The sequence below is a fragment of the Urocitellus parryii genome, unplaced genomic scaffold, assembly GCF_045843805.1.
Source record: "Urocitellus parryii isolate mUroPar1 unplaced genomic scaffold, mUroPar1.hap1 Scaffold_37, whole genome shotgun sequence".
Taxonomy (NCBI): domain Eukaryota; kingdom Metazoa; phylum Chordata; class Mammalia; order Rodentia; family Sciuridae; genus Urocitellus; species Urocitellus parryii.
Window position 1 is genome coordinate 1988775 of NW_027553327.1, and position 72089 is coordinate 2060863.

Consider the following 72089-nt stretch of genomic DNA (forward strand, 5'->3'; position numbering starts at 1 on the left):
CAGAAATAAAGTGGGAGCATTCGTCAAGCAGCCTCTCCCAGCCCCACCCAACTGACCGTTCCCATAAACAGCACAGAAGCAAACCAGGAGGCCAGGGCCCAGCCAGGATGGGGCCTCCGCACCCACTACGCACCCACCACACACCCGCCATGCACCCGCCATGCACCCCAGGAAGTCAGGGAGTCCAAGAAGGAGCAGGTCCTCCACCCCCCCACACACACAGCTGCCCCGTCCAGAGGCTGGGAAGTCCAGAGAACCCAAGGGGGAGGGCACCCCACACCTGTCCCCCCTCCAGCACCAAGACGGGAGTGACCTAAAATTCTCTCTTTGCAAAACAGAGTTAAAAATACGAGGGCAGAGAACAGAATGTGAGCTCGGGGCCCCTCCCAGCCAGGGTGTTGCTAATTAGAGCGAGATGGGGAAATCGGGACAGCGGGAGATGCCCATGGACACCCCTCTGCCTCAGACGGCACTGCCCGGCTAAAATTAGCCAAGTCACAAACACACTCTCACACACTCACACACACACACACACTCACACACAGCCCTGTACTTCCCACAACTTGACTCTTCCAGCTTGGTTTCAGGAGCTGGAGTAGTGCTCAGGTGTTGGAGTCACTGGGGTCCACAGGGCAGCCCCCAGCTCCTCCCTGTCTGGGCTGGCTAGGGCTGTAGTGCAGTGGGGGTGACCTGAGCAGGGTGGGGGGTCATCTCTGAGCTCCCATCACACAGGCATGCCAGCCTTGTCTGCCTGCTTCTGCCATGATGGAGACCTGGCCAACCCATGCCTGCCCTGACACTGCCACCTGACCCTGCTGCAAGCTCTGGCCTTCCTGGCCGGCTGGCAGGGACACACACACACAAAAAAAAAACCATGGGGACTCAGAGTCCTCCATGATTATGAGGACTGAACAAGGCCAAGTCCCCAGCGTTGATCACACCCAGATTCCTGGTCACTGGAGGTGGCCTGGCTGCCTCTGGTCTCCTTTCTTCAGCCAACAACCATTCAGCAGCCTCTCTGTGGGACACTCAGCCCTACCCAGATTGCTGGTCAAGCTACCTCCTCCCATTAAACCCATCTCTCTCCTACCTTTCAGCCTAAGCAAACTCTACCTGTCTTTTAAGATCCATTTTAAAATATTCGTTCTTTTCCAAAGCCTTTCCAACTCTGTCCCTGAAAGGACACACTCTCCTTTGCTAAGGCCACACACGTGGGCTGTACTGTTTCTCCAGACTTCGGTGACATTGGCACAAAGATCCTTGCTGGCCTTTCCCTACCCCAGGCTCGGATTCTAAACCTGCCACCCCCCCAACTGCTGGTGGACTAGGAAGCCACACTTACTTAGCAGGAGCACCTCCCTCTGTCTTCATCCACCTGTGGAGAGAAAGTCAGCTCAGGGTAAATCCCTGCACCTGTCCCCAGAGCACCGCCCACTCAGACCAGACTCCCTGGGGCAAGCAGAGGAGCCCTGACCTCTTCAGGATAGAAGCAGCCAAGGTCACCCAGGGGCTTTCAAGTTGGAGCAAACACTGCCAGCTACCTCCCACAGCGTGGAGGGGAGACCATTGTGGCAGGCTGGTCCTCTGGGAATCAGACTGTGGGAGAAAGGATCTGGCAGGGATTTATTAGGGAGGGCCCTTGGGTCCACTCTGTCAGGACCAGATTGAAAAAGTTGAATGGAAGCCTCAGATAACCTTATAAGGGGTCTGGAATCAACACGGTCCAGAAGGACTGTCCTGGGTGAGTGATATGTACCCACATGGACACATCTGGACAACCCCAACTCTGTCTGGACTCCCAGCCTCCCTCAGGAAGCCTGACCTATGATGTGATGCTGCAAAGTGGTTGAACTCCTTGCTGGCTGAACTGGGGATCCTGGGAATCCGAATGCATCTAACGGGGTAGAACCTCAGGGACAACTTAGGCTCATCCCCAGGAGCTCTGTCATGCCATGACAGACTCCAGCTGTGGGTGGGTTATAGTATGGCTACAGATGTTCAGATGAGGGGCTCTCTCAGCTGTCTCTTTCTGGGTCACATATTCACATGACCACATAGTTGAGTAGAAGTGAGGTATTTCAACCACAGTCTGCAGATACAACAGTGTCTCTGCTGCAGCCTATGGAGCATGTCCCCAGGAGGTGATTCCTTTCATTTTTGGCACTTCCATCTCTATACCACCACCTATGTCCAATTACAGCTCCCTCCCCTTCTTCCTTTTCTCTATCATTTCATCATCTCTCCATTCCTCTCATTCTCTTTTTTCTTCTCCTTCTCCTTCTATACACTTCTCATGTAAAACCCACTCTTTCTAACACCCAGTTTTTCTCCATCATACTGTTCATTGGCATAATGGATTTCCCAGGGAGCTACTACAATATAATCCTCAGGGCCTGGTGCTTGCCTAAGCTCCCAGCATGAAGAGGACCTAATAAGACAGTTACATTTTAAAAAATGTAAAACTCAGTTGGGTTGTAGATGGACACAATATATTTATATTTATTTATTTATTAAATAAATATAAATAAATAATAAATTAATTATTTATATTTATTTGGTTCTGAGGATTGAACCAGTGCCTCCTGTGTGCAAGGCAAGTGTTCAACCACTGAATCACAACTCCAGCCCCAAGACAGTTACATTTTTTTGAATAAAGTGTCCAAAAGTAATAAATTCTGTCTGCCATATTTCTTCTCTTCAACTTCCCTATGTCTAGTATTGAAATTATCCACAGGCACTTTTTAGTTTTAATTGTCAGTGCTGGGGCTGGAACTCAGGTCCTAATGCATGCTAGGCAGTGTTTTACCACTGAGCTACATCTCAAGCTCAGGCACAGGGACTTTTAAGAGATAGTGAAAGGTAAGTTTGAGAACATACAGACTTGTGGCATGTATATTTGTAGAAAAAATTGCGTTAATGTGGAGCTAAGTCACTGCCAACCACTCAGGTCAGCAAAGGCCACCACCCACTATATTGACCACTTGGATTTGAGACATGAAGGTCACATGTGATGGGCACATGACATGTTGTGCCCAGCCCTGTAAACACATGAGCATATCTCCAGGCCCATTTTTTGTGAGTAAGTTGCTTCAGGTTAAAACTACCTTTAGTGTTGCTCTTTGTTGAACATTCAGGAAGCTGTCCAAGGATGGAAATTCTGCTGTTATGGCATCTGAGCTGGAATCTCCTAGAGTCTTTCCCATGCAAAATCTGAACTCCTCTGTCCACTGAGATTCTTTGGAGCATCATCTCACGCTGATCATGGCCTCCTGATGCCCTGCTTAGGTCTAACCTGACACCTTAGACCCCTGTGTGCTCAACTCTGCCAACATGGGAGTGAGGGATAAGAACAAGGACAAGGTCCCAGCTCTGTTCCCCAATGTGCTGAGCTAATATGGTGGGTAATGGCCCTGAACTTCCCTACTACTAACTGCCTGTTCACACATGGAATATTGGAACCTACAGAAAGATGATCATATTTAATGGCAAAATCAACAGTGCTGTTTTTTCTATCAGTAGAGACAAATAAAAGATACTCATCACTTAGTCAGCTTAAAATTCTGGCTCACCTTCAAAGGCTACTCTGGCAAGCATTCAATAACCTAGCACTTGAAACACCAGTTTAACAGCACTTGGCCAAAATCTAAGGCAGAAACCATCCTATCAGAACTCAGATTTGCCTCTGACACTCAATTGCATGAAACAGAGCCCCATGTGGCTCCAGGCCCCTAAAGTTTGGGCCCTGACAAATGATGGCTATATGAGCCTGGAGGGCTGCCAAGCCTCACTTCCTGGACCCTGACCTAAAAAAAAATTATGCTGGCCTCTCAGGAACAAGGCCTAAGCACCAGCATTCAAGGCTCTGACTTATTCTAATGGCTCACTAGGCCCGAGGACCAGTGGTATTCTACAAAAAAAAAAAAAAAAAAAAAAAATCTGGGTTGGCCTCTTTTTCCTCTACTTGCTATCATTTCCTAAGCTATGACTTTTCTTTTGTAAAACAAGGATTTCATAATAACAGCTATCACAGAAAGATGGTTGTTTCTAGATTTAAAATATAAAATACACCTGAATAGGCTTTATAAGCTGTAAAATGTTGTGCAAATGCAAATGCTATTGTAGAATGCTTAAAAAAACATCATGGAATGCTATAGCTGTCCAAGGCAGCTTAGCCATGCTCTGTCCATTCACAGGAACCCATAAACCTTACTGGAATGTCTTCTGCATGCTGGTCTGCTCAGTGGTTGGAGGAGCTGCCATGGGGTTGCTGAGGGCATCTCTTGAGTATCTTGTGACCTTTGAGGACTTAGTTGGGTGCTTTCCAAGAGCTGAGAATAGGGAAAGAGGAAGTGACACCCAGATTCTAATGTCAGGAAGAAGAATAGTCCAATATTGTTTATTTATTTCAGAGGGTGTCTAATTCCCAGAACCCAAACAATATTTTCTTTCCTATTGAAGCCTACTCTGGCTTCAAGAAAGCCTCTTCAAGAATCTTCAGTGTCCTGAAGTAGTGACCAAGACCTGGGAAGAATTCCCTTCCTGTCAACCATGGAAGGAACCTGGCATGGCAGGGATTTAAGCCACACTGGGCCCTTTGCAGTTGTATCTACTGACATGTGAAACTTTCCTTGGTATATGAAATTGCAGGGCTGCTGTGGCTCACTTGGGAGACTTGGAGAGTCTATGAACTGGCTGTTGTGAACTGGCTCTCCTGGAGGGCAGGGGCAGGCCCTGCCTAAAAGAGGAGCTGTAGTCTCAGCATGGGTCCAGGTTCCATTGAACAAGCACCTACAGGGCTGAAGTGACTGCCACTTCCAGCACATAGTCTGAGCTGGAATCTCCTAGAATCTTTCCCATGCAAAGTCTTGCTGCTGAGAGAGTCAGGGGTCTGTCTGACCAGTGCAAGAAACACAGATGTTTCAATATAAAGGGGGGGACTGGCATTTGCAAAAATTTGCCTGTGTGGGCTTCAAGGGTGGGAGGAATGGCATTCACAGCTTTCTGGTGTCTGTGATAATGGTGACGTCTAGAGCAGAGCAGGGGCGGCTGCTCTAAATCAGAGGTGGGGGTATTACCTCCTGGATCCACTGCATAAGGGTGAGCTACTGCTGGTGCATCAGCCAGGAATCCAGTCCTGTGGTCAGGGATGGATAGGTGAAGGTAATGATCAAGGTGATTAATGATAAATTTTTTTCTCCATATCAAGAGAAATGTTATTAATATAAGATCAGAGTAATGGAAGACACTTGTGTGTTTTCCCCATCCCCAATATCAGGGATGTAAACTGGGACATTCTCCCATTGAGCTATAGCCCCATTCCTTTGTATTTTTTTATAGTTGTTGTTTTGAGACAGGCTCTCAAAAAGTGTATAGGAAGACCTTGAACTCAATATCCTCCTTCCCCAGCCTCCCAAGTAGAGACACCTGTTTAACAGAGATACTGCCCCACACAGATACATACAAAGACCTCCATATGATACACACACACTGCACATATACAGAGACACATACCACACACATATAGACACACAAACGCATATACATAAAAATACAACACAGAGACATACACAGAGACACACACAAACACCATGCACACAAAAACAACTCAGCCACATAAACCACTCATACCACACCGACACACACCACACACAGATATATACATATTTATGTTTAGATAAATAAACACTCATATACACACAGATACCACATACACCATACACAAACACACATGCACACAGAATCCTGGGAGGATGTGACACTAGTGGCAACAAATACAGGTCTCTTTGGCCAAGGAGAGACCAGGTGCTCCCAAAGCCTGATAGACAGGGTCCTAAGTTCTGAATGAAGAACCATGGCATGGTTGGGCAGGTCCAGCCCAAACCACAGGTGTCCTTTCAGAGGCTACTATTTGTGCACAACAATTTAGCACTGGGATGACCTGGAGGAAAAATTCGTAGGAAAAAAACATTAAGTAGGCACGTTATTAATTTTAAGGAAAGAGTTTCTAGAATGAACACATCTAAACATAAATGTGTTGAATTACGGGGGGGGGGGAAGGCCAATGAAGGCACTGGGGTTGTGGCTCAGTAGAAGAGCCTAGCATGTGTGAGACACTGGGTTCAATCCTCAGCACCACTAAAAATAAACAAAACAAATAAAAGGCATTATGCCCACCTACAAATATTTTTTTTTTTTAAACAGGTCAATCAAAATTTTTTAACAGGCCCAATTTTTTCTTTTCAATGAAGCTCGTCAGCCTAAATACTCCATCTTGGGAATCCATCCTGATCCCTGGTCTGTGGATAGGATGGAGAATCTTGGCTCGCCTCTTGCTGGTAGGATTCTCCTGCAAGGCACACTGTGGCACTAGGCATCTGGGCTTGGCTTCCTCCGCATCTTGTCTTCTTTTTTCTCCACAGCTGAATATGGAAGGAAAGAAGAAGAGTTTTGGAAGGGGCATCTTATTGGGCAGCTTGTGGCCCTAAATCCTGACCAATACCTTGAATGACAGCACAATGGTTTGAGTTGGCTACCTGTGTGCCACCGTGCAGAGGGCTGCCTGACATCCCCATGGGCACACCCAGCAGTTTGTGATGCCAGAGGAGCCCCCACTTCTTAGATGTCCTTCCAGAACCTGTGGCTTCATTCTGAAATTGAAAGTTAGTTCCCTATGCAATGGGCTCACCGACTTCCATGGAATTCACTTTCTTTCTGGCAAAACCAACCTGATAAGTACTCTGATTTAGCAAAGTGATTTGATAAGTGATGGTTTGGCCATTTCCTTACCTCTCCCCCACCTCCTGAGACAGAGGCTTTTCCTGTGTCCTATGTCAGGGGCAGAAGAATTTCAACAGCTGTTCAAGACCATGGCATATTTGTCATGCTGTGTTCCAACCAGCCTCGTCAACCTGGGTAGTTTATGGAAATTTATGTCATCTGATATGAGTTGTGCAGAAGAAACAACACCAGACATCGGCCCTTTATTTTTTTTATGCATGAAGAGTTGTTTATGAACGACCTACATTTTTCACTCATTGTACTGCAGTTCGTTGACAAGTGTGGAAAACTGAGTCATTGAAAGACCTCCACAGCCACTAACTATTTTGTGATTTTGCAAAAAAATAGCCACTGGAAATGTCCCCAGCTGAAAGGTATGCAGAATTCTTCACTTGCTTGCCTGATGACACATATGGCACAGTGACTGGCAGGGACAGGCCTATGGCCAGTGCAAGAAAGGTTGGATTATTAGCTCAGGATATGCTGGGCATCTTGATAGACGTGTGAAGTCCCAGGGTGGGCCAGGACCACACACTTCATCATGACCTGCCTGCCCCTCCGTGGACTCCCAAGATAGGAAAGCCTGTGGGAGGATGCCTGGTCCTCATGATCACAATGTCTGAACTGTCCCCCTGCAACTTATTTCAGGGAATGTCTAACTCCCAGAACCCAAACATATTGTTGTTACTGAAGAAAGAATTTTTCTCCATTGGCCTGTGTAATAGAGTATATTCTCCAAAGATGGCCCCAAGGATATACCCATTCCACGGGCTCACCTGCAATATTATGGGCAGACTCTCTGGCTGCTTTCTCCAACAGGATGCAGCAGAGAAGATGGTATGTCACTTCTGTGTGTAGTTCTTACCTAGATAGCAGACCTTCCTCCCTGTTTTTGTGAAGCTTGGAACTATGAATTAAGTAAGACATCATGGTGCTGTGAGGAGTCTGGGCTCCATTGAGGGTGCCACACACAGACTGAGTCACAAGGGGCAGTGCCAAGTCACAAGATGTGGGAAAGAGAAGCCAACCTGAAAGTGGATCTTCCAGTCTCAACCAGGTGGAGCAGAGATAAACCCTCCCAGCCTAATTCTTTCCAAGGCCAGACCCACCAAAGCTTGAGCTTTAAGCAATTAAGTGTTGAGTTTGCTCATTACTCAGCAGCAGATAACAGAAACAAGCTAGAATGTGCACCCCAGCAACCTTCTATAAAAGATGCTGTCTGGTCATCTCTTGGGCTCTGTGTCTTCTAAGGGCCACATGCAAACACAATGCCTGTGGCATTTATTAAAGAAACCCTCAATGTACTGATTGCACTGGACCCAGAGGCTGCCTTGAGAGTCAGACCTCCTATGAATTGTCCCTCTGCATTCTATCTCAGAGAGTGTTTAACTCTCACAACCCAAGAATATTGTTGCTATTAAAAAAATAATTTAACTCACTTGGCCTGCTTAATAGACTGTATTTTCCAAATATGGCCCCAAGAATGTATCCAATACATGGGTTCACCTGCAATGTGGTGGCCAGAGTCTGGCTGATTCGTCCAATAAATGCAGCAGAGGTAATGCAGGTTAAGAGGACTACGCTTTCTGAACCCAAACACAAGCACATTCTTTGACATTTGTATTTGTTGTAAATGCAATTTGTAAACAAGCGAACTAAATATTCAACATTGGCACTGTTCCAAAGAACATGGAAATATAAGGGTATGCTTAATATCTGCCTTTTTAAATGAATAAACCTTGGACAATTTATGCATTCTCTTCAATCTTTATTTTTCTAATCTCTTTCATAAATGGGGAGGTTAAATGGGATAATTCACATAAAGTCATCAAAGTGCTTAGAAGTACTCCAAAACTATAAGCTCACTTTATAGAAGTACTAAAAAACTATTTGCTCATTATTATATTTGTTATATACTTTATGTTTCTTTCATGGTGTCTTCAATATAGTAAGTGTTGAACAAAATAATTTTTATGGTAAATAGAATTACTCATTGGGCTTTCAGGGTATATTCCATTTCTACTGTCATATAACAAATACTGCCATCAACTTAATGACTTCAAACAACATCTATTTACTCTCTCACAGTTCTGTAAGTCAGAAGTTCAGGGAGATTCAGGTGGGATCTCTACTTGGTGTCTCACAGGTTAAAATCAAATTTGGCTGAATAACACTCCTATATGGAAGCTTTAAGTAAGAGGATACTTCTGAACTTATGCAATTCAGTAGTAGAATTCTATTCCTTGTTATTCCATAACTGATGTCCCTAAACCTTTCCTTATCAGTTATCAGTCAGGGAAAACTCAGGACCCTGAAAGACAATTGATATTCCTTGCCTTTTGATCTCCTCTATTTTCAAAGCCAGGAATATGACCTTGATTTTATTCTCATATTTGAAATATTTCTATATTTCTATTACCAAATAAAGGTCTACTTTAAAGGCCTGTGCGATTAGATTAGGCTTATGCAGGTTACATGCCTTCAATGTTACTAATATCTACTTGTTCCCCTTAACCTACAATTATATCCACCTTCTCCCTGGGTTTCCAATGGTCTCTTCCTAGAACCACATAAATTAAAGTTAAAAATCTCATTGAAGTTTATCCTCTCAACAGTCCAAAACTCATTACTTAATCATCAAAGTCAAATGTGGCTAAAGCTCCTGAGTATAATCCATTAGTACAACTCCTAGGTCACAGTGTCTCTCCACCTGTGAACCTACAAAACTAGAGGTGAAGTGCATGCCTCCAATATTCTCAACACAGTGGTGAAGATTATAAAAGCTACAGATATTCCAGTCCAAATATGGGGGAGATGGAAGGTATAAGGGAGTCATCTGTCCAAATCAGTTTCAAAAACCAGTTGGGCAAAGTCAAGAAAGTTTCAGGGCCTAAGAATCTCTATATGGGTAGCTCTAGGCTTTCATCTTCAATTTATGGTTTCTTGATTCAGATCTTAGAGTCACACTTCAGTTTTCACAAAAGAATAATGGGTTTGATGATGAACAATTTTATCTTTTAATTTTCTGATTAGAATGAAACCAGATAGAAAACAATCCTGTATATACACTATGTTTTCTCCTAGGAACATATGTCTATGATAAAGGTTAATTTATAAATTAGGCACAATAGAAGATGAATACCACCAGTTAATAATAATCTAGAACAAGTGTAACTGTATACTACACTAAAAGTTATTTGAATACGGCCTCTCTGCCTCTCTCAGTGCCTTGTTATCTCTAAAACATCTTACTTTTTCACTTAAAAGAGGCAATTCACCACTCTTATTTAGCATATCTGAAGGGTCAGCATTGCTACCTTTGCATTCAGGGCCATTATAAAATAAAATAAGGTTTACTTGAACATAAGGATTAGATCACATGTCATATTACCTAATAATAGATATAGTTACCGAGTGACTAATGGATGGGTAGCATATACAGCATGTACCCTCTGAACAAAGTGATGATTATCACCCTGTAGGACAGAGTGAGACATTTCATCATGCCATTGAGAATGGTACATGATTTAAAATTTATGAATTGCTTCTTTTGAAATCTTTCATTTACTATTTTGGAATTGCAGTTTACTTTGAGTAATTGAAACCATAAACAGCAAAACCACAGATAAGGAAGAAATAGTGTATATATTCCATTTATTACAAGATGGGGAAGTATTTCTGCTGATAAATTCATTTAAGAGGCTTATGGTGTTGGGGTTTGAGTATGCAGAGTTTAGCTCCCTCAGGCCTGACATTTTGCAAGAGCTGTGGCTGTGATTTAGGTCATCTGAGGCAAACCTCAGCTAGGAGGAGGAAAAGTTCTCTTCCCCTTATCGCAAATCACAAGTTCTGCATGGTTTCGCCAAGAGGAAGAAGCTTCCTGCATACTTTTCCTGGGAACAGTACATTCTAAAGAAACAAATACATCCTCAGAGGATTAGATAGTGTCTACAAAGAACTTTAAGAGGGTACTTATCAAATAAACAGGAACAATCTGAATTTAGCTCTGTGTATCCGCTGAGGCATGATATTTGGACAATGTGGGTGAAGTGTTATTGAAGAATTGCTTGCTTTGTTAGAAGAAGAATATAAAAGGAACTTGCAAATAAACCTCAGCATGCAGTTGCAATTGCTGCCTTGGCTCTGCATCCCCTGTGTCCTGGTTATTTCGCGACCCTTACCCAGGGACCCGAATGCTCTAGACATTCACATTATGGGTCTGAAGTGCATTTTTACTGGATTTCACTCCATTAGACAATAGTTTGCACACAACAATCTTTTACTCATAATACCTTCTATCTTTGGCTTCTGCAAAAGGGCTGAAAGACAATGTCCTCAAGCTTCCCAGAGGTCCTCTTGCTTGATCTGTGAGTAACAATTTAATCTCTTGGAGAGTTGTTTACATAGACTTTTAAGCTTTCCAGGGTTTCAACAAAGAGGTAAACAGCCACATCCTCTATGCCACACTTCTACCATCAAATTCTGATTGCCACATTTTCTTTTATCATCTGGAAAGGCTGAGATCTTGAATAATTCTTCTTTCTTCTATAACATTACACCACAAATAGAAGAAATCCAGCTGTGCCTTTAACACTTTCTTGGAAATGTCCTTAGCTATATATATCCAGGTGTGTGGCTTATGAATTCTGCTTTACACATAACTGTGGAACCCAATTTTACTAAATTTTCTGCAATACTTTCTTCTTTTCTCTCACCAGGGGTATCCTCAATGTCCAGGATCCCAACAATCAGTCCAAAATGTTTGAGCTTTCTCTAAGGTGATTCAGGAAGCCTCTTTCTTCTCTAACTTTATTGAATGTTATTTAACATCCATGTTTCAATCAACCATCCAAAATATTAAAGTCCTTTAACCCAAATAAAGAATTAGTCTACACCCTATTAGTGAGCCTAGAGAAATGAATTCAGACTAAACAAATTTTATGTTGCTTTCACATTAATGCTTTGCCCTTAAGATCCATTTGTATATTCCCAGGTTCCTGATAGTGTCAACAAGAAGCTGCACACATTGTATACCATGTCTTGGACCCCATCCTTTAGGGCCTGCTGGGACTTGAGCCCAGTTATAGGTCTATGTGTCCTGAGGAGAATCAAGAGTTCCTACAGGGCCACAATCTCAGGAGGGATTGTCTTCAGACAAATGGGTTAAACTCAGATGAAGGGAATAAGACATATCTACTGTTATTTTGGGGACTTTCACTTACTGATGGCCCAGGACAATTCACAGGGTTCTGTATATAGTTACACTCACTGCTGACAGCTTGCTTCAAACAGATATAAAGCAAAGTCAACAAAGGAAAAAGTCATAGGGGCAGAGCCTAGAGGAAGCCACATATAAGCTTCCAAGAATTCTTTCCCCATGGAGTCACACAGGGTGAACCTACCTCCTTCAGCACACAGTTCTAACAACATATGCCAAACATCATCCACTGGGGAGCAGAGGCTTGTTATCAGGGTCTTTATCAGTGTCTCTGTCAAGCACTCTGTCTAGCACACACCAAAACTCAGAAGGAAAACCCATCTCAGCAGAAACCAACTTGTTTACATGAACAGGCTAGGAAGTGGCATGAGACAACTTTGTTATTTACAGAATAAGGGAAACATCCTCAAATCCAAGTTCCCAGAAGCCCACCAAAGGCCAACATCATCAGCATCCCTTTCTAAAGAGAATGGTCTTCAGGCCTTGCTAACCTTTCCTATACAATTGTCAATGAAAATGGCAGTAAAATTTAAGAATTTGGGGTCCCTAGCTTTTTTTTCATCTGTTCCTATGTCCTCTTTTCAATCTTCCAAATCCCATCCCTTCTCAGTATTCTCACTATTAAAATGCCAGGTTATGAGGTTAGGAATTCAATTTGCATTGTGAGTCAGCCATCAAAGAATAAAACATGGGTTTTGGGTGGCTGTTGTAACAATTGTTCCTAACAACTTTGGCATTTGTAAAGAAGAAAACAAAGTTGCCATAGTTACACCTTCAAAATAAGTTCTCTCATCTCACAAGAATTTTGAATATCCATTTGAATTTTCACATAGATGGAGAAAACTGCCTCTAGTGACCTGAGCTTATAACCCAATTCTTCACAAGTAAATACAACAAATATTTTACATGGGTTTAAAAATGCATCAACATTTCCCAGAATACATCTGTTGTGTAAGAGGGGGAACTTGTTTTCTGTTTTGCTTAGACCTTCACCAAAAGTGGTCCATTATTTCAGAAAATCACATTCCTGATGACAAAACTAATTGTGATACTTGAGTCATAAACTAACACCCATGTCATCAGCCTGGACTAAAAATGAGTGTGTGTGTGTGTGTGTGTGTGTGTGTGTGTGTGTGTGTGTTATTTCAAAATGTCAAATATAGAAACAAAAATTTTCATTTGAACACTTATTTTCTTCTCTTGATTCAAGTCCAAACTTAACTAAAGAAGGTACAAATAATCAGGTGTACACCTCCTGCCCAGCTCACTTAAGTGTGAACCCTTATGAGTGTGCTGTTTGGGTTCTTGAAGGTTGGAAGCTCTTGATAGATATATCCACTGCAGAAGAATCCAACTCTGAATGTCAAAGGAAAACCTTCAATGTAGGTCACATGCTATTGCAAAAGGGTGACAACAGCAGGAATCCACATTGCACATTGGAGGAATGAATTTGAAAACAACAATAAAATAAAAATTACCATTATCTGCAAACAAAAATCTCTTGAAATGGATTGAAGATGACAAGTCTCACTCTGTACAGTTGAATTTCCACTTCAAGCAGTGAGAAGACACAAACAGGCCAGGACCCATTCTGGTATGGAGGCAGGGGATCCTCTGAGAAGTAGCCCTTCCATCCAGCCCTTCTCCAGAATGACTCCACCCCCAAAAGTCATGCACTTTCCAAGGGAAATACAATATGTATGTGTATTTCCTCATCTAAGAATTTAAAATGTTTTAAACCACAGCAGAAGTTTAATAGTTTGCCATTTATTATGTAATAAACTACTTAAAATTATATAGGTATTGAGCATCCTCCTTCTTACCTCATTCCCCATAAGACCTGTTATTATGCAAAATCTCACAATAGTAACTTTTAGGAATAATATTCTGCATTGCAAGAGAATCCATCACATAGTGCTGTGTTCTATTTTGTTGTTCTATTATGAATTATTTTTCTTCTACTTCTCCATATTACAGCCATGTATATAAATAATGTATATGTGTGTGTGTGTGTTTGTGTTTGTGTGTGTGGATATCTATCTATATAATTGATGATCTATGTATTTATCATCTATGAATTTCATCACAGGATAGTGAAGGGGGCATAAAAGGATGTGTTTTAAAAGGAGGAAACCAGAAACATGCATGAGAAACCCACATCCAGTGACACTGAGGCCAACCACACAGGGCAGCAAAACCTTTGGCTGGATATAAGACACCCCTATTTTAGTATTTAGTGCTCCCTACAAAATCCCCACACTTAGCAGCTTAGGACAATCATCCCTTGTCATCATTTACATTCCCCATGGGCCAAGAATTGGGTCAGGGAGCAGAAGGAAGCTCATATCTGCTCCTTGGTGCTGGGAACCCCTTCCAGGGACTTAAAGCAGAGGCAGGGGCTACATGGAGGCCATTCTCTTAGGGTCCATGCTGGCTGTTTTGTTTGGGGTAAAATTCCTGCTTTAGGATTCTCCTTTGAACTGAGCTTCCTTACAACAAAGTGGCTTGGTTTTAAGAACATGCACCCCAGAAAGCCAGGCAGAAGCCATGTTGCCCTTTTTGGTCTCCCTTGAAAGTCTCACAGCACAATTTTCCTTGCATGGGTCAGGGCAGTTCACCATGATGTGAGAGTGGGACTTCCTCTCTTCTTAATCTGGGAGGTCAGCCCAGCAGTGTAGGAAGAGCTTGTAGGATGAAATGCAAATTTGTATGACCAATCATCTGCAAAATACAATCTGCCCCAGCAGATAAATAATCAATGTTTAACTTGAAAGAAAGAGTTTTGGGAATTCCTTGAAGAATGTAGCTCATGCTTTGTCTCACAAGTAAATTTTATGGAGAAGTGAACTTTTATCTGGCAATTTAGTTCTGGTTTGTTTCAGAAGTAAAAACACCTGACTTCATATCTTTTGGAGAAAGTGTAAAGAAAAGCCAATTGGTTTCATCAGAAGTTCTTGCTCTGGGATCCAAGACATGGAGAAAAAAAAGATACACACACACACACACAGAGAGAGAGAGAGAGAGAGAGAGAGAGAGAGAGAGAGAGAGAGAAGAGAGAGAGACAGACAGAGTATGGGTATGTGTGTGCACAATAAAAACAAATAAAACAAGAACTGTGTTCAAGTTCTCAGTTGCTTGCTTGAAGAGTGAGTGGGTTACCATACTGACAGATCGGCTAGGATCAACCAACCCAAATTCTTCCTAATCCATAACTTCTCCATGGATAAAATAGATATAATAACCATGATAGCCTCAGGCTGTGCCACTATGTGGCCACAAAACTTCCTCCTGAGAACCGGCTTTGTACGAGGAATTTAATAGAAAACCTAAGTTTTCTAATTATGAAGTTTGCTGTGCACACAATTGGCCTTCAATAAATGCTTGCCAATGGATGAATCAAGACTCTCTCATACATTTCCTTTCTATTTGTCTTCCCTGAGGGGTGAGACACAGAGCTGGAAAGGCTCCAGCTGGCCTGGGTCTCTGCATACCAGCAGGTCTTAGCATGTGAGTGTCAAAATAATCCTGCAAGGAGAGACAACTGCCATTTTCTCATCATTGGGTATAAATTACCTGTCCACCACAGTATTTAGGAGTCTTACTTCAAGTTTTTCCTCTTTCCAGAGGGCCCCTTCTCATTGCATGGAGCTATTCAAATACCACATAACCTAAAAATCAATAATAAACTGATACTTCCTCTGTTAAATAATAATAATAATAATAATAATAATAATACCATAAGCCTGTAAACTTTAATATTTGCAGAAAATATAAATTTAGAGAAAGTATTCCAATTCTTATAAAAGTCAAATAATGTTTCATGACAAAATTATATTTTCATATCAATATTATTCTTCATAGAGAGATATTTCCAAGTGGCTCTGTTAAAACAAACAAAAATGCATTTTTGAGGTAATGGAAAATGTACTCTCCAAGAATCCTCATAGCTTATCACAATAACAACATCCACTGTGAAAGTAAAATTGTACCACTTGAATGAGGAAGGGTAACACAACTCACTAAGGAAATGACCATTAGACACAACAATTACTTATCCCTTTCATACTTTGCAAGGACAGTGAAGCTAAAAAATATTTCTGTGAGAGTGATTCAAGGTATTTCAAAGGAAGTTGAATTCTTTGTATGACCATCATTATTGTCAAGACTTTCAATTTAAAAATGACCTATATGTAGGGTGACCACAGAGTATGGCCATTTATGGTGTGGTTTGCAAAGGTTTCAACTATGAAAAAATATTATTATTCTTGGCTCAGCTATTAAAATGGAATTATTCAATAAGTACCATGTGCCAGAAAAACAACAGGCTTTTCCAGAGAGCTCTTGGGGTAACATTGCCCAACCTTATTGAAATATAATAATATAGTGAAGCTGGCCTTGACAGAAAAATAAAATTATATAATTGTGTAAATAAGACCTGAAGGTCCACATAGAATCGTATCTTCTAGATCTGTTACTGTATAGAATAAGGTGATTCTCAAGATGAAGTGGTTTGTATAAAGTCACATTTATTTCTCCATGTATTCTGCAAGTGATGTAGTTTGAATCATCAGTGTCCCCCAATGGCTCTTGTGTTAAAGTCTTGGTCCTCAGCTGCTGGTACTACTGGAGGGTGGAGTCATCTTTAGGAGAAGGGGCCTAGTGGAAGGAAGTGAGGTCATTGGAGGCGTGTCTTGAAGCACATACTGTGACCCAGCCCCTACATCAACGTCCTTTCCTCTTTGCTGCAGGGAAGAACATAAAGATTAAAACATTATCCTGGGATTAGTGCTATTGTCACAGACTGAGTTTTCATTGGGCAAAATAAACAAGTGTCAAAAGGAAAAGGGAACTCTATTTGGACTCCAGAACATGGGGGCCAGGTTATCAATTCCCAGTTGTTCACCCATGGGGAGGTCCCTTCCATATGTCCTGAACTTCTTACTCTGTGAAGTGGGATGAAAAGAGAGTCCTACTACACCTCCAAGACTGTAGGGAGCAAACAGAATAATAGTCTCTTACAATGTTGTGAACCATCCAGATATAAACTATGCATCTGGTTGAGCCAAATAAAATTGTCAAGGCTTATCCATTTTTGACCTAAAAATTTATGAATTGTAGCTCGAAATGGCAACTGTACAAAATGGTTGACTCTTGGCCATTTCAGGTGCTTCCAGTTAATTTTACTGCATAGCATCTGACTTTTTTATTAAAAAGTAAAATAAGGTAAATTTTATGTTAATTTAGTTTTATAAATTTACAGATAACATCACTATTACCTTAAATGTTCTAATCTACACACACTTAAAAGAACTCAGCAGACACTAAAGGCATCTGGCATCATTAACAAGTGTGTTATCATATAGAAGTGAGAGAGCAGATGCTAAACTCCATAGCTAATCCTGGATTTTTTATTATTCTGTGTGACCTTGGACAAGTTACTTAATATTCCTGTGTCTCAGTTCTCTTGCCTGTAAAATAAAATTTATATTAATACTTCCCTTTCTTAGTTTATTTTCTGCTGCTAAAATAGAATCAGAGACTGGATATCTGTTTTACATGAGTATCACAAAATATTTTAGGGTGGGTCACCTACAAAGAAAAGAGTTTATGTAGCTTACCTACATAAAAGATCCAAATGGTGTAATACCAGTGTTAGTGAGGGTCACCCTACCTGTGTCACATTGCAGTAAATGGTATCATTGTGGGGCAATTCTTAAGTTGTCTCAATATGTTTCTTATTCTATAAATTATTTAGAAAATGAGATTACTAATTTCTTTTATTTATTATGATTTGCAGTGAACATTTTTGCATTTCTAAAGTCATATTCTTTTCTCCAAGAGAGTTTTGAGGAGTAATTGCAACAGAATTACATGGAATATCTGTAAAAATACAGATTCCTGGATCCCACAATTTGTTTCTTTTTCAGCATTATACATCTAGTAGCTCTTATTTTGGGCTTTTTTTTTACTGATATAAATTATTCATACTTGTGGTACTAGATGATATTTTGAAATACGTGTACATTATACATGGTTAAATCAAGCTCATTAATATATTGATTACTCCCCATATTCATTTTATGGTAGTACTCTTAAAATCTATTACCAATTTTTTAGTGTACAATTCATTGATATTAAATTCCATCCTCATGCTGTACAGAAAAATCTCTTGAATTCATTCCTCCTGTCTAATGGTAATTTGGAATCCTCTCACCAAGATGTCCCCCACTGTCAGCCCCTGGCAACCATCATTCTGCTCTCTGCTTAGTGAATCCAATTCTTTCAGATTTCACATATAAGTGGGGTCATGAGGCATTTGTGTTTCTATGCCTGTATTATTTCCCTTAACATAAATATCCTCCAAACTCATCCATGCAATAAACATGGGAGTGTGGACTCTATTCCACAGGCTGATTTCATTTTCTTTGAGTGTATACCTAGAAGTGCAATTTCTGGAATATGGTAGCTTTATTTTTAACTATTTGAGAATTTTCCATACTATTTTCTATAGTTTTAGAATTAATAGAAACTTAATCCAAAATAACTATGTTATCACATAATTTTAAAAGAGAAGAATCTAAAATAGGATGAGGAAAGAAAACACCATGAATATGTCTTCAAAGATTTGGAAAAGAGTGCAAAAGCATTTCTAGAAATAATAAAAATGTAACAAGAATTCCTAGAAATGATCAAAATATAAATATCACCATGGACAGATTAAAACCTCAGATTGTATAAATATTACAGTTAAAGAGATATTTGAGAGCAAACTAGAACTCAGGGATGAAGAAATCATCCAGAACAATCCACAACAAATGAACAGTTAAGAGTTGTGAATGTTTTTGTGGGGAGATCTAATATACATCTTAGTGGAACTTGAAGAGGAAACCATAGAGAGTAAAAAAGAGCCAATGTTTTAACAGATAGTTGCTGAGAACATGAGAATCTCCTAGAATTGCTGAAAGACACCAATGTTCAGACCTAGGAAGTTCATTGAAGTCTTAGTTTAAATTCTTTAAAATCTGCAATATAACAAGAAACATCATAGTGACACTGTAGGATGTTATGTGACAAGAAAACGTTTTTAAAATAACCCCAAAACAGGTCTGTAAAAAGAAGAAGAAAAAAAAATCCCTGAAGGGACTTTTTGATTGAACAATGGAGAGTAAACTGGACATGTCATAGTGCAAAGTGTTGAGATGCCATTTCCTGCCTACCAGATTGAAAAAAATTATGCCATCTGACAGTATCAAAGAGCACAGAGAATGAATATTAGTAAAAACTCTCATTTCTGCTGGTGAGAATGACAATTTTTCAATCAGTTAGGAAAAAGTTTGGTGATGCCTCGTAAAGTGGAAATGAGCCCTCCCCTATGATTCATCTTTTCTGTTTTGGGGGAAATGTATACAAAAAGACATCAGAACAACATACACAGGAATGATCATAGGGCTATTGCTTAAAATAACACTAAATATAAAAATAACCAAAATTTCCATCAATAATATGCAGAAAAATAAACTGTAGTGTCAGAATACGATGGAAATTGACCATAATGAAAATGAATGATCCACGGCATCAACATGCAAGAACCTCAACAACATAACATGAGCAACAGAAGTATCATAACAATGTACAAAGTATGGCCTGGGGATGTGGCTCAAGTGGTAGCGCGCTCACCTGGCATGCTTATGGTCCCGGGTTTGATCCTCAGCACCACATACAAAAGCAAAGATGTTGTGTCGGCCGAACAATAAAAACTAAATATTAAAAAATTCTCTCTCTCTCTCTCTCTCTCTCTCTCTCTCTCTCTCTCTTAAAAAAAGAATATATAAAGTATGATTGCATAAACAGAAACTCCAGATACAGGCAAAGTTTACCATGAACACATCATTAACTTTGTGCATGTGTGTAGTAAAAGAATTAAAAATGGATACATAAAAAACTTAGATTATTATTTAATTTTTAGGAAAAAGAGATAATTTGGGAAAGGGAAGAAAAAAGAAAATGCTTTAACTATATTTTATACATAACATTTATGCAAAAAATGAAATTCAAAGCAAATGTAAGAACAGGTTACCATGTATTAAATATGGGTGACAACCTTACCAAATTTTTGTACTCTTATCTATAATTTTCTCCATGTGTGATATGTTCTTTAATTTTAGGAGTAAAGCAGACTAGTAGCCACAATACATTAAGAATTCCCAACAATACTAATATGAAGAAAACAAACCAACCAGTCTCCAAATGAACAAAAGACTTGAACGGGATGCTACACTAAAGAAAATATACAGATGACAATCTGAAATCTCAAAAATCAGTAGTTATTACATAAATGGAAATTCGAATTACAATGAGATACCCATACACAAGAATGTCAAATCTGTAGAGACCCTTCAGGTATTGGCAAAGGTGTGGAGCACCTGGAACTTCTGTATCTTATTTGTGGAAATGTACAATGGTCCAATCCTTTTGGATGTGTTTTTATAACTTACTAAAATTTAAACATATATCTCATACAAACACATAAACCATATAGCCTAGCCATTCCACAATGAGAAATTCACTTAAGACAAAAGAAGACACATGTCCATATAAAAACTTTCATACAAATGGCCTTAGTAGCTTTATTTGTTATTACTCCAAATTGAAAAAAAAACCCAGATATCTGTCAACAGATAAATGGACAAACTATAAAATATCCATATAATACAAGGTCAACAACAATCAAGGGAGTGAATTATAGACTATAAATATAATTGAGTTTTAAATTTTTGTTTATAATTGACTCATCATAATTGCACGTTTGAGGGTTCATTGTAATATTTAAACATGCTTATACAATGTTATGATCAAACTTGGGTAATTAGCAAATCCATCACTTTGAACCTCTATCATTTCTTTGTGGTGGGAAAATTCAAGATCCTGTTTTCTAGCCATCTTGAAATATATAATACATTTTTACTAGCTACAGTCATCCTATTGTGCAATAGAATATTAGAATTTATTCCTCCTAGATCACTACACCTGCTGTACCTGTTGACCAGGTCTCCTCATCCCTCCTTACCTCTCATCCCTCCTTATCCTCCCCAACCTCTGGTAACCACTATTCTATTCTAGCTTATTTCACTTAACATAATGTTCTCCAGTTTTATTCATGTGGTGATATAAAGCAATTTTTTGAGCTGGACATAGTGGTGCACACCTGTAATTCCAGCAGCTCAGGAGGCTGAGGCAGGAGGATTGCAAGTTTAAAGCCAGCCTCAGCAACTTAGAAAGGCCCTAAAACTTAGCAAGACCCTGTCTCAAAAGAAAACCAAACAAAGTAAAAATAGGGCCTGGAATATGGCTTAGTGGTTAAGAGTCCCTGGGTTCAATCCCCCATGCAAGAAAAGAAAAGGGAGGTTGATATATATATATATATATATATATATATATATATATATATATATATATATATAGTTTTTTTTTTTGAGAGAGAGAGAGAGAGAGAGAGAATTTTTTTAATATTTATTTTTTAGTTTTCAGTGGACACAACATCTTTATTTTATTTTTATGTGGTGCTGAGGATCGAACCCAGGACCCCACACATACCAGGTGAGCATGCTACTGCTTGAGCCACATCTCCAGCCTGGGAGTTGATTTTCAATCACTAAATAATATTCCATAGTGTATCTGTACCACATTTTCTGTATCCACTGATCTGATGAGGAACACTTAGATTGATTCTCTACTATGGCCATTGTGAATAGTGCTGCGATAAACATGGGCATGTACATATGTATCTCTTTGACCTACTCATTTTATTTCTTTTGAATACATATCCAGTAATAAAATTGCTGGATCATATGGTAGTCCTATTTGGATTTTTTTTTAAATTTAATTTATTTTATTAAAATAACATAATCGAGGAATCATCATAACTGTATCTTGTCAGCGCAATAAAAACAAAATTAAAACCCAAATCAAGAGAACCTGTATTCCTGGCTTCCTTGCATCCACAATTATGTGACTAGAGATGGGGCTGGCCCTGCGGCCCACCCCATAGGGGCCGCCCCTGGAAGATGAATTCAGCATGACGGGAGGCTGCTCCCAAGGACCAGGACAGGAGGGCTGAGCACCGTGCCTGGAAAGCCACCGTTTGCCCTGGACATCTCGGGCTGTTACAGGCAAGTCCCGTGGTACGAGATAGAGCAGGCGCATCTCCGCAGTCCTGGGTTGTTCGGTGAGTTATGTGCAAAACTGTTGGCGCTGCACCGCTGTCTCTCAAAAGAAGCTGGTTTCCAAACCCGCATGTCCCCACAGCGGGGCCAGTCTGCTCACGACCTTGACATCCACTTCTTTTTGCCCTAACGATATCTTGCAGGGCCGTCAGCATCCCCTGTGCATGCTGGAGATGGGAGGAAGACCGGCCAGAAAGGGTAGAAAAGAAGGCAACGTGAAGTTAAGGCCTGTGCGTCTCTAGGAGGTCCTTAACAGCAGCTTCTCAGAAAACACTCTGCCCCAGGAGCAAGGGACAGGAAGGTGCTGTCGCTGCCTTCCCTTCCTCCCCAGGCTGAGCGCAGGTACAAAGTCCACTACAAGACAGGCAGCCTGGGGGACGTGGTCAGCGTGCAGGCGTTGATATCCTCGGTGTGCGCTGCCCGGTGTAGGGATGGCTCAGAAGCGCTCCGGTTGATTTGGGGGAGGGAGTGTTGGAGCAGCTCGATGGAAGACAGGATCTGGGGAAAGAGAGGTCTCTCCTCCTTCACTTTCTTCACGCAGTCGGCCACCAGCCTCTTCATGGCCTTGGGGCAGTTCTTGTAGAGCTTGCTGAGGTCGGGGGAGGTGTAGCCTAGGCCCACCATGAAGATGATCTGATCCCGGTTGTTGATGTGGGAGTAGGGCAGCTCCCCGGTCATCAGCTCGTACAGGACAATGCCGTAGGAGTAGACGTCGGACTGGAAGCTGAAGGGGTTGTTGTCCTGCATCCGGATCACCTCCGGGGCCATCCACAGCACGGAGCCGGTGGGCTGCTCCACCTGCTGAGAGCCACTCCAGCGGGACTTCACTGTCGCCAAACCAAAATCTCCAATTTTCACTGTTAGGCCTTCGTGGAGAAATATGTTGTTGGACTTCATGTCTCTGTGGATGATGTTCTTGGCGTGCAAGTAGTCCATCCCCTGCACCGTTTGCCGGGCAATGTCGATCAGCTGGAACATCTGGAACTTGGTCTCCTGGACATACAGATGTTTGTAGAGGCTGCTGCCCTCATACCACTGGGTCACCATGGCCAGGTTGTCCTTTGTCATGTATCCCATGAAGAGCAGGATGTTGACGTGTCACGCTTTGCGCAGGACAACCACCTCGTTTCTGAAGGCCTGGAACTGCTCTGGGGTTGGGTCCACAACCTTCAGGATCTTCACTGCAACATCTCCGTGCCAGTTGCCCTTATAAACGGTTGCAAAGGAGCCCGACCCAATGCGGGTGGAGAGCATGACCTCACTGGCTTCGATTTCCCAGTAATAGCTTGAATCTCTCTCTCTCTCTCTTTTTTTTTTTTTTTAGAGAGAGAGAGAGAGAGAGAGAGAGAGAGAGAGAGAGAGAGAGAATTTTTTTTTAATGTTTTATTGTTTTTTGTTTAGTTCTCGGCGGACACAACATCTTTGTTGGTATGTGGTGCTGAGGATCGAACCCGGGCCACACGCATGTCAGGCGAGCGTGCTACCTCTTGAGCCACATCCCCAGCCCTAGCTTGAATCTCTCTGTCCCCGTGGCCTAATCTTGTTTTTCTCCTGGGTCCCAGATCCTGGAGCCCGCTCTCTCTGTGCCGGCACCAGGGTCTTGGGCTGGGACCAGCCTGTGGGGCTCAGGTTGTTGGGGCTGCCGGACGGGGCTGAGGGCGAGGCTGATTGGCTGTGACTTCAAATGGCATCCTCAATCATCCTGCTGTCGACGGGCAGGGTGGTGCTGACCATGTGGACATTTGGTGTGAATGTTGATCTCTGCCTCTGGGACAGGGAGCCCTCAGAGGTGGGGCTGGCAGTGTTGAAGGTGAAGGCGTGAGGCATGGAGTATCTGTGCTGGGAACTGACAGGGATCCGGGAAACAGACTCTCGCATCCCACGCATCGTCAAGGAGGGCAGCGCCGGGGCCCCGCTCTCGCCAATGGTGGAATTTGGAAACAACAGGAGTTGCCGGATGTTGCTCCAGTCCACACACATGGTGGGGACTTTGTTGCTACACTGCTCGTGGAATTTGCAGCCACAAGTCTGACACTGAAATCCGTTTAACAGGAACTTCTGACAGATGTCACAGAAGGCAAGATTCAGGAACGTCTTCCGAGCAAATTTGTGTGTGGTGAGGGGCACGTGGTCCAGGAAGTCCACCTGCAGCTCCTCTCCGATCAAGGAGACGGCGTCCATATTCCAATCTAAACGTGCTTTTTCACCTTTGTGTTCGTGGAGAAGTTGGAACACGGCGCAGCACTCGGGCTGCAGGCCCCTGGGTGCTCTTCTTCCCGACCTGCGGCGCCCACCAGCTCTCCTCTTCTGCGCGCCCCTATTTGGATTTTTTTTAAATATTTATATTTTTAGTTGTAGTTAGTCACAATACCTTTATTTTATTTATTTATTTATATGTGGTCCTGAGGATCAAACTCAGGGCTTCACACGTAATAGGTGAGTGCTCTACCACTGAGCCACAACCCAGTCCCTATTTGGAGTTTTTTTGTACAACTTTCATTTTGTTCTCCATAATATCTGTACTAATTTCCATTCCCAACAAAAAAGATCTTTAAAAAATAATTGAGTAAAAACAAAACAAACAAACAAATAAAAAGGTCAGACTAAAAAGAATATAAACTGTATCATTCAATTTGTTTTAGGAAAGGTGAATAAATATGTAGCAACAAAAATTAAATCAACAATTGCCAGGAGATGCAGAGAAGCATGAGAATTTGGGGATGACATAGAAGTTCATAATTTTGATAATGGCGATGGTTTTAGGAGTGCCTCTATGTCAAAATTTATCAAATCATACCTTTTGAAAATATGCATTACTATGTAGCAATTATATATCAATAAAGCTGCTAAAACTAAAGTAAATGAAAAAACAGTCACAAAGTAGATGATGTCACAAGCCTTGAACTGGAAAAAAAGTGGGCTAAATGTTTCAAAATGCCAGGGATGAACCTGGGGTCTAGAAGACTTCAAAAAACAAAAAAACAAACAAACAAACAAACAAATAAAAAACGGCTCTAGATTATTGTTAGACCAAGTGCAAGGTTCCCTTCCTCACTTCCTGACAGACACTGACCCTTTCCCTCCCTGCCCATCCCTTCCTGTGGCCCCTGCACACCCCTCCCCATCACTGCATAGTGACAGCTGAGCTCAGCCAGGGGTAGTGAGTGCCATATATGTTCATCACTGGGGGTAAGACATCTCAGTTCCTACCTTGGCACTCCTGCAAAAAACCAGCCTGCCCCTCTCTCAGCACAGCCCCTAAGTGGCACAGACACCCCCCCCCCTTTTGTTAAGAACAGTTGTAAAAAGCTCAGCTCTTTGTTTTCTCTGTTGTGAATGCAGATCTCCTACATATTCAAGGAAATCCTCTAATAGGATGGAGGGAGGGAAGAAAGAAAGGGAAACAAGAAGAAAGGTTTTAAAAATTCAGTTGGGTAAAATATTGAATGGTCACACAGTAGGGTGGATTAAGTGTTTGGAGCAAGGAGTGACAATTACCTCCTGGGGGGTCCCAAAGATGTGCAAGCTGGTTGCTAAGCAAGACCAAAGGTAGTGTGGTGGCACCTAGAAGTGGCAGAGACCTTTCTGGGCCAGCAGACACAGTGGAAGGAATTCTGGAAGTCTGTTGATTGATTTGTGCTCACTTTGTCACACTCTTTGGAGACTCCCCATCCCACCCATTTCTTGGGTAGGAGTTGCCTGCAGTTTCCCACCAGGACAAATGAAATCTTCCAATGAAGCCCTATGGCCCCTCCTATCCCTCATATTCTATGACAATGTGACTTTAATATTTCAGCCATCAAGGGGTGGACTCTATGCTCCCTTACCTTGAACCTGGTTAATGGCTCAGGTGGGACTTCTGAGGCTAGTCACAAGGGTCTGTGGCATCAGCCTGGCTGTGCTGGTGGTACCTGATTTCCTTGAGGCCATCATGTTGCCAAGAAACCCAAGCAAGTCCACGTATAGCAGTTTAAAATGGACAAGGTAATGGGGATCTGAAGGAACTTTGGGGGTGATGTGTGTGTGTGTGTGTGTGTGTGTGTGTGCGCGCACAGTAATTTGCAACCTCACCTAGGGAAGGCCTCTGGGAAGGGACCTTTATACCATTCACACACAGGAGCTCTGTGGACCAGCAGTGGGTCCCAGGGTCAGCAAATGTAGCCATTGGTGCTGCAAGGACAGCTGCCTGCAAGGTAGAATCCCCCACCACGATGAGGCACAGACCATATGAGAGGGCCCCTCAGTGGGACCCAAGCCAGCCCTACAACACACACTACACATGCAACAGCATTTGTCCTACAGAAGAAGTCACAGCTATTGACACCTGGCAGCACTTCCCAACAGGTGATGGGGCATTTTGCTCCTGCAAGGCCAGTCCTCTGACTTGACTTCACTCACATTCCTCTCCAGGGCTTCTCTCCAGTTTCCTTTCCAAGCAGAGCCCTTCTCTTGGCAATGGCAGCATAAGAATCCTTGTCACCCTTGCACTCATGTCCCACACAAGGACACTGGGGGGCAGTCATCCAACACTGCACATAGAGCTCTGGCTCCCACTGAACCAGAGAGGGCTCCCTTATTTGATGAGTCCAGAGCACCAGCTAAGGATGCAGAGTGTGACTCAGACAAGACCAGTAGACTGTGCATGCAGCTTTGCACAGGGGCTTGGCTCTGCACAGCCACTACCCCTCAGCACAGCCAGCTGCACACTTTCCCAGATAGGAGAAGAGAATGGGGTGGCAGACTCACCCATCAGAGTTGTTGCTCAGGCTTGGAGAGCTGCAAGAGAGAACAGAGTCAGAGACAGGTTGTTTTAAGTTGACTTTAATGCAAATTTATTTTCTTGTCATTTTTCCTCTCTCAGCAAAGGAAGTGTCTGGTTTCTATATTAGGGGAGAATGGGTCATTACATAACAAGAAATAGGGGCCTACACCCTCTGGGCTTCTTTGTCCTTTGTCATTCCCATCTTCAGCAGGGTACCTAGGGCATTTTAATTAGCTGGAAACAATACTCCAGGCAGGATTGCCAATACCTTGATACTAATACCCAAACATTAATAAACAGAGATGATTTGCTTACAAAATGGCAAGTTAGAAGAAAGAGAGGAGAGCTAATAAACGAGCTAAATTTCAAAGGCGGCAGAGTGAAGTGGATGCAAGGTGACTCAGACATACCAGCCTCACAGCCAGGACTCTCAGAGATTAGGGGGCAGGGATTCTCAGCAGGAAAGACCAGTGAGCCAGCCATTAGAGCCCACTTGGCCAAGAGAGGGCACTGCCTCAAAAGTGGGAGGCTGCAATCCATCTCCCACTTTAGGCCACCTGTGGTTCCAGAACACAGGACCTCAACAGGGTGACTCTGTGGCATTCATTTTGAAGCACCCAGCATGGGTTCCCCCTTCAGAACGCAAAGCCTGTTTCATGCACAGAAAACTGCCCAGGTTTGATGTAGGATTCTTCATTGTGTAATGAAAATATTTTAGAACCTTGCCGAAGTGAAAGCACAGAACAAATTGTGTGTGTAGGTGTGTGATGCATGTGTGTGCTAATATGTGTGGTACATGTGCATGTGTGGTAAGTGTGATAGTGTGGGGGTTTGCACAAGTAAGTGTGATATGTGTGCATGTGTGTGGGGGGGATTAAGTCAGTGTGTGGGATTATGTGTATGTATGTGGGACTGTGTGAATGTGAAGGGAATTGTGTACATGTGGTATGTGTGTGTGTGTGTGTGTGTGTGTGTGTGTGTGTGCATGCCCACATGGTATGGGAGTGGTCATGTGACTGCTATGAGAGAGTGTGAGTATGTGCCTGGGTGATGGTGGATAAGTGGGTATGTAAGTGTGTGCACACTCACACATCCAGGTACATACACTTAGGAGAACACACAGACCTATATTCACAGGGGTCCTTGAGGGCTACAAAAGGTCCTCTCTAACTCAGAAAAGTGGCATTTCAATTTTTGGTATGAGTCATTTAGGGGAAATGCTGAAGACACATGAGGAAAGGGTGTGTGTGTGTGTGTGTGTGTGTGTGTGTGTGTGTATACATGTATGCATGTGTGCAAGTCTGCACATGGAGACAGACAATCTTGTGCAAGGCTCAGAAAGCATAGCTCTGAGATTCAGCCAGGTTCCAGTCCTGTGTGTCATTGAAAAGGAGGTGCTGGACATCATTTTACCTTCATAATCAAAACATCACACTTTTAAGAGATCATTTTGGGGGATTCCTGATTTGCCTCTCTGGCTGAGCCCACAGTGAGTCACCCTAATAAGACTTTCCACTGGTTTCTCACCTGGATACATATTTGAAGTTCCCCTCTTCCAAGGCCAAATGCAAAGCTTTCCCTGAACTCCCCTGTCTACACCCCCACCAGTAGCCCCTAGCCAGATTCCCTGGCATAAAGGGGTATCCATCCAGCAATACCCTTGCAGCTATAGGCATACACTTTGCCTTTGGTGGTGCTTCTCAGACCCAAGAAACTGCTCATAATCTTCTGGCTGTTCCACATGGCCTCCTGCCCACAAGGACCAAGATCCAACTCAAGATTTCAACTCCATCACAGCCCAGGCTGCCTCAGTTCCAAGAAGTACTCTCAATATAATACAGGCATAGTCAAAAGAAAAGAGAAAAGTTTCTTCCATTGTCTTTTTCTATTTCCTTTTGTTTGTTTTTCTTTTCTTAACTTCTTTTTGTTTTGTGATACAGAGATTGAACTCAGTGCATTCAATCGCTGAGCTGCACACCCCAGTCATATTTTCTATTTTATTTAGAGACAAGATCTCACATAATTGCTTAGTGCCTCACCCTTGCTGAGGCTGGCTTTGAACTTGCAATCCCCCTGCCTCTGCCTCCAAAGCCACTGGGATTATAGGAGAGTATCTGGTTTCCTTTTTTCTTTTTTCTTTTTCTAACCAAGTGATTTAATCAAATGTTTGATTTTTTTTTAATTTTGAAGTAAGCTGTAGACTTAAAGAAAGTTTGTATAAATGGGGTTGAGATTTCCTACACAGCACTTTTTAGCTACATTTCTGTAGTTCCCTGGGGGGGCTCAGTTACACAGGGTCAGTTAGGTGTTTTCTGGAAAATTCCAGAAATAAGAAATTCATAAGTATTGAATAACTTTTATGATAGTGTGTCATTACAAATATTATATTTCATCATTATTTATCATAAAGCCCATCATGCCCTTGAGTCTGGAAGAGAACTGTGCAGGTATCTTTGAGCTTATCCCCCAATTTGTGTTCATCTAATATTTTTTCCTTACTGCATTAGACTGTGTGGCAGACAAGATCTATTTGATCTTTTTTCCTTTGCTCCAGGCATGTACCTGATGCTGATTCTGCTTTGACAGACCGTCATGGATTATTTTTTGGTAATTTTGATTTTTAATAATATTGTATTCAAACACTATAGATGTTAATGACTGAGAATCCTAGCCCCCATTACCCTGGCTCCTAGTATTTTCTTGCTCTCACCCAAATCCTGATACAGCACAAAGAGTCAGTATGTATTCCAGGGACACCACCTGTTGAGCTACAGAGACTGGAGGAGTTGACAGTCTGATTTATCACATTGGGGGACTTCGCAGTTTCCCTTAGGTTTATCTCCTATTTCCCTCTTTTTATTCTCTCCTAGTTCTCCCTTTCTTCAAATGCAAAACCTTTGGCAGTGAGTACAAATGAGGCCTGTCCTTGTGCAAAACAAACTAGCCTTGAGGCTGCAGCTCAGTAGATGGGACCCCCAGGATGAAAGCTGAGTGATCCCTCAGGAGGCCACAGACACACTGGTCGGTGGTGTGAAAGGAAGAGGGCTCAGACTAGAGCCGTGCAGGTGGCTGGGACATGCTGTTCTTCTGTTTTTCTGCAAAAATATTCTGTTTTATGTTAATATGACAACTTGATCAGGCCACAGGGTGCACAGATATTTGATTTAAAATTATCCTGAATGTGCTTGTGAGGGTGCTTTCTGATGAGATCAACTTTTAAATCAGTAAACTGATTGTCCTTCCCAAAGTGAGTGGTCCTCGTTCATTTCACTGAAAGAGTGAATGCAATAGAAAGACTGAGTAATGGAGCCTTCACTCTCTGTGTCTGGCTGTCTTCTAGCTAAAAGACAAGTCATCTCCTGCCTTTGAACATGGACTCAGACTGGAACTACACAACAGGCCTCCTGAATCTCCATCTTGGTGCAAACTGTGAGACTTAGCCCCCATAATCACCTGAGCCAATTCCAATCAATCAATCAATATTATTGATTCTGTTTGTCTTGAGAAGTCTTCCTAATTCAAGGGTCTACTTTTACCCTAGAAATATCTTGCACTCCTGGAAGCACACACCCCTGGAAGATATTTAAATGACAAATAAAACAAACAACATGTCAAGGAATTGTGGAAGGAAAAAAAAAGGTTTTTTCCTGTTTTTTAAACAAGGATCCCAGATGTTTTGTTTACCAACCCTGCTAGGTAGTTCAGTTCTGTAGCAGCAACTCCTGCTGTTAGCTCAGCCTGTAGAAAGAAGTGGCTACTAAGCTTCTTAATAATGCCAAGGTCCCCCTCACAGTGCATCTCTTATCACCTCAACAGAATATCCCCTGGGCCTCCCAAAGAATACAGTCATCCTGTGAGTTCACTGTTCTTCCATTTTATTTTTATTTTTATTTTTTTAAAGCTTTCCTATTTTTAATAACACTGATGCACAGACTCAGAATCCAGATAAGGTACCTGGGGCTATAAACAGTTATTAAAAGAATCTCCATTCCATGTCACAGATAATTAACTCCTTAATGCAACATCCATCTTGATGAAATTTGAGTAGTGTATGCTGATATGCATAATGATCATACTCCAAGAAAAATATATTTAATATATTCTAAGGGTTTTGTGGAAGTTGCTGCAAAACAAAGAATTTGAAGTAAATAATTATAAAATACAAAAATAAAAAAAAGTTTTTTTTCTCCAAATTCCTGGTTTAATAAGGACTTGTTTATTTTGAGAAAAAAGGTCCTAAACATCAGGCTGTTCACAAAAATAACCCACAGTATCAACTTTAGAAAACAAATAAAGACTATTACACTAATTATTCTTCTAGAGGATGCATTTAACATGCCAACTCTCATTCACAAAAATACATTGTTACATTTGTGTTGAACAGCCCCACACAAGACTATTATGTGGGGGATAACACACATACATCTAAAACTCAAAGCTGCTCTCAGGTGCTACAACGAAATGAGATTGCCTTTGCAGTTAGGGAAGCAAGTACTGAAATCATGTATAAATGCAAAGAACTGTACTCCCTGCATAACAAGAGATTATTTTGGAGACAGTTGATAAAAACCATACATCCTTTTTATTGTTAAGTCATAAAGAGGTATCAAAATTAAAAGCAAAAATTAAAGGGTAAGACTTAACAAAACTACTAGGAGCGTCAAAGGAAGTGAAAATGGGACTAGGCGCAGGGCAATATGAATTAATGAACATGGGAAGGACAAAGATAGGGAGAACAGTGAGCATGTGCTGAAGATACTAGGGGAGAGGATCTGGTGAAATTTTGATCTTAAGACAAGCGCCTAGGTAAAGAAATAATGGGTAAGATTTCTAAACCCCACTATGTGCTTAAGAGTCATCCTTGCCATTGGCGCTGTCTCTGTCATCCTCTCCTTCCTCTGCCTCTTTTTCATCATCCTTGATCAACTCCAGCTGGTCATCCCCCTGATCTTCATTATCATCATCATCCTGTAGATCCCCCTCCTCAGCAGAGTCATCTGCACCCCCCTCAGACTCCATCTTCACATTAGTTTCATCTTTCTTCAGGGAGCTGCTGCTCTGCTCCTCTTCCGACTTATCATTCTTCGTCTCTACTGCTTGTTTGCTCTGCTCCTTTTCAATTTTTTCCAGACTTTCCAGAAGAGAATCCACTTTTTGTTTTATTTGGGTCAGCTCCTTCTTAATGGCCTGAAGGTCATCTCCTTTCAACTTTCCAGACTTGGAAGAAGATCCCGGCTGTCCACTCTTAGAATTGAAGCCACTTTTGCCCCTTCGGGAGGTGTTTCCTGAAACACGCTGGCATTTAGAGAGCACTACAGCCCTAGCAATAGGAGGAGGAGGAGGAACTCGTGCTGGGTAACTATACATCCTGTCATAATAATCACGTTGAAAATCATAGTCCAAGTCAAAAGAGGAGCTGAGTAGACGGGACAGAGAAGGGTGTTCTGGTACTGACCCGTACATCTCCGCTGCAGATCGTTTCACACCTGCCTTTCCTCTGTTCACTTTTGGCTCTGAAGCCAGATTAATATCTAAAACCTGGCCAGCAATCATTCTGCCATCCTCTCCTGCTACAGCAGCCCTGGCATTTCTCTCATTAACATACTGGACAAAGGCAAAGCCTTTATGGACAGAGCAGCCCACAATTTTTCCATACTTGGAGAAGATTGCTTCCACATCAGACTTCTTGACCACCAGAGTGTTTAGATTCCCAATGAATACACGGGAGTTCATGGAGCGTGGATCTGTCTTGTTGGTAACGTTGCTAGCCATTGTGTTTGATAAGGTTCCTCACAAAGGCGGAATAATGTAGCTGAAGATCAAAAAAATCTCACTCAGCAAAGATCCACTAACTTATATATTTCAAGTGATTTGTAACCAGGAGGGGGAGGGAGAAGAGATTCGATTCTGAATCTCCTACTCCCAGATTCTATATGAAGAAGTTGACCACTGCTAGAGGTCAGCAAGGCGGCCGCAACTGCTCAGCCTTCGTCTCTTCACAAAATCTGTTCTTCCATTTTAAAGAGACCTCTGTGTCTGCTTGAACCCTTCTTCTACAGTCTGCCCTGACTGTTTTGACATTTCTACTTCATTTCATGAGGACCATCAATTCTTCCAAGCTTCTGGATATCAACCCCAGCAACATAAAATAAATCATATCCTGGGACTGGTCATAGTGTCACATACCAATGATCCCAGTTACTCAGGATGCTAAGGCAAGAGAATCTCAAGTTTGAGGCCAGCCTCCTCAACTAACTGAGACACTATCTCAATAATTTTAAAAAAGATAAAAATAAAAATTAAAAAGGGATGTAGCTCAGTAGTAAAGTGTCCCTGAACATAGAAGAAAGAGACAGAGAAAGAGAGTGCACCCTTTCCAGGGATTAAATGCTGTATTATGAGAGAATGCCCCCATAATGACAGTTCTTTATCATCCAGCTTTATATTCTGACCCATCAACCCAGAACTCTCAGGAGCCATTCTTGAACATACCCTCCACTGATACAGATGATCAAGGTCCTTTAACAGTCCCAATAATTTCCCAGTTGGGTCTTGCTGAGATAGATCACTAGTAATTGCTCCAGCAACCAGGAGAAAAGTTGGGAAAAGTCCTGAGAAAAACAGCATAGTTTTATAAAACATTTATTTTATTTGAGGCTTCTCCATATCTTTGAGTAAAGGGAATGTGGGATCCTATTTTCCAATAAAGGGGAAGACCCAGAAGTTTCAAGAAAATCTGTCAGTTCAAGGTTCTCATCATAAACCCTGGGGTATACTCTTCCTCTCAGGCCCTGACTTTGATTTAGTTTTCTAAAAGCTATACCCCATAGAATGCATTCAAACACTATCAGAACTAATTATCATACTTACTGTCAGAAGATCAGCCAGCCGGCAGCTCAGTATATATGGCTCCAAGTGCAAAATTAACTTCTTCATTTGTTACACAGCCCTTGAGGTCTCCTGTTTCAGAGCTGGGTGGCTAACACCCCTACCCTTACAATTATTCAAGCTCAAGGCTCACATTTTTCTTCTGACTCCTCTTTCTCAATCATTAAACTGCCGCGTCCCTCGCCAGCAAAGGAAACACGACACAGGATTCTTCCTTCAGCAGTTTATTCAGGCCTTTGTTTAGACATGTCTCTTAGCTTGTTTCTCTCTCGAACTACTACTACTACTACTACTGCTACTCCTACTACTACTGCCCCAGCCTTAATAAAGCAGATAAAGCCCCAATGCACAACTGCCACGTGGATCTTTCTCATAGGGTGTTTTACAGCTACGTGCCAACTCTCCCAAAATAAGGAGTTGTTTATCACAGGCCACGGCGCTTATCAGCGCCATCTTGTAATGGCGGCCACAGTACACAGAATCGGCTCACCACACTAAACTCTCAGTGTTGCACTTCCATTTGTAATTCCTCACAGCCTCTTTGGCAATTTCTCATTGTCATTGTCACTTCTGTCACTTTAAGTCATGTTCTCTGTTATTGATTATAATCTTCTTAACTGGTCTTGCTGCCCTGTATGCAAGTGTCATATCCATCTCGTGTGTGACTGTCAGATTAGTCTTTCTACAAACCACCTATGAGGCCTTTCAAAACCTTCCAAGTATAAAAAGTCAAGACTCACCCTTTACAAAGTGACTTGATTTCCTTTATGACCTGACACTATCCTAGTTTTATGTTAAAAATTTTCTTATTTACAATGACTTCTCTTCGTACATCTCTTTTTCTAAATTGTGTGATCTGATACCCCATGTTTCATTCATCCTTTCCTGCTACTATTTCTCTACTTGCTCTGCTAGTTCTCATGTGCAAAATCCACTCCCCTCATCCTCCAGGACACAGCCACTGAGGAATATCACTGTGTGGTTAAATGGCCAGACTCTAGAGCTGAACTGCAAACTATTTACCAGCAAGTTATTTAACTTCTCTATGCAGTGGTTTTTCTTAATGGTCAAATAGGAGGAGGGAAGGGGAGAGAATGATAGCAGCTATCTCACAGAGTTTTGCAAGAGTCAGTTTAGGCTTACGACAACACAAGCTTGGAATATGGTTAGCAATTAATGGAGATTGCCTATTCCTACTAACTATCCCCTTCTTCTTATAGTTTTCCCTGATGCTTCTAGGAGGAAATAGCCTCTTCCTTCTCCTATATTGCATAATAATTTTTGTATCCCTTTCTATCACTTCCTGCCATAGGATATTTATGTTGACAGACAGCCTATTTCTCCATAGTATATATATTTCCATTCGTCATTGTATATCCCAACTCGATAATTTAATGTATTCACCATTACATTGAATGAATGGATTTTGGGTTGTCAGATTACATTTAACCAGGGTAAGATCTCTCTCTCTCTCTCTCTCTCTCTCTCTCTCTCCACTATCACTACAAGGAGAAAGTATCAGCAAAATAAAATAATTATCTGCATACCCCATCCCTGCCTAGATCCTCTTTTGCACTCTTGTTTCTCACTAAAACTAAGGCTAATTATAAAAAATAGCAGTGACAGTAAACCAATAAAATGTGGTCATCATCTTTCCTCTGCTCCCCGTCCCTGTAAACACTATGGCAAACAAACAAACAAAAAAAATCAACCAAGATCCACAGAGGAGAGGTTTCTGGGGTTGCTTTCTCCTTCTTGTAAATTTCTATCATGGGCTCAATAATGATACTTTTATTCTGTCTCCTACTGTAGATAACTCTATGCAGATTTTTCCGGCTCATGTTGTAGCGATTAAAATAGAAGTTCCCAAGGTTATCCACAGACTCATTTATTTTTGTATACCATACAGTACCTTGCACAGTGCTAAAATAGTTTGACTCAATATTATATATTTGAAATACAGAAAAGGGAATCTTGATTTTTGTAGAGGCTGAACAATGCTAGAATTGAAAGGGAGAATAGAAAGTAGAACAAATAGTCAAATAGCATGAAAGCAGTGTTGTGATCCAGCCCTCCAAAGGCAAATTCTCAGTTACCAAAACCAAGTGAAGGAATGTAGACTTTGAAGTTGACATGAAGGGGTTTTGAATATGCATCTACCATTCACTAGATATTTAAATTTAAACATATTAGGTCCAAACTCTGAGCTTCAGAACCTCTTATGGTGAGTAAAAGGATTATCTATCTTGAAGCTTTGAGAGAAGACTCACATTAGGTAACATAGGTGATAGACCTCAGTATATACAGCATATATAGTGTGATAATGGTAGGTCTTTCTAAAGTGACTTCATAAGGACTAGTATGTAATCAAGTAAGCGAAGCAACTCAGACACCCTTTTGGAAATAGCTAAGAGATGACATCAGCAATTAATTGAGGTAAAGGAGACAAGATGCAGCAACACAGGACACAGTAGAAATAGGCCTTTCAGAATTGGGGAAAGACCAGACCTATGTGCTGGATATGCAAAACACTTAAGATAAAAAATAGGAGTCAATTTTATCAAAACAATTCACAGAATAATTGAACTAGAAAATATTTATTTCACTTTTGCAGAGGTGATCTGTAAGAACATTCATAGCTTATGTAGAATTCTTCATGGAAGCAAAAAACACAGAAGTGAGGTCTTGATCACTGACCACAGAGAGGGAGACTTGCCTCACCACACTAGTAACCAATAGCAGGCATCTGCAAAGGGGTCAGCCAATTAATAATTGCAATTGTCCATTGAAATTAAAAATATCAAAGCAGTTTTAAAAGTATACTCCGACATGTATTCTCAAGTTCCTCAAGCCAAGTAGAAGAGCAAATTGAACACAGAAAGGCTTGCTGATCTGCAATGTTCCCTTTGCTCAATGGTTGTTTTTTTTTTTTTTCCTTTAGTCATTCCTGTTGATTCTTGTGCCTCTCTGGTCATGGCAACTGGAAGACATAAACAAAGAAGTCACCAACCAGGAAGTCACCAATACTAAATTTTCACAATTAGAAGGGTCTCACCACCATATTGCCACTGACACCACCTTATCTCCCTTGCCTAACTCTCTTGCATCCCGACCCTCCCTCCCAATAAAACCAAAACTGCTACAGCAGAGAGAGATCCCTGGCTATAATTAATAGATAATATACCCAATACAGCAATGGGCATAGCAGTTGGACTTACAGGAGCTTTTATTAGAGGAAAGGTTTCCTGGAAGATTTCAGCAAATAAGTTTATGAGAAACACTAGGCAAAACAATCATATGAAGAAATGAATACAGCAAATAACTTAAAAACAATGATAACCAGCCTCTGTAATTAGGAGTGACCACATAGGCCATGACTTTTGGAAGAGAAAATCATGATAAGTTTATAAAAGTGTAACTTTGAAGCCTAGTCAGTTGGTCATCTTTCTCTGTACAAACATTAACCATTCCCAATTCACAGTCATAAGATACATCTCAAGAACCTAGTGTCTCTCCATTTCAACCTTTCTTGTCTAAGACCTTCCCGAAGCACAGCTTTCATCCTCATTTTAGCAATGGCTCAAGGAGGAAAATGTTAGAGTCTACCAAAATCAAGCCAGTCACTTTAGTTTGGCACAGCCAACATTTTATTGGCTAAGTATCCATCCATTCTTGGCACTATAAACACATTCATTTTCCCACCCCATTCCTTCTAATGGAGAATGCACCAAACTATAATACATGTGCACTAAAGCCCCAAGGTCAAACAACCATAATAAAGGCAATTTGATCAATCAAAATAAATTATGAATATTGTATTGTATTCTCTCATGTAATTTGTTATATGCCATTATCATTGCATTATTGTGTTTTAATAACTTTAATACTTATTTTTCATTCATGAGGGAAAATATATTCTTCTTAAGAGCATACTATATAAAAAAAACTCCATTGAATAGAAATAGAAAATCAGAGTTGAAATGCTTAGTCTAAATGCATAAAATTAATATTGTAGTTTACCAGGTTAGGTAGGTTGACATACTGGTTGATTATCACAGGAAGGAATGATTAAGATAATTTTTAGTTACTAAATTCTATTAATAAATGTAAAAATAATAAGAGTAGAAATGAGTACAGTCAATGAAACAGTACAGTATTTAGTACTGTCTCTACATGAATTTAGACAAAAGTTTATTCTAGAACAATGATTTCATATATAAAGGTCTTTGATTTTATTAAATGTATCTTTAATGTATTTAGTACTGGTAACCACTGAATCCCTAATCAAAGCATAGATGTATTTATTGCAAAATTCATATATTCGTTGGTTAAATTTTATTAGTTATCCAACATAGTCTCTATTTCATGCAATAATTACAAAATGTAACAAGAGATGCATCAAGATATAGTCAAGGACAGAGTTTAAATTTTGTTTCAGTTTATTCTATTATTAGTTAATACATATTTGAGAGCTCACTCTTTGCTAATCACAGAGTACATTATCTCACATAATGCCGGAAAGTTCTCTTTGTCGTTGGTAATATGATTGCCTCTATTTGACAAAAAAAAAAAAAAATAGATTGCTGAGGCACAGAGAACTGAGCTTGCCCATGGTCACACTCTAGTAAAAGCAGAGCCATGAGCTGAATGAAGGGAGTCTGTCTGCAGAGCCCCACCATCCAACCCCCTCCTGCTCCACTGAAGTATATCAGAAAGGCTGGGCTGTCCACAGGAAATAGGATCTCAGTCAAGTTCTAAATTTCTCCTAAAATAAATATTCTTTCATTATATCAAGTATCAAATGAGTTGTCTGAAATTCAAAAATATTTGTCACACCCAACTTCATTTATTAATAACTGCTAATGGCCTGTAAATAAAGCACAATCTGTTGAGCCAAACAAACAAAAAGTTGGCTTATTGGTTTGGAACAAAGAACTCACTAACTAGCTACTGTTTTTTCCTGCTGCTGCATTTGGTCTTTAGATAGTACTTGAAATATAGAGCAGGAATAAACAGGGTTTCCTGGTAGGAAAACTTACAGAACCTTCAACTTTGACACTTATTAAGCCTCCAAATCTCCTCCCTCACTATCTGTGTCACAGCACGTGCTGTGTGATGCAGAAGCACAATGCTGGTTGGGAAAATAGGCTCACTCCTTCTTAGGAGTAGAAATTTGCCCCTTTTCTTTCACCATAGAAAACATCAGAAAATCTTGGCTATCTCCTTTGCAGATGCCTGCTACTGATTACCAGTATGGTCAGGCAAGAGCCTGTGATCGCCACTGCCCAAATGCATCAGCGCTAATGAAAAAACACTCAAAAAGCACGTCACTTATAATAGTGGGTTAGCAATAACATTCTTGCACACAAACAAGAGATACACTTATTATTTGATTTTGTATGCAGATATCCTTCCGGTATACACCCAGGAGTAATACAGTTAGAACATATGATATTTCTATTCTTAGGTTTTGAGGAAACTCCCCACTAATTACTACAGTGGCTGTACTAGTTTACACTCCCATCAACAATGTATAAGGGTTCCTCTTCTCGCAGGTCCATACCAGGATTTATTTTTTGTTTGTTTTTGTGTTTGTACTGGGGACTGAACACAGGGGCACTTTACCATTGAGCTATATCCCCTAACCTTTTTATTTATTTTGAGACAAGGACTAATTAAGTTGCTTAGGCTGGCCTCAAATTTGTGATCCTTCTGCCTCAGCCTCTCAAGTCACTGAGATTACAGGCATATGCTACAGTGTCCAGCTATTTTTTTATATTCTTGATGCTAGCCATTCTGACTGGGGTAAGATGGAAACTTTTTTTTAGTTGTAGATAGACACAATATCTTTATTTATTTATTGTTGTGTGGTGCTGAACATTTAAGTGCCTCATATATACCAGGCAAGTATTCCACCACTGGACCAAAATCCCAGTCTGGAGATGGAATCTTCTTGTTGTTGTTGTTTAAATATATATGTATGTTTTTAGTTGTAGGTGAACACAATACCTTTATTTTATTCTTATGTGGTGCTGAGAATCAAACCCAATGCCTAATGCATGCTAGGTGAGCGCTCTACCACTGAGCCACAACCCCAGCTCCCACAAGATGAAACCTTAATGTAGTTTTGATTTGCATTTCCCTGACAGGTATAGATGCACATATTCCATGTAATTATTGGACATTTGTACCTCTTTTGAGAAGTGTCTGTTCATTTGCCCATCCATTGATTGGGCTATTTGTTTTTTAGGTGCTAAGTTTTTTGAGTTCTTTATATATTTTGAGTTTTTATATGGATATTAATCCTCTGTTGAAGGAGTTGGCAAAGATTTTCTTCCATTTTATAGGCTCTCTCTTCACTCTATATAAATTTTTTTGATTAATTTGACTTCCCAGGTTCTCTACAGTAGTACTTGGATATAGGTTATAAATATTCTGGTCACTAAAAGGGCAAAAACACCATAAATATTAAAACTAGCATTTAATCTCTTATAAGCTTAGTTAATAAGACTCAATTCCCTCAGAATCTGAAATGCTTAAGACAAAATAATAAAATAAAAGCTTTCAACCTCACAAAGCAAAAGACCAAACTGGAGGCAACAACAATTCTTCATCGCACATGTGGCCTGTTCACATTTCTCTACAATATCCTTTTCATATAATGCCATTTATTATCATTAGATACTTAATATACTTTATAGTAGTGATGAATGACAAATGAATCCACTGATATTAATTTCATCAAGGACAAAAGATATATTTAAAGATAATATTAAAATTCTAGAATTTTAATTCAACTTTCTATAATAATGGGAATGTGCTCTATTTATGCTGTACAATATGACAGCCACTAGCCACAGATGGTGACTGAGTATTTAAATTGTGACTAGTGAGACTCAGAAACGTAAGTATTATTTTTATTATCATTCCTTTTGATGGTATCGTGACTGAACCCAAGGACTCACACATGATAGGCATGTAAGTGCTCTACATGGAGCTACATCTCCAGCCTAGGATCTAAAATTGTTATTTTATATACTTTTGCTTAATTTAAACTTAAATAGCTTCAGAGAAATAAAGGAAGGGATCACTAATGCTCTTGATTGGTAAAATTTTAAAAAGATAGCACCATTGAAGTGAATGTGTAGATTCTGCCACAGCCTCTCAAGTCACTGAGATTACAGGCATATGCTACGGTGTCCAGTGATTTTTTATATTCTTGATGCTAGCCATTCTGACTGGGGTAAGATGGAATCTTTTTTTTAGTTGTAGATAGACACAATATCTTTATTTATTTATTTTATGTATTTTTAAAAGACCTTTGGGATAACTCACAGAACTTGATAGATTTATGACAAAACTGTTACAAAAATAGGAAATCCAAAGAATCCTAGGAAGTAAAAAGTGAAAGGAAAATTAACAGTGATGAAAGCAAATACATACTAGATTTTAAAGCATGCTAGAACAGCCCCTTCCCAAAAACTTACCAAAAACAAATATTAAATTAAAAAAAAAACAAACCCCCAACATCAAGAGATAATATTAAAAAAAGACAAATGTCAAGTGATAACTACCTATTTTTGGAAGGTAGAAAACAGATTCAGAAAAAGTCATTAAACTGCGCTTGGATGCTCAGTTTACCAGAAAGGCTAAAATAGAGTTGCAAGTTCAGGCATTGTGAGACACTTCTCAAAATAAAATGTAAAAATAGTTGGGCATGTAGCTCAGGGGGAGAACGCCCCTGGGTTTCAATTCCCAAAAATACAAAAGAAAAATTTTTTAAAATATTTATTTCTTTAATTTTTAGGTGGACACAGTATCTTTATTTCACATTTATGTGGTGCTGAGAACCAAACCCAGTGCCTCACACACTCTAGGCGAGCACACTACCAACTGAGTCACATCCCCAGCCCCAGAAAAATTTTTAGAAAGGTCACTAACTCTGCAGCTCAGAAATCCAAGGGAGTTCCTAAAAGAAGCTAGTATATTTTCTCCAAAGTGCCTTAAAAGCTTAGAAATTAGAAATATGAAATGCATAGATGAATTGTGTATTTACAAGACTTAAAACTTTTAAATGAAAGGAGATAAAGTAGTCTGATCTCCAAGGAACCTACCTCTCTACTCCTTGTCATTAAAGGACTATGAATTCTCCCTCTACAAGACATCAGACTTTGGTCTCTGAAGAAACTGGAAGGAACAAGCTCCAACGTAATAGATTCAGGTATGGTATAGGACAAGAATGAGGCACCTCATCAAGAAATAAATAAATAAAAGGTTTTTGAGGGTGAGACCTATCACCTACTATCCACATAGGTTCCAATAATACCTATTATCTAAACTCCATATCCATTTTAAAGACGTTTAGCAAATTTCATGCAATGTAATTTATGAAGTGCTTAGCACAGTGCTTCACGTAAAGTGACCAAAAATAATGAATATATTTTTAAATTATCACCTTATCATTGTTAGGATGATTATTATCAAATTGAGGCTCAAATAAGTTAACTTACTTGGGCAAGGCCACTCAACTAGAAAAGAATCTCTGCTCAGACTTGCATTCTAATCTATATAACTCTGAGAGCCTTTTCTCTGTTGCCTGTTTTGAAAATTTTATGGGTGTAGTATACCGGCATTGGGATGTAAAAAAATGAAGTACTGCAACTCTACCCAGCATGGGAATGTAAAATTGCTATTCCAATGCATTTTTGTACCAATTTCATAGATGTTTAATTCTGAGCATGAAGACTCAGGGAAAGGGTGGCCAATAGAAGTGTCTTCCATTGAGTAATCATAGGTTTTAGTTAGTATTTTTTTTATTTAAAATGCTGTTAGCTTATAATATCACTAATCTGTCCAAGAAGATATATCCCACACTTATCATTTGTTCACTCAACTAATAAATATTTTGCATCAGCATATACCGCGGTCTAGACTATCACATTACCAAAATAAATTAGACCCATGATCCCTCCCATTACATCAATTAACCAACTATTATTCACCTTTTTCTTCTTGTCCCTCTTTTCTATGTCTACTTGCTTAGTCAAGCAATTATTCATTGCCGCAGTCCGGCTGCAGGAAAATAACCGGGGGGTGATGAATAACTTTCGTAGATTAATACAGCAGGAGTGGGAGCCATTTATTGTAGGACAACAGAGGTATTTATACATTCCACACAGCATATCTTAATTAACATAAACTAGATACAGCAGTCAACCAATAAGAAATCTCCACACTTAATGGCTCCCTGGAGCCACCTCATAAACCACTCCCCCTGGCAAAATGCCAGGCGCCATCCTGACTTGTTTACAGACTCTAACAATTCATTACCTGTGTGTTTAGGATTGTCACAATGCTCTTACATTATTTATAGTTAAGTTTTATTCCTGAATTTGATAATATAGACATATTTCAATTATTTTTAGATGATGGAGGCATTCTCTTGACCATGATGTTCTATTTATACAATAATTCATCTTTCTCCCAATCAGATACACCAGTAGAGCTGGTTATCTCTGTGATATAGGGGTGCTTAGAACTTCTGGCTTCATCAACAGTCTTTAGAGTGTCAACCAACACTAGAACAAAGAGTGTCATTATACCATTCTGTTGAATATATAAGGCTTATTCTCTGCTAATAAGAAAATGATGTTCATGTTCAGGAACAAAACTGACATGAGGCTTACATTGCATTGCATGTGATTGACAGTGCATAAACAAATAAATATGTGGTGATAAGTGTTCCAAAATTAAAAGAAAATAAAAGAACCCTAACTATTGATTAAAGAACAATATAGGGAGAAAGCTTGCTCTTTAAATTGAGTGGTCCGTCAAAGCCACTTTGAAAATATATTTGAGCAGAAATCTTTAATAAAGTGAGGGGGAAAATCTGATGATACCTTGAGGCCTTCCTAGAAGAACAAAATGCATGAGCTAATAGCAGATCTGGTGTGTCTAAGAAGTATCAGGGAAACCAGATGTCTCACTGAGTAGCCTAGAAAAGAAGTTGTAATAAAAGATGATTTAGAGCAAAGGTGGGAGAACAGGTGAAGCAGAGCCTGTAAATCTGGCTCTGAGGAAGACAAGGACTTAGAATGCCATGAGCAGGAACAGTGGCATGATCTCACGTTTTTAAATTGTCACAATATTTGTACATACATATATTGTATGCATAGTTGACCCATGCATATGATATGTAATAACAAAATCAGGGCAATTAGCACTTCCAGATACTTAAACATTTATTGTTTCTGTGAATTGGGAAAATTCAGATTCCTCTGGTTGTTTTGAAATATATAATAAATTGTTATAGACTGCAGATATTCTTCTGTGCTATAGAATACAGAACTAGCTCCTCTTATGTGGTTGTACTGTGGTACTCATTATCAAATCTCTCTTGATCCCCTCTCTCCTCTTCTTCTTAGCCTCTAGTGATCACTCCACTCTTCTATGAGATTCAACTTTTCAGCTTTTGCGAAAGAATGAGAACTTGCAATATTTTTCTTTTCCTTGCTAATTGTATCTAATAAAAGACCCTCCAGTTCCATCCATGTTTCCATGATGACAAGATTTCATCTATTTTATGGTTGAATAATATTCCTTTTAAATGACTGCCCTAATTGCTGTCTTAAAAAATAGCCTCAAAAGGAAAAGTTCTTTAGCAGGAAGATCAAGCTAGAAGTGCTGCTATAATCTAGGAAAGAGATGATAGATTTAGAAACCACTGAAGAAGCCATGGGAAAGTGCTGGATATAATGTAGGATGTGTTTATAGATACTATAGGAGGCTGAATAACATTTATCCAAAACATCAGCTCTTAATCCTTGAAACCTGCTCTATTATTTGAAAAAAAGGATCTTTTGCAGATCTGGTTGAAATTTTTGAGAAAAAAAAGGTTATCTTGCTTTATTGGTGTGGGCCCTAAATGCCATCACAGTGTGATGAGAAAGGTACAGGGAGCTTCAACATAAAAACCGAAAAAGAGAAGGCAATGCCACCACCGAAGTAGAGGTTGGTTCTAAGTCAGAAGTCAAGGAATGCAAGGACCCACCCGAAGAGACAAGGAACAGATTCTCCTCCAGATCCTCTGGCACCTTAATTGGTCTGTTAAACTAATTTTCGACTTCTAGACTCCAGAACTGTTAGAGAAGGCAGTAATCTTGAGATACTTGGTAACAGCAGGCTCACAAATCTAACTAAGGCTTGAAGTCACATGTGAAAGGAAGAGAAGAGCCAGAGAAAACTGGAGGCAATTTTGTTTAAGTGAAGATATGGTGTTTCCAATTCCTGAGATGGAGATGTTTGGGACAGGAACAGCTTCAGAGGAGAAAAATAAAATTATAGTTTAGACATGTTATGTTTGAGATTATTATCAGCAAATCAGAAGACTGTGAGTCTGGAATTGAAAGGACGATTCAGGGCTGGAGGTGGAGGTGAGAGTTATTAACAACATCAAAAAAAGAGTCATTAGCAGTGTATAAGTGGTAATTAATGAATGAGCTTACTTAGGAAGCACTGGAGAGAGGGAATGTGTTCAATGACTGAGTTCAGAAACTTCCTCGTTCAGACATCAAGAAAATCAGAAGGACCTAGCAAAAGACACGGAGAGTAAGATGTGACTAATCTGTGAGAAGAACCAAGAGAAGATGGTGTTCTAAATTCCAAATAAAGATGATTTATCACAATGCTGGGAGCAATTCTGTCAAATGCTGTGGAAAGAATATAGGATGGGGAAGTTTAGACAGCTAATAGGAATTTTGGGGGAGTGGAGCTATAAGTGAAAGGAAATAGGGAAAATAACAGAGTATCAGGTAGGAGTATGTTTTTAAGAGTAAAATTGTCATAGCAATAACATCTTGGTCTTAACAGGGTCAATGATCAGAGGATGATGAGCATATGAGCTGAGTCAAAGAGGATTATGAACATAATGTTGGGAATGTATTCTGCAACAGGGAGAATCTGGTCTTTGAAATCTAAGAAGATAAATCAAGTCTTGACATGAAAACAAGGAGATATATATATATATATATATATATATATATATATATATACACAATATCTTTATATTCTTTATTTATTTTTATGTGGTTCTGAGGATTGAACCCAGTGCCTCACACATGCAAGGCAAGCTTTCTACCCATGAGCCACAGCCACAGCCCCTAAGAAGAAGTTTTTAAAGAAAAAACATTTGAGAAGGATGACATGATAACAGGTTTAACAAAAATAAAAATAAAGTTAAGAAAATATATATTTATATAATAATTTAATTTGTAAGGTCTTTCCTATGCATTATCTTTTTCCATTCTTACAACTTCCATGTGATGTTAACACACATTTGATAGAAGAGTGAACTGTTTGAAGTGATTTGGACAAGACCTAGGAAGCTAGTAAGCCATGACATGAAAATGTTTAAAGAAAAACAGTTTTGAGTTAATGTAGCACGTAGGTCATTAGGAGAGAATAATAAATAGAAAAAGGAAAAGAGAACATAATAATCCAAATAGAATATATTAAAGATCCAATAAAGACAGTGGGTGCCAAAATGAGCAGAGTGTGTTTATGCATATATGTGTGCAAGTGCATGCACTTATTTTTATAGTCTCGGGCCATGGTATATTACTGGAGTGTGATTTTGCATCACCACCATCACAATAATACACTCCCTTTCAATCTACATTTTGTTCCAAACTCCTTTCATATTTATTACTTCATTTTACAGTTGTATCTAAAATGAGCTGTAGATCACTGATATCTTATAGATATGATAATCCAATTTTCACAATGTACAACTTGACCAAAATTATGAGACTGGAATGTAAATGAAAAGTTACTCAAAATTCAAATTTATAACTCTAGACCCAAGCTAATGTGTTTTTTTAAATGAGGAAAATAGAAGAAGAAGGAAGAGAAGAATTAAAGTAGACTGGAGAGGTCCAGGGCCATTTCACAATAATGAATCTGGGATCATACTTACCAATTAGGTCAAACTATTATTGGAAATAATATCCTTAAGTAGCAACTAGATGTGGGAGACTCAACTGCTCCTAAGTAGATCTATCCCAGAGAGCATTCCTGGATTTTTGACCTATATATCCACTGTACGTGAAATGCACTGTAGCATCTTGAAATCAGCATGCCCTAAATTCCCTTCCCAATCATGCTTATCTTTTTGGATTCCCCATTGGGATAAATGTTAATCCAACAGAAGTCTGACACAGAAATCTTAGAGTTATCCCCAGCTTTCCTTTCCTTACTCTCTGTATCTAATCAATTATGAACACCTATGAAATGTATACCTCCATTTCTCTTGTCTGAATTCTCCTTGTTACTCTTTATTTATAACATCTGTCTTTCTTGCTTCCTTTCTGCAGTTTCCTCCAATTTGTTCTCCTTGCTGCTGGTCTTTTTATACTACAGTAAAATCTCCACATTGATATACTTGTAATTCTAAATTGAAAATAATATCATATCACTCTCTCAACTTAAACTTTTCAGAATATTTTTTTACAACCTATAGTTCAAGCTCAGACCCATCATACAATATACATAAACTTGTCATCTTACTGCTATCTACACTTCTTCTCCTTTCAATTCATGTAAACATTGCATAATGTTCAAATCAGGTTAAATATATTATCACCTCATTTATCATTTCTTTATGGTAAAAAAATTCAAAAGTCTTTCTTCTAGTTTTTGAAATATACAATACATTTTTGTTATCTATAGTTGCACTACTGTGCAAAAACAGCATACTAGAATTTCTTACCCTTAAGTAACTCCAACTTGGTACCCATTGATCAATCTTTCCCAAACTTCTGCTTTCCCCAGCCTCTTACAACCACCATTCTACTCTCAACTTCTATGAGATCAACTTTTTAAAAGTCTGCATATGAGTGAGATTGTGTGGTACTTGGCTTTCTGTGCATGGTTTATTTCACTTAACATAATCATCTTCAGTTCCACTTGTATTGCTTCAAATGAAAGGATTTCATTCTTTTTATGAATACTATTCCACTGTATATATACACCACCTTTTCTGTATCTATTCATCAGATGATGTTTAGATTTTTTCCATTTCTTGGCTATTGCAAACAGTGCTGTAATAATCATGGGAGAACAGGTGTGTCTTTAACATACAGATTTCATTTCATTTAATATAAGTACCCAGCGGTGGGATTGTAGTTCTACTTACAATTTTTTGAGACACCCTAAGCTGTCTTCGATAAGGTTTGTACTAATTTACATTCTCACCAACAATGTACAAGAGTTCCCTTTTTCTCCACCAGTTCTCATCACAACTTGCTATCTTTAGTGTTTTTGATGAAAGCTATTTTTACCAGAGTAAGGTAATATCTTATTGTGGTTTTTATTTGTAGTTCCCTGATGATTAGTTAGTTCCCTGGTGATTAGGTGATTGTTTTTTTTTTAATATATACTTGGCATTTTTTATATCTTCTTTTGAGAAATGTCTATTTAGGTTTTTTGCTCACTTAAAATTTTTCTTTTTTTGGCATTGAGTTTTTGTAATTCCTTACACGTTGAAGATGTCAACCATTGTCAGATATAATCCCATTTGCTTAAATATAGCAACTTTTTAAATGTTCTGTTGGGTTTGCAGTTATTGTTTTTTCTTTACCATGTTATTAAACTCCTTGAGTACAAAGGTTCTCTTATATGTCTGTCTTTGTATCTCCAATAGGCTTGGCACACTGTCCTAAATAACTAACTGATAAAGAATGGAAAATGATATATTAATGGAATGCAATGACTGAAGAACTGAAACTCAGAAGAATGAGATCAACTCAACTTACAGCATAAATCTGGATATCTTTCTTTTATTTTTAGACTTTGGTTTTCCTATCTTTAAAATCATGCCTCTTGACTAAATACTCTCAGAGGCCCCTTCAGCTCTCCAATGTTCCAAGCATGTCTGTTTGAAATTGGGTTATGTTAATGTAGTTCTATTTTTTTTTCTGCAAAGTCCCAAAGCATGCCAAACCCTCTAGCTACCTGAGAAAGTCAATTGTTTTCCAAACAGTGAACAATTTATTTCCTAATCATTGGCTGAAACACTGCAATCTTTTATAAAAAGAAATATTCCAGTAATATAAACATAATAGATTTAACCCAGAGATTGAGGTTTTGGAAAATATGAACAGCTCTCTCATCTCCTTTGGAAGATGAATATGATTTTGAGAGGTTTCATCTGAAGTCAGCTTGTACATGAAAATCACACTTTGGATGTAAATGGCACTGATGCTTGGATTCATTCTACTTAATCTCTAAAATCCTTTGCTAAGTTAAAAAAATATTTAGCAAAATAAGGATTTTTGACAGAATCTGTGTTTCTCTAATGGCATTTGGAACTAAAAAAAAAGTCTTCCTGCTTATGCTTAGGATACCCTGGGTGCTGTGGCTGTGTGGGGAGCTTCCCCCCAACATACAGGTTTGAGAGGCCTTCCCACTAGAGGGGGGGAGTGCCCCTCTACCCTGGGTGCTTTGGCCATGTGGGGAACTCCCCCGACACCCAGGTGAGAGGGGCCTCCCCCCTCGAGGGGGGCGTTCCCCTCTACCCTGGGTAAGCTGGTGGTGTGGGGAGCTACCCCTGAAACCCAGGTGAGAGGGGCCTCCCCCTCAAGAGGGGAGTGCCACTCAACCATGGGTGTGATGGCAGTGTTGGTAGGTCCCTACCTACAACCAGGTGAGAGAGGCCTCCCCCCTGGAGGGGGAATGCCCCTCTACCCTGGATGTGGTGGCGGTGTGGGGAGCTCCCCCTCACCCCTAGGTTAGAGGGACCTTTCCCTGGAGGGGGTAGTGCTCCTCTACACTGGGTTCAGTGGTGGTGTGGGGAGATCTCCCCCTACACACCCAGGTTAGAGGGGCCTCCCCGCCAGATGGGGGAGTGCCCTCTACCTTGGGTGCAGTAGTGCGGTGGGGAACTCCCCACACACACCCAGGGTAGAGGGGACCCACCCTAGAGGGAGAAGAGGTCCCCTACACTGGGTGCAGAGGGGAGCTCCCCCAAACACGCAGGGTAGAGGTGCCACTACTCATAGTGGGGGGAGTGCTCCCTGTACCCGGAGCACAGTGGGGAGCTCCTCCCTGACATCCAGGGTAGAGGGGCCTGACCCCTAGAGAGGGGAGTACCCTCCTACCCTGGGTGCAGTGAGTTGTCTCCCCCCAGACACCCAGGGTAGAGGGGCCTGCCACCTAGAGGGGGGATTGCCCCTACCCTGAGTGCTGTGGGGAGCTCCCCCAACACCCAGGGTAGAGAGGCCTCCCCCCTAGTTGGGGGAGTGCTCCTTTAAACCTGGGTACTGTGGCAGTGTGGGGAGCTCCTCCCCTCAAACCTGGTTAGAGGGGCCTCCCCCCTAGAGGGGGGAAAGCCCCTCTTCCCTGGGTGCCATGGCAGTGTGGGGAGCTCCCCCCATCACCCAGGATAGAGGGGCCTCCTCCCTGGAGGGGGGATTGCCCTTCTACCCTGCGTGCAGTGGAGGTGTGGGGAGCTCCACCCCTCCACACCCAGGTTAGAGGGGCCTCCCCCCTCGAAGGGGGAGTGCCCTTCTACGCTGGGTGTGGTGGGGGGGTGGGGAGCTCCTCCCACACACACCCAGGTTAGAGAGGCCTACCCCCTCAACCAGGGAGTGACCTCTACCCTGGGTGCAGTAGTTCAGTGGGGAGCTCTTCCCCACACCCTGGGTGTGGCGGCGGTGTGGGGATCTCCCCCCTGACAACCAGGTGAGAGGGGCCTCTCTCTGGAGGGGGGGAGTGCCCCTCTACCCTGGGTGTGCTGGTGGTGTGGAGAGCCCCCCCCATGCTCAGGTGAGAGGGGCCTCCCCCCTAGAGGGCCTCCCCGCTAGAGGGCCTCCCCCCTCTGAGGGGAGTGCCCCTCTACCCTAAGTGCCATGGTCCTGTGGGGAGCTGCACCTGAAAACCAGGTTCAAAGGGCATCCCCCTGGAGGTGGGAGTGCCACTGTACCCTGGGTGCAGTGGGGAGCTTCACCTAACACCCAGGTTCGAGGGGCCTCACCCCTGTAGGGTGGAGTGCCCCTCTGCCCTGGGTGCATTGGGGAGCTCCATCCTACACCCAGGTTGGAGGGTCATGCCCCCTGGAGGGGGGAGTGCCCCTCTGCCTTGGGTGCCTTTTGGAGCTCCTCTGGACACCCAGGTTAGAGGCTTCTCCCCCCTGGAGGCTGGAGTGCCCCTCTGCCCTGCTTCCCTCTACAGGGGGAAGACCCATCGAACCTGGGTGTTGGGGGGAGATCCCCACACCCCACTGTACCCAGGGTAGAGAGGCACTCCCCCCTCGGAGTGGGAGGCACCTAGAACCTGGGTGTCAGGGGGAGCTCCCCACAGCACCCAGGGCAGAGGGGCAGTCCCCCCTCCTTGGGGGAGGCTCATCTAACCTGGGTGTCTGGGGGTGAGGAGCTCTGCACACCAGTACAGCAACCAGGGTAGAGGCCACTCCCCCCCTCCAGGGGGTAGGCCCCTCTGACATGGGTGTGTGGGGGGGGCTCCCCACATCACTACCACAAGGAAAGTAGAGGGTAGTCCCCTTGCCAGTAGAGAGGCCCCTCTAACCTGGGTGTCCAGAGGGAGCTCCCCACACAAGTACTGCACCCAGGGTAGAGGCCACTCCCCCCATTAGGGGGAGGCCCCTCTAACCTAGGTGTGTGGGGGGAAGCTCCCTACAAAACTACCGCACCCAGGATAGAGGCCACTCCCCGCTCCAGCGGGGGAAGCTCCTCTAATCTGGGTGTCATGGGGGAGCTCCCCATCCCACTATGGCACCCGGGTAGAGGCCACTACCCCATCTAGTGGGGAGGCCCCTCTAACCTGTGTGTGGATGGGGCGTTCCCCACAACAATACCTCACCCATGGTAGAGACTACTCTTTCCTCCAGGGGCGAGGCCCTTCTAACCTGGATGTAGTGGGGGAGCTCCCCACACCACTACCACACCTAGGTTAGAGGCCACTCCAACCCCCAGAGGGGAGGCCCCTTGAACCTGGATGTCGGGGGGAGCTCCCCACACCACTACCAAACCCAGGGTAGAGGCTCCTCCCCCCTCGAGGGGGGAGGTCCCTCTAACCTTGGTGTTGGGGGAATCTGCACACACGACGACTACTGCACCAAGTGTAGAGTCCACTGGCCAGTCTTGTGGGGAGGCCCATCTAACTATTGTGTGTGTGTGGGGGAATTCCCCACACTAATACTGCACCCATGGTAGAGACTACTCCTTCCTCCAGGGGGAGGCCCCTCTAACCTGGGTGTGGCTGGGAGCTCCCCATCCAACTATGATACAGAGGTTAGAGGCCACTCCCCAATTAGGGGGAGGCCCCTCTAACCTGGGTGTGTGGAGGAGAGCTCCCTACAAAACTAGTGCACAGAGGATAGAGGCCACTCCCCCCTCCAGGGGGGGAAGCTCCTCTAACCTGTGTGTTCGGGGAGCTCCCCACCCCACTACTGCACCCAGGGTAGAGGACATTCCCCCCTCCAGGGGTGGGCACCCCTCTAACCTGGGTGTGGGGTGGAAGCTCCCCAAAGGACTACTGCACCCAGGGTAGAGGCCACTCCCCTTCCACAGCAGAGGCCCCTCTAACCTGGATGTTGTAGGGGAGCTCCCCACAACACTACTGCACCCAGGGTAGAGAACACTCCCCACTCCAGGAGGGAGGCCCCTCTAACCTGTGGGTAAGGGGGAGCTCCACATACCGCTACTGCACCCAGGGTAGAGGCCACTCCCCACTACAGGGGGAGGCCCCTCTAATCTGGGCATTGGTGGGGAGCTCCCCACAACACCCAGGACAGAGGGGGAGTCCTCCCTCCTGGGGGGAGGCTCATCTAACCTTGGTGTCCAGGGAGCTCCCCACACCACTATCACAACCAGGGTAGAGGCCACTACCCCCTCCAGGGGTGAGGCCCCTCTAACCTGTGTGTGTGGGGGGGGAGCTCCCCACACCACTACTGCACCCAGGGTAGAGGCCACTCCCCACTACAGGGGGAGGCCCCTCTAATCTGGGCATTGGTGGGGAGCTCCCCACCGCACCCAGGACAGAGGGGGAGTCTCCCCTCCTGGGGGGAGGCTCATCTAACCTTGGTGTCCAGGGAGCTCCCCACACCACTATCACAACCAGGGTAGAGGCCACTACCCCCTCCAGGGGTGAAGCCCCTCTAACCTGGGTGTGTGTGGGGGGAGCTCCCCACACCACTACTGCACCCAGAGTAGAGGACACTCCCCTCTCCAGGGTTGAGGCCCCTCTAACATGGGTGAGAGGTGGGGAGCTAACCACACCACTACCACTACCAGGGTAGAGGGTAGTCACCCCACCAGTAGAGAGGTCCCTCTAACCTGGGTGTCCAGGGGGAGCTTCCCACACAACTATCCCACCCAGGGTAGAGTCAACTCTCCCCTCCATGGGGGAAGCCCCTCTAACCTGGGTGTCCTGGGAGAGCTCCACACACCACTAAAGAACCCAGGGTAGAGGGCACTCCCTCCTCCAGGGGGGAGGCCCCCCTAACCTGGGTGTGGGGAAGCTCTCCACAACACTTCTGCACCCAGAGTAGAGGCCACTCCCTCCTCCAGGAGGAAGGCCCCTCTAACCTGGGTGTTGTGGGAAGTTCCCTGTACCAACACTTCACTCAGGGTAGAGGTCACTCCCCCATCCAGGAGTGAAGACCCTCTAACCTGGGTATGGCGGAGAGAGCTCCCCACACCACTACTGCACCCAGGGTAGAGACCACTCCCCCCTCTAAGGGGGAGGCCCCTGTAACCTGGGTGTGTGTGGGAGGAGCTCCCCACATCACTACCACAACCAGGTTAGAGGGTAGTCCCCCCCAGGAGAGAGGCTTCTCTTACCTGGGTGTCCAGGGGGAGCTCTCCACACAACTACCACCCCCAGGGTAGAGACCACTCTCCCCTCCAGGTTGGAGGTCTCGCTAACCTGGGTGTCATGCGGGAGCTCCCCACACCACTACTGCACCCAGGGTAGAGGCCACTCCCCACTCTAGTGGGGAGGATCCTTTATCCTGGTTTTGTTGGGGGGAGCTCCCCACACCACTACCACACCCAGGGTAGAGGCCACTCCCCCGTCCAGGGAGAGGCCCCTATAACCAGGGTGTCAGGGGGGAGTTCCCCACACCAATACCGCACCCATGGTAGAGACTAGTCCTTCCTCCAGGGGGGAGGCCCCTCTAACCTGGGTGTCAGGGGGAGCTCCTGACATCACTATTGAACCCAGGGTAGAGGCTCCTCCCCCCTCAAGGGGGGAGGTGCCTCTAATCTGGTTGTCGGGGAGGAGCTCCCCACACCACTACAGCACCCAGGGTAGAGGCCACTCCCCTGTCTAATGGGGAGGACCCTCTAACCTGTGTGTGTGTGTGGGAGGAGGAGTTCCCCACACCGATACTGCACCCATGGTAGAGACCACTGCCCCCTCCAGGTGGGAGGCCCCTCTAACCTGGGTGTGTGGGGGGGCTCCCCACACCACTACTGCACCCAGGGTAGAGACCACTCCCTGGTCTAGTGCGGAGGCCACTCTAATCTGTTTGTAGGGGGGAGTTCCGTAAACCAATACAGCACCCAGGGTAGAGACCACTCCCCTCTCCAGGGGGAGGCCCCTCTAACCTGGCTGTGGTGGGGGGAACTCTGCACACCACTACTGCACCCAGGGTAGAGGCCACTTCCCACTCCAGGGGGGAAGCCGTTCTAACCTGGGTGTTGGGTGGAGCTCCCCACTAGCACCCAGGTCATAGGGCACTCCCCCTCCAGGGGGGAGGCCCCTCTAACCTGGGTGTCAGTGGGGAGCTCCTCAGCACACCCAGGGCTGAGGGGCACTCCCCCCTCCAGTGCCTTCTTGCTTCCACCATATTATGCTGCAACATGGCTGAGTTGGTGGTTATCATGTGACACATTTGGAATACACGAAGATATTTTTAAACTACTATTTATTCATAGTCAATATATAAGAGAAACTGACAATTCAAGACTCTGAACATGATAACCCTGTGAATTCCACAACTCTAATTACATGTGTCTGTGAGACACAAGCAACTAAGTCTCAGAATAAAGTCACTGATGATGAATGACAGAAATTTATCTTGCAGTATGTAATTCCAATTATTGCCTGCTAAACAAAACCTTTGGTCACCATAATGTCTGCAGCTGGTGTATAGATGTGGTTCATGTCATAATTAATACAAAAGCAATTTAAAACTTGCTGTAATCCAGTTATTTCTAAATAGTAGCTTTTAAAAGGTAAATTTAAGTTAAAAACACCCTAATGACCCCAATTTATTTGTGTAAAATTTGTATTTAATTCGTTTTTAAACAAGGATATATTTCAGTACAAGTCCCCTTTATACTCACATAAGAAGTTCCGGAGTTGATCAATCTGTTTTTCTGGTAGGTATTGTTTATACTGGCACAAGGTAATAATTTGTCACAATGTTAAACGAAGTTGTTTGGTGAGCAGTTTGAACTATAAAATCCCTATGTAATTTAAAGTAATAAATGACTATTTGGATAGTTTCTTTCAGTGCTTAAGAAGCAATGTATAAATTTGGATAAAGCAATACTCATTTCCTCATTTTGAATGCTAACATTTGTTAACATTTCCCTGCCATGGAGTTGAAATGTGTAGTTTCAATTATAAAATATTAAGCAGAAAGGATGCAAGCATGAGTGCCATTTACACCTGAATTGGGCTTTTCATGTACAAGTGTAAATATGTTTTACCCAAAAGCACTTCTATATATTCCTAAGAAAAAATAATGCACTGACAGCACAGAACTATAAAGGGGTATATATCTTATTTCTAAGAGTGTATTGGCACATCTTCCTAAGTAAATAGGAGTATTTTCTTCCCCTTTAGTTCCACAGTGACTTTGCCAAGGCATTGTGTTTATGAGTATTAGCATGGAGGCAGCTATTGTAACAACAGAGGGCTCCTACCAAATCCAATTCCTTAAGATCTGACAGTGTGGATGATGATCATGAAGAGAAATGTAAATGAGATACAACTGTTTGGGTTTTTGCTTGTGAAAGAGAGAAAAATCAATCATGTGTACAGAAAGAGCAAGTTTCCCAGGAAGCAAAAATGGAATTGCTCACTGTGTAGGTTAACTCTGCAAGAGAAACAGATGAGTTCTTGCAAGCTGAAGGTTCCCAAAAGCCACAACGTGTTCTGCTCAGATGGGAAAATTAGAGGAAACTGGCCATCCACTTGAACCTGATTCCTGTTTTCTTTCTCCTTGCAAAATGTTCACTCTTCTTTCTTCCTCAGCTTCTCACTTCTTTCTACTTTATTTCTTGCTCTTTAATAGTTATTGCTCTTCTGCCCATTTTCCAGTTTTGTCCATACCTATTAGTCTCAGGCACTGCTCTATACAATGCATAAATAACTAAATTAAAATTTAATACTCCACAGACTTATATTCTATGATGTCACAAACTTTTGCTGAAAATGAAAAGGCATAAAATATATCTTCACCAACTACAGCCCACTACATTATTACATTCAAACTCAAGATTTTAATTATTTATAAATACACATTCATCCTTTGAAGGGCATCTAGGTTGGTTCCACAGTCTAGATATTGTGAATTGTGCTGCTATGAACATCAATGTGGCAGTATCCCTATAGTATGCTCTTTTAAGGTCTTTAGGGAATAGTCCTGGAAGGGCAATAGCTGGGTCAAATGGTGGTTTCATTCCCAGCTTTCCCAGGAATCTCCATACTGCTTTCCAAATTGGCCACACCAATTTGCAGTCCCATCAGCAATGAACAAGTGTACCCTTTTCCCCACATCCTCGCCAGCACTTGTTGTTGTTTGACTTCATAATGGCTGCCAATCTTACTGGAGTGAGATGGTATCTTAGGGTGGTTTTGATTTGCATTTCTCTGACTGCTAGAGATGGTGAGCATTTTTTCATTTACTTGTTGATTGATTGTATGTCCTCCTCTGAGAAGTGTCTATTCATGTTCTTGGCCCATTTATTGATTGGGTTATTTGTTATCTTATTGTTTAATTTTTTGAGTTCTTTGTATACTCCGGATATTAGGGCTCTATCTGAAGTATGAGGAGTAAAAATTTGTTCCCAGGATGTAGGCTCCCTATTTACCTCTCTTATTGATTCTCTTGCTGAGAAAAAACTTTTTAGTTTAAGTAACTTCCATTTGTTGATTCTTGTTATTAACTCTTGTGCTATAGGTGTCCTATTAAGGAATTTGGAGCTCGACCCCACAATAGGTAGTTCGGAGCCAACTGTTTCTTCTATCAGATGCAGATTCTCTGATTTAATATCAAGCTCTTTGATCCATTTTGAGTTAATATTTGTGCATGGCAAGAGAAAGGGATTCAGTTTCATTTTGTTGCATATGGATTTCCAGTTTTCCCAGCACCATTTGTTGAAGATGCTATCTTTCCTCCATTGCATTCTTTTAGCCCCTTTATCAAATAAAAGACAGTTGTAATTTTGTGGATTGGTCTCTGTGTCCTCTATTCTGTACCATTGGTTCACCCACCTGTTTTGGTACCAGTACCATGCTGTTTTTGTTACTATTGCTCTGTAGTATAGTTTAAAATCTGGTATTGCTATACCACCTGATTCACACTTCCTGCTTAGAATTGATTTTACTATTCTGGTATTTTATTTTTCCATATGAATTTCATGATTACTTTATGTATTTCTATAAAAAATGCCATTGGGATTTTGATTGGCATTGCATTGAACCTATAGAGAACTTTGGATAATATTGCCATTTTGATGATGTTAGTTCTGCCTCTCCATGAACAGGGTATATTTTTCCATCTTCTAAGATCTTCTATTTCTCTCTTTAGGGTTCTGTAGTTTTCATTGTATTTTATTCTTTATATCTTTGTTATATTTTTCTCATGTTATAATTAAAAAGTTTTTTTAAGCAGAATGTGAAAAGGGACATTAAACAAAGGTTGAGCAATTCAAATTCTCTATTGGACATTGAAATTGACCTACTAATATACATTTGCCTCTGCATCATTATATATCAGTCATTTGTCTTTGTAAATGACTCCATCTCAGAATGGGCCTAATTTGTTTACCTCAACCAGGGTAATTCTTCGTTACCAGTGAGTGACTGAGTAACAGATATAAGTAATTCTGTAATATGGCAATGTTTAATGTTGATTCAGAAAAGATACATAATATAGGTTGCCTCAATCAAAGGAGAAATTTTGGGATCTTTTGTTTCTTAATTCATTGTTTCCAGCAAGATATGGAGGAAAGAAGCTCTCTAATACCAAGCAAACATGGATTATGAAATAGTTCTTATGCTACTGGTGCCATCATAAAAGCATTAGATATAGAAGGAAATTCCATACTCCAAGTAGCCAGGCAGAGAAATTGATTGAAACTAGGTTCTTGAAGACCGTTGAACTAATGGATCACAAAGCAATCCCTGCCTCTGAACTTCCAATTCTTTGACCCAATAGATTTCTCTATTTTTCAGCCATTATTTTTTTGGTTGTATTCAGCTAAATGCATTCCAAAAAGTAAAGGTAAATATGTAGCATCAAAATTTAATTCTTGTTAAGCTTGACATGGATTCAAGATTGATCAGTTTTGAGTCAATTGTGCAATAATCTCTTGAGTAATTTCTTTGTTTAGGTCACCATTGTTATTTAACAGAAAGAAGTAAATAAGGAAAAATAATTCTTTCTTTAAAGAATCACAAGAATGTAATGTGTATCAGAGAGCTTATCCTAAGTCTATATTGTGTCCAAGACTGGATGTTCAGATCCAGTCTTGTGTACAGATAGGAAAACTCTGATAGAAAACTAGAGATTTGGATTCTTATGGTGAGAACATTAGAACCAAAAGAAAATGAGGGGTTAGGATGCCTTCTAAATAATTGAATTTTAGAGAATACATGAGACAGATACCAAAACGAAACCATTAGTCATTGAAATTGTGTTATATAGTAGTAGAATGGTAACCTCTGTGATGGACAATAGTTATGCATTTCCAAGTTTTCCTTCAGTGAAGGACTGGCTGTCCCACTTCCTGTGAGTACAGGTAGCCCCTGAGCTGTCAGCTCCATCAAGAATTGCTTTAGCTATGCAGAGCTACCTCCTCCAAAGTTGTATTCATTTCTGGGACAATTTACATCCAATGACCAGTCTATATGAGAGTATATAAAGATCTGCTCATCTCAACTCAACTCAGGATAAGTCTGAAGAACTGCTCCAAAGCTACCTATTGGGTCAGGTAATTCTATCAGTGATTCCATATCACAACTTAGCTTCCTCTTCTGCACAATATTGTTTCTTTTATTTCCATTCTACAGGAATGAATCCAACATGACTTTTTCATAAGTATCCCAGAAACTGCATCTCAGAATCTATTTCCAACCTCCATTATGTGTTATGTGGAAGTCCAACCTCCAGCAAGTGTTATTTGGCTTCTTTTCAGGTCTGGGTCTTGGATGTACGTCTGATTCCTGAAGATAAAGAGGATGTAAGTCAAAACAATTACCAGACCCAATAATATATTGGCACTCAAATAATGTTACATTAAAAACTAAATGCTTAACCCAACAGAGAAAATACTCTTAAATTTTGGATTTTAGAACCCTAGCCTGGATGCTATCAGAACAGTAGCAGTGTCCACTCTGCCTTGTGAAATGTCTGCCAACAACCAGGAATTCTCATGCTTAGTTGAGTAACTTAATAACTACATGATAAAAACAAAGCTCTGTTGATATGTGAGTAAACCAGTGATCCAAAACCTGGCTGGACATCAGATCACCTGGAGGCTTTATTAAAAATACAAGTCCCTCAGCCCCTATTGAATCAAAATTATCTAAATTTGGGATTGAAAATGTAATTTTTAAAATATCCCAGATGATTTTAATAATGATGGGTTTAGGAATCACTGACATAGAATACATGTAGGAGATCTCTTCCAGAGGTCATTGGAAGGCACCTGTCAGTATTAAAACAAGAGGGCTCAAACGTTAATAGAATGGTTGGCATATTTGTATGCTGAGAAAGCATGATATGTCATAGATGAAAACAGTTTGGATCTGGGAATCAGGAAAATTCAGATTCAGTTTGGGCTCATTACTTGTTGGCTCCATGTCCCTCGATAAAGCATGTGAATTCTTATTGCTTTGGTTTCTGTACCTGTAAAATGTAGGCAGGAGTACCTCGGTTATTGGGTTGCAGTGGGAATTAATTTGTATGTCCTTAGCATGCCTATCACCATATTTGGCATCCTAGTAGGGAATAAATTAATATTTAGCAAAAAAAGATGTAGAAAGTAAAGCTTATTAACAACTACAGTGTCTTCCTCCTCTGATGCAGAATTCTACAAGAATATTTGGAAGGCAGTAGTCCCCTTAGAATTGTTTTAAGTGTTTTCTTGCTTCTTTTGGGGCTTTAACTTAGGCTAAAGTTGTTTTATGATCATAAGATAATTCTCTAGTGGTATAAAGTTTTCTATTAATGCGAGTAGTTCTGTATCATTGGCCTTGCCTTGAGCAAAATTCTGTTAGGGATTTGGATGAAAATATAGATGGAAGGCTGATCAAATCTGCAAATGACAGGAGCAGGGAGGGGAGCAAATGCATGATTTATCTATGAAGATTGCACATGACATTGTGTATTATCTCAGTAGGCCAAAGGGGATACAATGCAAGACAACTGGCATCAGAGTAAAACCCAGCATTGATATCCAGGATATTTTTTTTCAAATAAAGGATGCAGGGGACTTATAATAGACACAGTGGAAGTCTCCTAAGACTTTTAATTCACAAGAGCAGATTTTCCCTTACTTATTTTGTGCTCACATAGAATAACATTATTAGGGTAATAATAACACTAAGAACATTTAGCTACATTATTTGTTTAGAACCTAGCTCTACTCTAGTCAATGTATTCAGTATAAAAAATATGGATTACATTTTGCTCATTATTAAATCTCCAACACTAACAGATGACCTGGCATAGAGTTTATGCTTACAAAATATGTATTATATGAATGGAAACAAGTATGAATGAGAAACTCAAAATCAGGGTCTGAAAAATATGGATGTCTAAGGAAGGGTGAGGATAAAAGCATACCTCTTCATTAACTAATGTCAATAAAGCTACCACACAAAGAATTAATTTTGCCTGCATAACAGTTTTGCAAGTATAATGTGATAAAATAACATTTCCTGTACTTCACTTGCAAGATGCTGTGAAAAATGATAAATGTTAGAAATGAGGCAAGGCTTCCTGTGTTCAGAAATTGTCAATAATTTCTTAATGTTTTAACACTTAAAAATTCACAATGTATTGTACTAAGTTGAAGGTTTTGAGAAGTTCTGTTACAAATGGACCTACATAACTTTGTTTATGCCAGAGTTTAACACTGTTGTTGATGAGTTAATTTAACCATGAAACAATTTTATATGAGAGATACATCTATCATGCATTTGGCTGGAGTAGAAGCTCTGGACTAGGAGTCAAGGTCTCTGGCTTCTAGCCCTTACTCTTCATTTCTGACCTCATGTTCTTGGACATTAGGCCTGATCTTTCCTTTCTGAAAAATCAGTTATTGGTGCTGAATTTCCTGTCATCTTTTTTAGTTATGCCTTATGATCTATGGAATTGGGAGCAGGCACCAGCAGTATTATAAGTATGTTAGAATGGGGAACATTATTACTTCTTCCCAATACCCAATTCTCCTTCCCCACTATAATTTGCAGCACTTTGGGGTCATTCAGTTCTAATGAACTTAGATCAATGGATAATGAAATAGACTAAGGTACTTCCAGGCTGAGATAGTGAAAAACTCTGCATTATTTTCCAGTCTCTCTTTCCCCTGTTCCAGCAAACACGGAGAAAGTCTCACAATGAGATGGTGGAACCACAAAGCCAGGGTAGCATGGATTGTGAAATCACTGCTCTGGCAGCTGCCCTAGAAAGCTACCTGGACTTTCACCAGATTTTGCATTAGTAAGAAATAATTTAAGGTGTTAAATCACTGAGGTCTTGGAGTTGTTTGTTACCAGAGCATTAATTTAGCCTCTCCTGACTAATAAAGTAAGAAAAATAATGTACAAAGCATGCAATCTCATTTTTAGTGATGTTCTGAACCAATGTTTTATAAGCCTTTAGTTTCTTGCAATTAAAAGATCATCATAAATGAAAAATAATAATCCTGTGACTTCAAATAATGTTATTTAGGCCACTATTTTAAATTCCAAATTTCAGCAAGAAAATCATAATACCAAGCTTTGAGACTTACACTCCTGACTTCCAAAGAGTTCAGATTGCTTTCACATGTGTTATTCCATTTATGCTCCTTTAGTCCAGGGTTGTAAAGAAAGAAAGATGTTATGTTTATTTTACTAAGAGAAAGATGTAATGATTAAAGAATGCAGGTGATTTTTTTTTGAGTACCCAGAGGGAACAAATTTTATAATCAGTTTCCACCTCACCTGTTTCAAGGCTGTATGTACCCATTCATTGATTTTTGGATGGCTCTGCTGCTTTGTGAAATCTCCTTTTCAAATTCCCGTAGCAAATTCCCTGGCCCTCTCTGCTGGCATGTTTTGTTTGTTTAAAATTTTCGTTTTAATAATCTTCATGGGTTTCCTACAATGAGAGGAATAATATTTTTGGCAATGAAAGGAGTCAGAAGCTGAGAAACTTAAGAGAAAGACATACAAAGGAAAGGTCATCTCTTACCCTGCCAGGAATTCACAGTCAAATGAGTTGAAGGAGGTAGATAGAAGCAAGGAACACAGAAGCACAAAAGCATGAATGAAGAACCTACCAGGCTGAACATGGGACAGATCAACATGCAGATATTAGGCAGGTTCACCCCGCAGAACTGTGTTGTAGATTGTGAGACACTACTTTTTTTAGAAATATATTTTATTTGTTCTAATTAGTCATACATGATAGTAGAATGCAGTTTTGACTTATCATAAATGGAGTTTAAATTCTTATTCATCTGCTTGTACATGATGTAGAGTTACACAGCTCATGTAATCATATATGCACATAAAATAATAATGTATGATTCATCCTATTATCATTCCTACCCTCATCCCCCCTCCCTTCCCTTCACTCCCCTTTGACTAGTCCAAATACCTTTATTCTCCCCCACTTATTGCAAATTAGCATCTTCGTATAAGAGAAAATATTCAGCCTTTTGTGCTTTGGGATCAGCTTATTTTGCTTAGCAGAATATTCTCCAATTCCATCCATTCATGAGAAGATGCCCTAATTTCATTCTTTTTTAAGGCTGAGTAATATTTCATTGTCTATATGGACCATGGTTTCTTTATCAATTCATCTGTTAAAGGGCATTTAGGTTGGTTCCATATTTTAGCTATTGGAGACACTGCTTTTATACATGGTGGCCAAAGCCTGATTAGTGGTAGAAATTCTTCCCAGGACGAAAGCAAATAGAACAGTGGATTTTTTTTATATTGTGCCTTACCTAATGGATGTCACATAATAATTAATTAATTAAGAAAAAGGAAGATGCAGGGAAGAAATACTGCATTCTATTTATCATTAACCACTCTAAACTCATATAACATTATATATATATATATATATATATATATATATATATATATATATATATATATAAATCTTTTCACATTTACCCAGTAAGAAATGGGAACATAGATATCTAGGAATATTAGAATAAAATATAATGCTGGTGATAAAGGGTGATGCTGTAGAATATACTGCTACTCTGAGATGTAAGAGGCCACAAATACTGCTCATATCCCTCTTGTACATAGCTCTAATTTGGAAACCTCAGGCAAGCAATTTATGTTATCTTTCATTGAGTAAGCTAACAATGTAATTAAGTAGATTTTATTATAGATTATCAGAAACAATAGATGAAATGATAACACAAGATGATTAATCATCTATTCTAAAACGTCTCTGTTCCTTGTTTTTATTTCATATCAAATGTTATCATTTAGTTCAAGGCAACACTGCCTCTTATTTGAGCTACCACAAATATTATACCCTCTCTCCTCTTTTCCTGTTCTAATATTTCTTGAATACTTTCTATGTTCTAGCCTCAGTGCTAAGGATATATGTGAATTCAATTATTTGATTTTCATACTATCTATAGAATAAATTACTAGCATTTGAATGTGTTTACAATCTGGGCTCAGAGTTAATTTCCAGCTTAAACTGTACCTATAGACCTGGAAATGATCAATTAAAGAAAACTGTAGAAGATAATAAAAATATTATATATTTGAAATAAAAATATGTCACCATGAAGAGAAAGAGAGGAGAAGCAAGAGAGAAGGGAGAAAGGAAATGGAATTAAGAAGATAATTCAGAAATGAATATATGACAATGAAATTAAAAACTTATTAAAATATCCAAAGATCAGTGAAGGAAATCTTAAGCCAGAAGTAAAAAGTTTAAAAATATAATTGGAGGAAAAAGATGTGATAATAAGAAAATAATTAATGGAGGTTAACTTTCTAGAAAAAGATCTAGAAAAAGGTAAAAAAGGAAATAATAGGAAGAAAATTACCAAATAAAGTATTCAAGGAAATATCCTCAATGGAAGGACATATGATTCCATAATGATATCACTTAGGGTCCCCCAGCTGCCCAGTCATGATCAATATGGAAAATATTCAACATCGAAACAACATGGGTTCTATTGTGATTTGTCACAGGGAGGTTCTTTAAGATAGAAGTTAGTATGTAGAATATTTATTAGGGAGGGCTCATAGATCCAAATCTGTGGAGCACTTGCCTAGCTTGCAGGAGACCCTAGGTTTGATCTCCAGCACTACAAAAAAGTAAAGACAATTTTATACACAATTTTAGCAAATAAAAAAGAAACAGCCAATTACCTCAAAGAAAAACAAAACATGTAAAAAATAAAACACTATCATAGAATACCCTTTGCTTTGCAGCAAACATTTTTACATGGACAAAGCTTTGTAAATGACTGACAAAACTGAGACATAACTATGTTCAAAGGGAGAGTTGGGATAAGAACACTCAGGGGAAAATGAAGTTACACATAAATCAATTCTCGTCTATTACAACAGGTCAATAAATAATTCTAAAATTAAAGCAAGGTGAACAAATAACTGCTAAAAATCTAGAAATCAAGAAAATTAGTCTCAATTTGTTATTAAGAAATAAGAAAGAAAAATACCAGAATAAAAATCAAAATATTTGAAAATTACATAATAGTGGAATTAGAATTAATGGGACAGAGCAGAAGTCCACTGTTTTTCATTATAATGCTTGAAAATATCATTGACATTGTTATTTTCTTTTTATTGAAACTATGAGCATATTTATTTGGTGAAAACAAAAGTTAATTAAAACCAAATATATTAAATCCAAAGTTGTCTCAGAAACTGAATTAGATGAGAAGGATAAAAAGCTGAAAAAAGACTGTCCCTGACTTCAAATTCTGGTGACCTAATGGAATGTAGGACAGAGAGAATGTAGAAAGGATTTATTTTTGTTTTTTTTTTTTTAAAAAAAGCTTTAACAATTTATCTTATTAGAGTTTCTCCCTACTGAAATAGATGAGAATTCTGATTAATTGAAGCTTCTAGATTTTATTTATAAAACTGGGTTTCAATTACTAAGAAGAAAGTCTCCCTCCTCTCTTTAATTTTCCTTGTAAATTTCTCAGCACATCAGATCCATCTTCTGCCAGAGACACAGAAAGGAGAACTGACCCTGTCCTTTTACTCAAACTGAGAACACCTGAGAAAGCAGTGGGGTTCAGATGCAGGTGAGCTCAGAGGTACAGGCACCTTGGATGTCAGCAACCCATTTTGGACTGCTTAGAAAACTGGTTTCATTGGCCAACAGTTAGTGACTCTGCATCTGGGTCCAAGCCACTGATCACATCTAAAGTGTTATGCTTGAAACCCAGAGAAAGATAGGAATGTATTCATTGGAAAATATGTTTTTACCATAGAACTACTGAGAAAGGATAAACTGTAAACTAGTTAACATTTTTCCTCTGGGCATTTGGTCAGATATTAAAGTGAGCTGGTAATAGGTCTTGTAAAAATCATTTTTATGGCACAGCAATTGCAGAAGCACAAACAGCTTTATAAACACCAACAGCTGGACAGTTAAAGGCGATAACCTTCACCTTTAATTTTGTTTGGGACAGCATGCAGCCTTGAGTGGAAAATGGTCTGCTACAATGACAGAAGAGTTGAATTTTAAAGCCTGTGTATCCATAGAAAAATTTCTGCTTTAAGGATGCCATAGTTTAATAGCCTGACTTTCAACAACTGCTGCAAAAAAAGGAATCGTTAGTATTTATGCTGCCTTTAGTTTGTAGAGTTCTTTGTGGCTCACCAAATACCATGAAAATAAAGACTGCAGATTAATGCCTCATATTAGAAATAGGGAACATAAAAATACTGATTACCAACCCTTTCCTACACCAATATAATTACAATCACTTGGGGTGAGGTTTTCGTATAGGCCTTTTTAGTAAGCATCCTAGGTAATTCTAATGTAGTTAGCAACACTGGAGGGAATGTTCATAATGGAACTGTGCACCAGAGGGGATTTATTGTGTGTGTGTGTGTGTGTGTGTGTGTGTGTGTTTAATGGATTAAAATGACTAAGACTGTCGAGCCTTTTACTATCTTTATTGAGTTTTGCTGTTCTGTGTTCTGTCCTTGTGGCAGAACATGCCTGTTGAGTGGATCATTAATTAAACATTGAAACCAAGTCATTTATTTAAAAAGAGAGTAAGTATTTAAGAATCTTGGCAAACATGCTAGGCTAATTTGGTTTGTATTCAGGAAAAAAAAAGAAAAAAAAAAGCCTTGCAAATCACTAAATTTGACTTGAACTTTCTTTCTCTTTTGCCCTCCCAGGGCCTGGGTTCCAATAAATAATTGCTACCTCATGTCTAAAGAAATTTCCTTTTGTGTGAAAAAGACTAAAAGCATTTTCAACAGCGCCATGCAGGAGGTGGAGGTCTATGTGGAGAACATCCACAGGAAGTTCAGGGTCTTTAATTATTCTCCCTTCAGGATGCCCTACATGCACAAAAGCCAGTACCAGATGCTTCTGGATCCCGCCAACCCCAGTGCGGGCACGCTAAGACCGGACAAACAGGAGAAGGTCATCGACAAGCAGGAGAAGTTCAACTTCGACATGACGGCCTCGCCCAAGATCCTCATGAGCAAGCCTCTGCTGGACGCGGGCCCCAACCGCATCTCGCTCATGAGCACCAACTCCTTGGTGCACAGGAGCCGACCTGGAGCAGTACATCCACAAGAAGGCCACCTCCAGCCACTTTAGCGCCAGCGAGGAGTCCATGGGCTTCCTGGACAAGAGCACCGGTCAGCTCCGGGCTGGGGATGGGCGGGACAGGGGACACGAGGCCACTTGGGCTACCGAAATGGCTCCCATGGGGGAGGGGTTGGCCTTGAAATAAGGGCCTTGAAAGCAGAACCGAGGCCCAGACCAGAGGTGGGGCTGGACAGGCTCCTAGAGGTCAGTCACGGGATTGGTGGGAATAGGTTTCCGATGGGCAGAGCCTCGGGCCGCTGCTGCTTCACCAGAACGGGGTGGAGGGGTCAGCGGGATTTGGCCCTAGTGGGTCAGGGTCATGCCCCTGCGGTGCTGTGCTGGAACTGGAGCCTAGAATGAGCTGGGGAGGACACACGCTGGGGAGGACACGTGCTGGGGACCAGGCTTCTCCCACAAGCTGGTCCCCTCTGGGAGTCCTAATACCAGGCTTCCTGCCTGATGGCCCAACATCTTGCTGTAGGTTGCTCTAGTTCATGTTTTCTGTTCACCTATGGCTCCCAGCCCCCTTGCGCGCCAGCGCCAGAACCCCACAGCTCCGCAGGAACTGCAGGGTTATGCTTCCCTGCCTGCAAATTTTTAATGAGTGATTACATGAGTTCCTTGCTCGGTGGGACCTACAAATGAGATTAGTGTTTCCAAAAGGCTCACTACAATTCATTCCTACACCTGGGTGGAGGTGGCCAGAAATCCTTTTAGAGTTCACTTCTAATGTCACTTCTAATGTCACTGCCTCTTGGACTAATCACAGTAAACTCCCCATAACTCTGTTCTTCTCTAAGAATTTTATTTTAATAAAATAATTGACTTTTCAGTACATTCACATTCCATGCTCAAATATCACAGAAAACATAAGGTAAAAAGTCCTTGTGGGGCTGGGGTTGTGGCTTGGTGTAGAGTGGTTGCCTAGCACATGAGAGGTATTTGGTTCGATCCTCAGCACCACATCCAAAAAATAAATAAAGTTGATATGAAAATGCCATTGCAGGTCTCCCTGGAGTTGTCCTGTTCCTTCAGGGTCACCTGTCTCACAGTTACATTGCTTGTTAGGGATGTGTATGGAGCATGTGAAGCATTTGGGCAGGGTGCTTATGGTCTCAGTGCCTCGGTTTCCCCTCTGTAATGTGAGGATCTTAACGGTGTGCCTGGGAGGTTCTTGTAAGTATGAGGAGTTGGGGTGCACTTAGGACAGTGCCCCAGACAGCCCACACTGCACAAGTGCTGGCTGCTGCTTCTCCTGGTGCTGCTGTCCATGTGGATCAGGGAACTGATGCCAGGAGGGGTGGCCACTGGCTGAGAAGGAGAAAAGTAATGGTGACTTGAAAGAATTTTTTCTTCCTCAAAAGAATTTGGTCATGTGTTAAATATTCTATGAACGACATTGCCTTCATGAGGAAGTGGTTTTGCTACTTTTCTTGAATTGTGATATTCTCGTTTTTTTGTTGCTCTGCCTTTGAGATATCGGCACAGAGAACCTTCTAAACCCAGCATGATGTTTCCTGGTTAGCCGGCTGTTGAGAATAGTGGAGACGGGGACACCCAGGGCATGTGCCTCATCTCAGGGACTTCACCCGTGGCCACCATGCAAGAATGTGGCCTTGGGGCTTTCAGATCTTGATATTCTTCCAGAGAAATGGAAAATGTAGATTTTTAAGTAAAATCTCCACTTATTAAATGTCAGGATGAGATGTCTTGGAGTGTTTTCTGGGGTAGCACGTGTGCAGTTGGAGCAGCAGCTTTAGACTTGGAGCTGAAGTGCTCACCTTCAGTCGACGCCCCCTTCCCACTTGCACCATAAAACGATTTTCACTTCAGATTTTTTTTAATCGTAATAATCAATGGGAGACTACAGCCCAGCAATAGAACTTACTAGCATATGACGACTGTGGAACCACTAAAGATAAGAGAATCCTGAAGGATCAGCCATCCGCTCTTCAGGAGACTGCTAATGACCCTAAAGGTAAAATAATAATGGGGACTTGGTGGCTGTGCACTCAGAGGTGCACCAATTCTGCTGTGTTGTCCCTGGATGGCTGCAGGGAGGCAGAGCATTGGTGCTGGGTGGCTGCAGGGTCTTTGTTATAACAGACTGCAGCTCTGCCATGTACCCTGGGGTCCCTCATACTCGCAGTGCAGCTGTAGGGTGTTGTCCCTGGAGCCACATAGCTTGTGTGGACAGTGTCAGAAGGTCTTTCCTTTTGTCCCCTTGTTTCTTACCAGAGGTCCTTAAAATCATACTTTAATTCCATGCATGGTTCTGTGGAAGCAAAGTTCACAGAACATGCATGGTCTGGATCCCCCAGACCCTTGGCCTGTGAGTTTTCATAGAGAGCTTGAGAAGGTGGGATTTCAGTTTTGGTGGCTATGCTGCGAGTCCCCGTCACTTTCTGTGGAGCTTTGTTCCATTATTGGGTGTTGGATCTGCAACTCAGCTTTGGCCTATGCAAAGTGAAATAGGTAAGCCCCTGTTTTAAATGGCTTCTTGTTATTTTTTTTTTCCTTAATGCCATGAAGTTCACTGACGTTAATACAGAAGGTGCTACAGTAAAATAAAAAATGCTGGTGTGTAAACTGCCACTAGTTCTCCTGGGCCACATGTCAAGAAAATACAGTTTGTACTATTAGGACACATCTAATGTGTTTAATTTAGCCTCTCTCTTCTTTCTGTAGTGGCAAAGGAGAGGGATAAATGGCCTTAGACTTTGTGACAGAATTCCTCATCATTTGGGTTTTTAGGTGAGAGCCAATAGATTCCCTTTAAACTACAGAGCTTCTTTCCTAAATTATAACTCTCTTGCTCAATATGTGCTTGGGACTTGGCTAATCCTGAGCCCAATAGTGTAGGAAACAGGGATGGCACTTAGAATCTTTTTTTTTTTTTTTTTGGTGGCAATGGGATTGAATGCAGGGCCTTACCCATACCAGGCAGGAGTTGCACCCCAGAGCAATCCTTGATCTTGCAGTCCTCCTGCCTCAGCCTCCAGGGTAGCTGGGATTATAGGCATGCTCCACCCCACCCAGCCAGAGTCATTTTAATATTACAAATTGCCTCTGTTTCTATAAGGGGTCAAATACTAGCTATTTTAGGTCTTAAAGTGTATTTTGCAGCTGTAGACATGAGGTGGGAGAGTTCTAATAAAACTTTGTTGGTGGACACTGGAATTTGAATTTCGTGTGACTTGCATGCTTTATATGAACTTTTAATTCCTTCTTCCCTCCCAGCCACCTAAAAATGTCAAATCCTTGTAGTTTGCAGGCCAAATGGAACAGGAGGCACATGAGATTCCGCCCGTGGCCCAACTTTGACAACCATTTCTACAGACAAAGAGAGTTAGGGGCAACTCTCATGGGTGCCATCGAGGGCCCTGCAGAGTGCAGGGGAGGCACAGATCCTGCTTCCTCCCATGGCAGCTTGCTGCCCTCTGCTGTCCCAGTGACAGGGGCATTTTTTTAACAGGGAGCAGGAGCTATTAATGGCCCCCACGAGACACAATGGAGACAAAGCTGTGGCTTATCCGAAATCCTGCTTTAAAGAGAAGACCTGTCATGTCATAGGATAGGAAAACTATATAAGTAGTTTATAACAGTGACAAAATATGCAAGTCGCAGCACAAAGTCACAAATTGGAATAAGTTATTCTATAAAATTTCTAAGAGACTTTGGAAATCTCCCTTTTGTTTGGAGGATTAGAGGTGCAGACATGGGCCCTCCTTCTCAGGGCTGGATTTGCTCTCTGAGAAGCTCTTTGTTCAGCAAGAAGCCATTAGCTCACAGGTTCCTGGAATCCCACAGGTTGATGGCCAAAGGGGTTCACATTCTCAGTGTTTTTTCTGGTTTCTCATTTCTGTAGGCCTCCTAGCCAGAATTGATGCCTTCACCAATATTGGCTTTCAGGATCCCCGTGCAAGACATTAAAATGTATTAGAAGAGCACCCTGGGGCCTGCTCTCGCCCCTCTCTGCTAATGGTCCTTCGGTGTCATAGCTCCACTGTGGGGTACCAGTCAGGGAGCAGGGAACGTGGTTCTATGTTCTCCATCTCATGGTGACATCAATACTTCTTTGTTGTAAGATAATTGTTAATTACAAGAACTAAAGTCACTAATGATCCCACCTCCCATAGTCAGCCCTCCGATGTTATTTTAGGGCCTTTTGGGGGATAGGTTTATAGGTCACACTATTAAACTGAAAACTTGAAATAGTCCCCCAAGGACCAGGCTGCTATCTAGATGCATAGGTCAGACATGGTGGAGACTGTGGTGAGGAAAGCAGCAAGACACAGCTGTCCCGATCTGTCACACATGTCTGCCTGTGTGCACATTTGGGATTTGGGTAACACTGCCACACATGCTCATTCTTCTGATAACCGGATGCATTTCTAATGTCTGTGTTTTTTTTGTATGTTTGTTTGTTTGTTTGTTTTATCGTAAAGGAGATGCTTATAGCTCACTAATGGATCGTGATTGACCTGTAGCTCTAAAAATGTGGAGCGAGCTACTGGGGCCTTGTCTTGCAGCTGGTTCTGGCTAAGGGAGCTAAGCAGGCTTCATATTGCCAGATTGGTGATATTTCAAGAGCATCCACAAATGGTTTTTCAATTGCAAACTACCCCAATTTTTACCCACTGTTTCAAATTTTCTAAAAATCTCTCTATCCTGAATCAAACGTATTTGTGAACTGCTTTAGTTCATGGATCCCCTGGTTTCCATGTCTGGTGTAAATGGTGTAGGATTTTTGTTTTTGTTGTTTTAATATTGAGCCTAACTTTCTTTCATTATTGAGATGGGATCTTGCTGTGTTGACCAGGCTGGCCTTGGACTTCTGAATACAAGGGATCTTCCTGCCTCAGCCTCCCAAATAGGCGTGACACAGGTACATGCTAATGCACCTGG

General features: G+C 41.3%; 1 protein-coding gene and 1 pseudogene across 1 annotated transcript; both read right to left on the reverse strand.

Annotated features, from left to right (window-relative positions):
* Positions 1–22520: 22520 nt before the first annotated feature.
* On the reverse strand, positions 22521–26741 carry LOC144252155 (RAF proto-oncogene serine/threonine-protein kinase pseudogene; annotated as a pseudogene).
* Positions 26742–31506: 4765 nt separating this feature from the next.
* Positions 31507–32912, reverse strand: LOC144252098 (heterogeneous nuclear ribonucleoprotein C-like). Its single transcript, XM_077794656.1, has 2 exons — positions 32436–32912; positions 31507–32396 (listed from the first exon to the last, which is right to left on the reverse strand). Exons 1-2 carry the CDS (start codon positions 32750–32752, stop codon positions 31829–31831), a joined length of 885 nt encoding a protein of 294 aa, XP_077650782.1. The 5' UTR covers positions 32753–32912; the 3' UTR covers positions 31507–31828.
* Between the last annotated feature and the right edge of the window lie 39177 nt (positions 32913–72089).

Coding starts and splice junctions, on each gene's coding strand:
- LOC144252098 (XM_077794656.1), bottom strand. CDS start 32,752: ATGGCTAGCAACGTTACCAACAAGACAGATCCACGCTCCATGAACTCC. Junction 32,397..32,435: donor TCTGCAGCGGAGATGTACGG/GTCAGTACCAGA, acceptor CCGTCTACTCAG/CTCCTCTTTTGACTTGGACT.